The sequence below is a fragment of the Glycine max genome, chromosome 13 (genome assembly GCF_000004515.6).
Source record: "Glycine max cultivar Williams 82 chromosome 13, Glycine_max_v4.0, whole genome shotgun sequence".
NCBI classification, from domain to species: Eukaryota; Viridiplantae; Streptophyta; class Magnoliopsida; order Fabales; family Fabaceae; genus Glycine; species Glycine max.
In genome coordinates, this window is record NC_038249.2 from 1,266,998 (window position 1) to 1,339,086 (window position 72,089).

The window sequence follows — 72,089 nt, forward strand, 5'->3', positions numbered from 1 at the left end:
AGGCATGAAATGCTTTATATAGTAGTGGTGAAACAATTAGGCATAGTTGTCTAAATGGCCCATCAATCACATGGGAAGCCTAAAGGAGTCTAGAACACACACCACCCTACAACTAGCTAAAAATTTTATTTCTTAACTAATCGCAAACTATCACATTTTACCTTTATCTGAATACTTGATCTTTTTAACCGTTTATACCTTTCAATTTATTCTCTATTATCTCCATCCCAAAATTGTATTTCAATAATTCTTTTAAAAGATATTGTCAACAATGATGCATAACTTTATATTGCAATTTAAATTATTCATTATAAATTTAAAATATATTTTATATTTTTGAAATATTAATTTATTATAAATTTTAATTATAATATAATTTATATATTAAAATTATTTATTTATTTATTACAAAATTAGTTATATAATTTGGAGAATGCATATGCTAAAATATTATTATTATATATTCAATTTTTTATACATAGTATATATATTCAAAACTTATTTAGATGGACCAATTTCAATTACCTAGTCAACAAGGGTGGAAATAGGCTAGGCCAAGCATGGCTTTGCTTAAATAGGTTTAGGCTGTTTAAAAAACTTGAGCTTGAGCTTGGCCTATAATCTATCATAGTCTTTATTTTTAGGCCTAACCTAACCTATTTGGAAGCTTGACTTGACCTGTTAGCCTACTTAAAGGACTATTTCACATTAGGGTCTTTATATAAGTCTAACTTCTCTTTACATGGGACAATAGGTGATAAACCCAACTTTGATGATGCTTTTAAGTAAGTTTTCATGTGGTAATCATGCATTTTGACATACCTTTCTTGGCAAAACTCTTAGTTTTTCTTACTAGTTTGTGTCAGATAGGTATTTTGTAGCATTTGTTTGGAAAAAAGTTGAAAAACATGTAAATTTGAAGCAAATGGAGCATTGTATGAGGAACCACGATCATGGAAGACTCAAGACAGTCTTGGTAATCAAGACGGGCAAGGCCAGTTGACCTTGGACTCAAGATCAACGCTTACAAACTTTACCACGGTCGTGGTGGTCCCAGGATGGTCATGGTCATCGTCATGGCTCTAGTTTGTTGACCACGGCCTAGACATCATTGTCTTCAAGTTTTACCATAATTGTGGCTCAAAAACCAAAGTCATGGTCCACCTGCATTGATTTTAGATAGAAATTTGATATCTTTTGATCTTTTGTGCATTTTTGGAGTTTCTGAAGAGATAAAGGGGGCATGAAAGAGTCTTTACCTACAGAAGAGCGTGAAGATCATAAATGAGATCGATTCTTGTAAAGTCTCTTTCTCTTTTGCTAAGTCTATGTTCTTTATTAGGTTTTCTAATTTTGTCATGACCATGAGCAGCTAGTTCCTCTCTAGTCAAGGATTGTGATGTAACTATACCCCTTTACCCATTTTTTATTTTAACGGAATTCTCAATGTTATTTAGTCAATTAAATTTCTTCTCCGTGTATATTTTTATTTTAAAACTGATCATTTTGAATCTTAATTAATTTTTTGTGAATGGTCATTTGTATGTAATTGATTGACTTGAGAAGTAATTGTCTTCATACGACTTGCATAAACAAACTAGTTGTATGAATTCCTAGTAGATTAATTGTTAATCAACCTTGGTTTGAGAACTTAATCCTTTGAACTAATTTGATAGTTCTATGATCAATTGAGTATTGAATTAGGGTAAATAGCATGATTAGACCATGACCAAAGGCTAATAATTGAATTGAGGGATATTGGTAATTGAAGATTAATTGGGGTTTCGTTAGAAATAGAATTGGGGAAAAAGGGGGTATAATTGTTTTCTCACAAACTTTTCTACTTTAATTCTTCTTTTCTCAAAAGGATAATTGAGCACAACTCTTTCTTAAATTGATAAAAACACATATTGCTTAGTTATTACTACATTGATTATTTAGGAACACAACTGGTCCTCTAGGTACGATATCAAGACTTAAGTCCATTGTAAGTATTGCATAGGTTATGCTTTGCCCTTGTGCAACACTATTTTTATGCATCAATAGGCTCATAGATTGTTAAGATTACATATTATTTTATTTATTTATTATTAGATAGTAATTAATGATTTAGTTCTTATTACTCATTATTAGATTGTTCCCATGTAATCAATACTGATCCTATTTGCTCATTATAAATAAAGGCTTAGTGTGGTCATCCTTGGCACACAAAAATTATAGTAAAACACTATTATTTGCATGGCATCAGAGCTTAAGTTATTTTTGACATAGGAATAACAAAAATCATGCTCCATCGGGGACCTATTGTCCCCAATTTGACCTTTCTATTTGTTGCCCATCTTATAGTGACCCTTTCTCCTTTCCCAATGCGTTTCCTGGTGACCGCTGCCACTGCCATCACACACCAAATAATTTTGGTTCCCTTTTGTTTTTTTCCTTCTTTTCTTAGCCACAACCCCATTTGTTGCTTGAACAGTATCACAACTGCTGAGAGCACTATTACATCACCACCACACTACCTTTTGTCGATGTTCCTAGATGATTGAAAGTGTCTCCCTCCAGCGAACCTAATGTTGCCAACCTCCCCATTGTGTATTGCTCCACACGTCGCCACACTCTAGCGTGTGACACTCGTGTGCTTGCATCGGATCATCGCGTGGAAATGTTTTCCATGCGACCCATCCTTCGACAACCTCCTTGTCGTGCTTCTTCTTCTCCTGCAAACCTATTTTGGTTTAGTTTGGCTCATAAAACATTTGGTTGGCATTGTTTGGTTGATTTGGCTATTATGTCTACAAACTTAGTAGCCAAACAATTATGGGATACCTTTTATGGACGTCTAACGACTATGCCATCATCCTCTTCTTCCTCTAGCGACCATATTTTGTTGTTGTTTTGGCTCTATTTTACTGATGTTTGGCTGACCCATAGCCTAGCGACCACACTATCGTGCTTTGTCTCCCTCTAGCAACCTGTTTAAGCTTTTTTGGTGACCTCTCTAAAGACCATCAAGCTGTCCACATGCACAACCAATTCAAAACACTGCCGCACTTGACCTGATGTAGGGTTCTAGCGTGTGAAGTTCACACACACGATACATGACACATCTTCGGTTAGTGTCACACTAGTCTTTTCCCCCGCTGCCTCAAGGCATCCTCAACTAACCTTTCTTCTTTTTTCATCAGTGAACAATGCCCACTATCATCGCAAAAGACTACCATGTCGTCCACATGCACAACTAACTCAAAATATTGTCGCATGTAGGGCCCTAACACGTTAAGTTCACGCATACGACATGCGACACATCTCCAACGAGCATCACACTGGTCTTCATTGTCACTATAAGCCTTCATTGGCTACCGTTATGTCATGTTTATCTGACACAACCACACGACTCAAATCGCCTATTGTTTCTATCAGGTTGACCACATTTGTAACAAGCTCGATCCATATGACACATGTGCTCGAGCTTGAGAGGGAGTTTTAAGAATACATATTATTTTGTTATTTATAATTAGATAGTAATTAGTGATTTAGTCCTTATTACTCATTATTAGATTGATCTCATGTGATCAATGTTGATCCTATTTGCTCATTATAAATAAAGACTTAGTGTGGTCATCCTTGACACATTATAGTAAAATAGTGTTATATAGGCCATTGAGAAAAACTTCGGGAAACAAACTATAATCTATAAAAAATCAAAATTGTTGTTACTCAGAGCATGAAACAAAGGAAGAAATAAGTGAACTAAGTTTTATAAGACTCAAGTCTAACACATAATCTGATGGAAGCTTGCTTGTGGAGCTTCTATGGAGGCTGGATCTTTGAGCTTCAATGAGGTCCTTTAATGGTGATTTTCCACCATGGAGATGCAGCGGAAGACAAAGGAGAAGAGGTAAGAGGCGGCACCATCCACTAGGGAATAAGCCATGGAAGAAGGAGCTTCACCACCAAGATGAGCCTTGGATAAAAAGCTTGGAGAGGATGCTTCAATGGAGGAAAAGAAAGAGGGAGAGAAAGAGAGAGGGGGGAGCACGAAATTGAAGGAAGAAAAAGGGAGAGAAGTTGAACTTTGAGTTGTGTCTAACAAGACTCTCATTCATCAAAGTTACAACAAGTGTTACACATGCTTCTATTTATAGACTAGGTAGCTTCCTTGAGAAGCTTTCTTTAGAAAACTTCCTTGAGAAGCTTCTTTGAGAAAACTTCCTTGAGAAGCTAGAGCTTAGCTACACACACCCTATCATAACTAAGCTCACCTTCTTGAGAAGCTTGCTTAAGAAGATTCCTAAAGAAGCTAGAGCTTAGCTACACACACCTCTCTAATAGCTAAGTTCACCTCCTTGAGATGAGAAGCTAGAGCTTAGCTACACACCCCCTATAATAACTAAGCTCACCCCTATTCCAAAAAAAAAAACATGAAAATACAAAAAAAGTCCTTACTACAAAGACTACTCAAAATGCCCCGAAATACAAGGCTAAAACCTTATACTACTAGAATGGCCAAAATACAAGGCCTAAACGAAGGAAAAACCTATTTTAATATTTACAAAGATAAGCGGGCTCATACTTAGTCCATGGGCTCGAAATCTACCCTAAGGCTCATGAGAACCCTAGGGCCTTCCCTTGGATCTCTGGCCCAATCTACTTGGAGTCTTCTATCCAATGCCCTTGCGAGGTAGGATTGCATCATAATTAGTATGATATTACCTTTGTTCCTATATATAAGACTCTTTCAACAAATTTATACTTTTTAAGAAAAAAGGTTAATTTAGTTAATCACATTAAATTTGTCAATAATTTATTCTCCTCCTATAAGATTACCCTTCATTTCTGTCTCTACTTAATTACTTTTCACCTAATTAATTGATTTGACTTTTTCTATTCTCCAATCCTAATAAGAGATAGTGTAATTAATTAAGAATATTATAGAAAACAAATAATTAATGCACCAAACAATTAAAAGAAGATCTTAAATTGGATGGAGGTAGTATAAGTTTATTATCTTCAAGATAAACTTAGTTAAAAACCTATTTTGTAATAAGTCATCTAAATAAAAAAAAATTTATATGTTTGACTCTTTATATAGGTTAGCATTCATAATATTTTTAAAGACTTAAATAAGATTTTGGTCCCTATAATTTAACTTTGTTTTTTCATTTTTGGTCCCTATAATTTTTTTCTTCAAAATAGCCCCACATAACATCAATCTATACACATTTTTTGTTTGTGTGTCACTCAATAGTTATAATATAAAATAGTAAATTATAAAAAAATCATTAAACATCTTTTATAAATAAAAAACAAAATACACATTATAACACAATTTTAGGTTGTAATTGTCTATGTATATGATATAATTATTTTTTCATTGTGTATTTTTGGGGTGAAAAAACATATATAATAAAAAACACGATTTCATTGTGTAATTGTATACTTGTATAAAGAAATCCTATATTTATTCTATATGTTTTTTCACCTCCAAAAATACACAATAAAAATATGATCTATCATATGCGTATGCAACAAATCATATTTTTGTTGTGCCTGTTTTTCCACCCAAAACACGATTTCATTATATATTTGCACAACAAAATCATGTTTTAGTGGAAAGGATATTTTTGGAAATAAGTAAAAAGCCATCCATATGGGTGGTGAAAAAAGTGGTGGAGAACAACAACTCCTTCTCAGCTTGTCAACAATGCACGCTTAAAATTAAAACAGAGGTAGCTAAATAAAAACAAAATTTAAAGGAAAAGACCATAAATTAAAGATTCCTAAATTCTGGAGGCGTGTTTTGATTATCAGAAGACCAAATCGAGGAATCCGGAAAGGGAAGGAGAGAGTGGTTTCGTTCTTCCCTTTTCGACTCCTTTCAAATTGTTCCTTTTTCATTTCAATTCGCATAGAATTCTTTTCCTTCTGATTTGATTAGATTAGTGAAGATGGGAATGAAACAAGTCATTAAAAACCTCGACGCCTTTCCTCGCGCCGAGGATCACTTGTTGCAGAAAACCCAATCTGGGGCTCTCGGTAATTTGTATTCTTCTTTCCCAAATTTTTCTTTTTTAGTTGATTATTTGTGACTTTTCTTTAATTTAATTTAATATTGCATCGTCGTTATGGTGGTTGCAGTATCCGTAATTGGTTTGATTATAATGGCCACATTGTTTGTGCACGAGCTCGGTTATTATCTTACAACTTACACCGTTCACAAGGTTTTTCTTTCTTTCTTTTCAGACATAAGTTGAAATGGAATAAATGACAAGTTGTGGTGATTAAATCGGTAATTGAGAAATGGTTTTGACTTTTTGCAGATGTCAGTGGACTTGAAGCGAGGGGAAACTCTTCCAATTCATATTAACATGACGTTTCCTTCTTTACCTTGTGATGGTTAGTTAGCTAGAGCGCTCTTTTTTGTCTATTTGAAATTGCTATGAGCTTTCTTTTGGGTTTCAATGTGGTGTTGTGTCTTTGCGGGCAGTTTTGAGTGTAGACGCCATTGATATGTCGGGCAAGCACGAGGTGGATCTTGATACGAACATATGGAAAGTAAGTTGGTTAGTAGTTCATAATAATGTGCCTCGTTTGAAGTGTTTAGAATGTCTAGGAGTGTGTGTTGAGATGTAGTGATTGTTTTTTTTTTGCACTGCAAAAATATGATTGTATTAATAAAACTTCAGTACTAGATGTACTGAAGAGGTAAGTAATTACACAGGCATAATCTGCCAAACCCAGCTACAAAAAGAATCACATAAGATAACAACCCTATCCTCACACACCCCTAGGACATTTCTGCCTTCAGCCTAGTAGACCATTGGTTAAAGTGGATATGGGAATTTTTCTCCATGCCATTTAACCAAGACCAAGTGTGAAATAAAGTATATCATTGAAATTTAGTGTTATGTCATAGCTTGAAGTTTGTCATTTAGATGTAGTGATATGTATGTCATTTGAAATTTGAAATGTCTAGGAGTGTGTGGTGAAATTTGGTGATAGTATCTTGTAATATATCATGGAGATGTGGTTATATGTGTTTTGAAGTATGTCAAAGGAGCTTCATGAGTAGGCCTTGATTTTTTAGATGAGTGCCTGCCACACTCATATTGTTGGATATTCTGATGCTAATTGGGTGGGCTGCCCTACTGATAGAAGATTCACTTATCACTTATCAGTATTGTTTCGTACTGGTCAATAGCCAAGAAAGCGATGCTATTGCAGTGTGTTGCAGTAGCGTATTATTGTAGCCGTCTCATTATTGAGAGTTGTATTGATGCTTAGATTTTTCTGCTATTTGCTGATGTGCAGTTGTAGCAGTGACTACATCAACAATGAACAAAATATCCAATTTGTCCTCCCCTTGTCTTCATTGGTTGGATCTGTTTTTAGATTTTAGTATTTCATAACATTTTTTGCTTCAGAAGTTCTTTATAGTCAGTTTTTCGTCTGGTCTTCAAGCATCTCCTTGTTTTGGCAGTCACAGGCTTCTCTAAAGTCCTAGGCTTTTCTGGCCATTTTGCTCCCTTTTTTTACCTTTCCATGAAAGCATGACCCCCATGCTCTATGTGCAATAACTTCAGAGGCCTTTGCCCTGCCTATGTTTTGAACCTTAATTCTTGTGTTTGAACATATAGGCCCCTACTACGTTCAACCTACAAATTTGATTTAAGATGTTTGATTTTAATGATAAATTGTTTGACTTTGACAAAAAACTGTTCCAAAATGTTTAATTTCAATTACTTTTGTTTATTGCAACCTCTGGTAGTGTGTTTAGACTTTGTCTTTATGATGTTATTATTAGTGACAAATATCTTTAGTTTTGAGTATTTTTTTCTAGCATTTATGTGCGTGTTGTATGAATTACTTTTTTGTATTCATTATTGTTGTTACAGTGGCCTTCTTGCAAATATTGCTATGGCCTTTATTTAGTTTGTGGTCTGCTGGGTTAAGGGTTATGGGGGATTCTTGTAGGGCATTTGTGTTCTGTATTTTTGGACTCATGTTCCTGGAGACATTATCTCCTTCTTATCATGTAGTACCCCTGGTACTATTATTTGATTAATATATATATTATCTTTGCAGTTCAAAAAAAAAAAAGTGTCAAACTATAATATTAAACCACTGTCTCAACCACTCATGAACTCGTTTACTTAAAGCCACTACTTTTAAGAGCTTCAATTTAGGGAGATTATGCAAATGATGCTTAAGTATGAATTTTAAGTTGCTTTGCACATCCACTTGAACCCAATGTTCCTTAAGGAGGATCAAATACATGAGATAGATTGTCACTTTACAAGAGAGGAGATCCTGTTTAGAGACATCACTAGCTTTGTCAATTAAAAAAATAGTGGATTTTTAACTAAGTCCTTGGGCGGTTCTCAAATAAACATGACACATTATATGCTCTAGCTCGAGAGAGAATGTGGACAGCATTATTATGTTAATATGTATAGATTGATTGTATAGGCTAGAGGCTAACCAAATCATATACTAAAATGATCAAGAAATCATATAATTGTTTTTCTTAAATTAATTTGATAAATTCAGCCTTGTTGTGTAGTAAAGAGTAAAGACACATGGTTCATTATATGTTAAATGTGCACAGTGATTATTATTTTCTGTCATCTATCTGTTGTTTTTCTTTTTAAGCCTCATATGATTAATCATTATTTACACTATTTTGTTTGGACTTGTTGCAGCTTCGCTTGAACAGTTATGGCCATATAATTGGCACTGAATATATATCTGATCTTGTTGAAAAGGAACATACCAATCAAGAGCATGGTAATTTCTTGTTGCATTATGCGTATATATGATTTCAAAATTCCAGTTTAAAATTCCATAAAATTTATTTGGATTCAATTCATTTATTGAGTGTTAGGTTCATTTCTATTATATTTCTTTTGGATGATAAAGGGATGCTCTTCTCCAACTAGTCTTTCTATTTTGTTTTTGAATAATTAGTCATACATGTTTTGACTGAAGTTCTTACTTAAGAGCTAAAGGTTCCATGAGCAATTTCATGTCCTTCCAGAATTACCTGTTTTAGATGAATAGGCATATACTTGGTTATTGGTAACTGTTAGATATAAAAAATATTCATGTACTTATCATGTGAAAACCATTTATTCGCCTTCACCAAATATCTTAAAACTTTAGAGTGTTGATTTTTTTACCAAAATATTTCTTGTTAAACCTCCAGCTGGTTCTTTATGCTGATGAAACACTGGGGTAGCTTGGTTATCTCAAATAAATTTCATTGGACTTGTTTAGCACTGTCTCCAAATCTCTAATATTGAAGAAATTATTTCTACTGTATAATTTCACAAGTTGCAAGAGTGATAGCTCGGTATCTACATCTGCACTCATCATTGCAACTATTTTGTGATCCTCTCAGTACCCATGAATTTATATTTAAATTTAATTAAAATCATATTACAATTGAAATCCATGATAAAAAATAACTCCTTTTCGGAACAAGATATAAAGATATTATCTATAATCTATATTGTCTATAATAATCAACAAATAGTAGATAATGATAATAATTGTTTTGCTGAGAATTAAATTATAAAGATGCATGTGGAAAATAAATGAGTCAATGGGTCAAACCAGCGTCTGGAGCTGATACAAATCCCCAAAACATAAGCATGAAGCCAAAATGGCATAGTGCAACCAATGGGACAGACAAACAGCAAAGCAAAATATAAGAGAAACTTATGGAGGAGCTGGATGCCCATCTTAACAAAAAGTGGGCTTCTCTGATTGATGATGTTAGGGTATTGAAATCCCTAACAGCAGAGAAAACAAGAGAAACAGAAAATAGAAGAGTATACGGAAAATACTGGGAGCAAACTGAATTTATTCAAGAAGGAAACCTTCTTCCAAGGGAAAACCCTTTACAATTTCTAATTCTTCTCTCCCCCTTCCTCTAATGAGAATACTCTTATTTATAATATCCTAATCCAACTAATTGATAAAGATAAAGATAAAGATAGAATAATAAAGATTAGATGATAGAATAATAAAGATAAAGATAGAATAATAAAGATAGATGGCCCTAAAGATTAAGCTAATAACTAATTCGATCCTATCTCCCGTGTAGGGGCTTTCTTCCTTCTAGAATAGACCCTCCAGATAATTGGTCTATCTTGAGATCTAACAATACTCCCCTCCAAAGAATGAACCTTGTCCTCAAGGTTAAATTTAGGAAAAAATAGATTCTGAATCACATCCACATTCTCCCAAGTTGCCTCTTCCTCAGATTTGCCATGCCAACGAATCAAAACTTGACGTTCGACTTCATGCTGTTTTTGAACTTCTCTGATCTTCAAAATTTGAACTGGAAAGTATAGTTCAGCCTGATGTTCCAAGTCAGGGGGTAATTTTTCTTGTGCTTGATGATTTTCGAGGGCTCTTTTCAATTGTGAAACATGGAACACTGGGTGTATTCGTGCCTTCGAAGGAAGCTGTAATTGAAAAGTTACTGCCCCAACCTGTCTAACTACCAAATACGGACCGTAGAACCTAGCTGTTAATTTGGGATGCAATCGCGGAGGCATTGATCCTTGGCGATGTGGTCTGATTTTTAGATAAACCCAATTTCCAACGTTGATATCATGAGGGCGCCTGTGATTGTTTGCATGTTTCACCATGAGACTCTGTGCTCTTTCCAAATGATGCTTCAACTGCTTCAAAGCTTCATCTCTATCCATCAAGTCTTGTGCCACGACCTCCACCAAGGTCTCCCCGGGTATGAACCTAGTTATGGTTGGAGGAGGTCTGCCATAAACAATCTCGAATGGAGTGCTCTGGGCAGCAGTGTGGAAACTGGTGTTATACCAATATTCTGCCCACGGAATGAAATCGACCCATGTCTTTGGTTGCTCAGAGCTAAAGCACCGTAGGTTAGTTTCAACCGTGCGATTCAACACCTCCGTTTGTCCGTCTGTTTTCGGATGGTAAGCTGTGCTAATCTTCAATTTAGTTCCTTGCAATTTGAAAAGCTCCTGCCAGAAATTACTTAAGAAGGTCGGGTCTCTATCACTCACAATGGAAATAGGAATGCCGTGTAGTCTAACCACTTCCTTTGTGAATACTTCTGCCATGGAGTGGGCTGAGTATGGATGTTTAATCAAAATGAAGTGCCCATACTTGCTGAGTCTGTCAATCACCACCAAAAGTGCGTCATATCCCTTCGACTTTGGGAGTCCCACAATGAAATCCATGCTAATCTCCTCCCAAACAGCATTAGGGATCGGTAAGGGTTGCAACAAACCCATTGGTGATGATGCCTAGTATTTGTTGCGTTGACAGGTGTGACAGGCTGCCACAAAATCTGTTACTGACTTTTTCATTCCTAGCCAAAAAATGGATTGAGCTAACCTTCTATGAGTTTTGAAGATGCCTGAATGACCCCCAGTTGGGGTGGTATGGAATTCTGTCACATGTTGTAATTGGGTCAACTGAAGATGGTCAAGTTTTTGCTCCTCACCTTGAGTTGCTCCCTCTTGATCTCGGAGCAGGTTTGAATAGAAAAGTATCATGGCAGCAGCCTCAACATCTGAAGCCCTCCCAAAGACCTTCGCTGAAAATCCCTTCTTTTGCATGCTATAGTCTCCCTTGATTTGGGTGGGTGACCCTTGATAGCGAAAAGACATGGTAAGAGTCTTCCAATTGTGTTGTACCTCACCTAATGAAGCCAACCAGGTCATCCCGAGGATGACATCCACACCACCAAGATCAAACAAGAAAAAGTCTCCAGTGTAAACATAACCTTGCATCTTTAGGATCAGATTCTGGCAATATCCCTGAGATTCCTGTCGGTGTCCATTTCCCAGCTGAACCCCAAAACTTCTAGTAGGTTGAATCGGCCAGTTCATCCTTGAGATTAGGTCCCTCGCTACAAAGTTGTGACTAGCGCCACTATCAATCAGAATGGTAACCCCAACACCAGCCATTTCTCCCCATAGGTTCATGGTTTTTGGAGGCGTAATGTTCCGCTGGACCAGTTGAGATAATTCCATCCATTGGCAGTGGTATTGATCCCCCACTACATCATTGGTCTCCTCTGGTTCCTGTTTGTCATTCTCTTCTATGTTGTCGCCTTCGTCCTCCCCAAGGATAGTGATCCGCAGACTCCCTTCTGGACACTTATGTCCAAAACCAAAGGCTAAACCACATCTAAAACAGTGGCCCTCCTCTTTTCGTTTTAAAAATTCAGCGTATGGCAATTGTCTAGCTCCCTTGTTTCTTGAAACGGTGCCAGCACTGCCGGAATGCGGGTTATTTGATCCACACGAAGAAACCCCTTTTGGAGCTGTCATGATGTTCCGTGCTCCAGTAGTAGCTGGGCGTGCCTGGGATGCGCTATAATTGCTTGTTGTATTGCCTGCTGAACTCGCTGGGTTGCTAATCACGACGCTTCCCTTATGTTGAAAACGCAGATGAAAAAAAACCCTTTGAGAAGGAGGCTGACCACGAGCAAGGCGGACTTCTTCATCCACATCTCTTGCAATTTCCATGGCACGCAAGACCTCTGTCGGCCGGAAAGATCGCACCCTACATCGAATCTCCGGCTGGAGACCGCCCAAGAAGTATCCCAGCATCTGATCTTCTGATGGATCAGGGAATTGAGCCACCAAAATTTCGAATTCCCTCAAATAAACGTCCACGGACTCCTCCTGTTTGAGAGTTTTTAAACACTCGAAAACATTGCCCTTACTACCTTCACCAAAACGCTGAAGCATGAGTGGGGTTAAAGATTGCCAAGAAAGAGATGGATTGCGTTTTCGAATGAAACGATATCAGTGTACCGCCTCCCCTTCCATGCTAATGAATGCCAATCGAATCTTCTCTTCTTCTTTCACTTGATGTACTTCGAAAAAAATTTCAGCTCTAGCTATCCAAGACAGAGGATCTGTTCCATCGAAGACCGGTAGTTCCACCTTCTTGGTCCAAAAGCGTGGTTCAAAAACCACCTCAGATTCGGTATTGCTCTCTGACTTGGTATCGGAGGGGTCTTTCTGTAGTCGTTCCAGTTGCTGCAGTACGTGATTCATGATGCCTTCTACCCTCTGGATGCCGCCTCTGAGATCAGCTATGTCTTCTCCATGGGTCATCAAGGTGCGGTCTAAGGTGTCTAGATGTGAATCCATCTGGAATGGTAGAGGAAAGAGCAGGTCGAACCAATTGTTAGGGTATTGAATATCCCTAACAGCAGAGAAAACAATAGAAACAGAAAATAGAAGAATATACGGAAAATACTGGGAGTAAACTGAATTTATTCAAGAAGGAAACCTTCTTCCAAGGGAAAACCCTTTACAATTTCTAATTCTTCTCTCCCCCTTCCTCTAATGAGAATACTCTTATTTATAATATCCTAATCCAACTAATTGATAAAGATAAAGATAAAGATAGAATAATAAAGATTAGATGATAGAATAATAAAGATAAAGGTAGAATAATAAAGATAGATGGCCCTAAAGATTAAACTAATAACTAATTCGATCCTATCTCTCGTGTAGGGGCTTTCTTCCTTCTAGAATAGACCCTCCAGATAATTGGTCTATCTTGAGATCTAACAGATGAGATGCGCCATCCTTTGTGAGTTGACTCCCCAGTTTCTGACATCAAGTGCAAATACTTGTCTTGTGAGCTAAGCTCTTGCTGTACTGAAAAACCAGATCAAACTTCCCTCTTTCTCTCCACCATACAAAATTTACCCATTTATTGCTTCTTCTCCTAAAGGATCTCATTTATATTGGGATTGCAGACAGGGATGGCGGCCTACAGAGGGATGTGTTTCTTTGAAAGTGTTGTTTTCCTGTGCTGTTTTTGTGAGTTTTTTCCCGCCAGCCATAGCCTGAATGACCCTTAGTTGCTTTTGCCTCCAATGATGCTTCCAAAGACCCTCCAAAGGCTTAACTAACATCATCTTGCTGTCCGGTGCTGCTTTTAGGCTCTCCCTGTTCTGTTTTGATCTTGTTTGGTCTTTGGACCTCTATTCTGAAGGACCCTCTTGTTTGGATGCTGCCCCAGTTTATGTTTTCTGTGTCCCTCCTGCTGTTTGGTGGCTGGCTGCACTTGCTTTGCTGAACCTCTCTAGTTGTTTAGTGGTTCTGCTTGTTTCTGGATTGTTCTTACCCTAACCTCTGTTTTTGTTCCCATGTGCTATTAATCATATTCTTCTAAATTCAACTTGTAGATTAATTTCTGTTGTGTGGTGTTAAGGGCTAAACATTTGATTGTGTGTATCATATTATAATGACAAGTATAAAGTTCATCTTACAGTTACATTCTTGTGAAGTCGTTTTCTTCCCACTTACTGTCTAATAAAAACTTGTGAACAGATGATAATAAAGATCATGATCATCATCATGAGCATTCAGAACAGAAGATTCATTTGCAAAACCTTGATGAATCTACTGAAAATATTATCAAGAAAGTGAAGGAAGCATTAAAAAATGGGGAAGGATGCCGGGTATAAATTCTAAAATTACCATATATGAATTATTTTTTGTGAAATTGTGTCTGACCTTCAAAATTCTTAACATTTTCTTTAATGCTATTAATTCTATTGCAGGTTTATGGTGTTTTAGATGTTCAAAGGGTTGCTGGAAATTTCCATATTTCAGTACATGGACTAAATATATATGTTGCACAAATGGTAAAATATTATTATTTCTTCATTAATCTTACCTAAATATAGTGTTAAAAATTATGCATATGTAATTCATTGACTAGATTTGCGAAAGCTTACAGGTGTATGTATATTTAATGGCATTAAAGAAACTTTTAACTTGAACTAAGTCCAAAGATTACACTTCTTTTAATTGTTTTCTGAAGCTTTTACATTCTGTCCCAAATTTTCATTAATGAGTAAATAGAACATGAGAGTGTTCAAGTGTGGAAGTTACATCATAAGAGTGAATATCCTGCCAAAGCAAAAAAACAAGATTATGAGCCTTTATTATATATTTTGATTGTCCTATTGCATTGGAAAGCTTTACCTTGGTTGAGAGCCCTCATGTAAGAGGTGTCCTGTTAACTTTTCAACATGGATAAGGAGAAATCTGGTAGCTATGATGGCTTCACCACTGCTTCTTACAGGTCTATTGTGTTTCTAAAGAGTTACCTGATCTGTTTCTTTGGGAGTTTTATGACAAAGGGAAAGTAGAACTTATATGAATTTATTAATTGTGATTTGACATATTTTTTTTGTGGCATTGTAATATTGAGAGAGAGAAGTTACAATCTCAGTTTTATTACTGAGATAAACCTTCTGTTTTGGCTGAGTCAAAAGAAAGCTTTCACTCCTCAATACAACTGAATTGTAAAGGGTCAACTACAATGCTGTATCTCTGCATAAATAGTAGGGACTTCTGAAAACCATAACCAAGTTCAATTATTTGCAAATTATACCAATTTATACAGGGATAAATTTTCCATTTCTCGTCTTAATTAGGAATATGCAGATAAGTTTATTCCAATGCGACTTTTAGTAGCTTGAATGAGACCTTCCTGTCAAAAACTTGCTTAGAAAGATGCTCATCATATTCATGATTGCTGCATATCAGATAATTAACTCAGTTGTGATGGTTTTCTGCAGATCTTCGATGGAGCAAAGAATGTGAATGTAAGTCATTTCATCCATGATTTATCATTTGGCCCCAAATATCCAGGACTTCACAACCCACTTGATGACACAACAAGGATTCTGCATGATACCAGTGGAACATTTAAATATTATATAAAGGTTCGGGATTTAGGTTTCTTAAATAATCTTTCCACCTAGCTTAAGTAACAGTGCAGTTTGCTATGATTACTCCTCCAAACTCCTCTTATAGTTTTGAGATTGCTAATTTGTTTATTTTTCTCATCCTTTTTCATTACCTACATTGATTCTTTGACTTTCTGCTGATGAAAGGGGCTGTTAAATATTTGTTGTGTCCTCTTGGTTATTGAATATATGCTATATGGTAATAAAATTGCAAACGAAATTAAGATTGTGCAGACCTGAATAACAACATACTGTCATAATAATCCAACCATCTTTTCCTTTCTCCCTATATTTATTTTCTTCTTTCAAAACCTTGATAGTCTTCTGAGGTTCTCTTTTTCTCTCGAGTGTAGTTAGATCCAGTTCATCAAACACTTATAAAGTAGTCAAGAGGATTTTAGAGTGCATAGAAAGGGAAAAACTTGATCTGGATCAAGTGCAAGTGTCCCATAACAGTACCAAGTACCTACATAATATAACTTGCTTTCCGTTTCTTACCAATTGAAAACCCACAAATAAAAAAGCAATGAAAACACCAAGATCTAAAAGAATTCAACCCAAGTGAAATAGCAAGGTTGGATGTTAATTTATAGAGCTTAGTTTGATGCTTTTGGTCTGTGAATGTACGATGTTGAATTTTTGCTAGAAATATTTAGAGTTCTAGTTTTCTAAATTTGGGTCTTGTCTTCTGGATTTAGAGTCAATTAGATATTTAAATACTTTCAGAATTAGCTAAAATTGTATTACAAACAATATATTGTTTATGTTGAGAAAGAAGATAATCACAAGGAGAGACATGGGAGGAATTCCATGTGTTAAAATTACACTGCCGAGCAAATATTTTTATTTAGAGTGATAAATACAAGGGTAAGTCCAAATAATTTCAAGAATATGCAGTTATTCTAATTAACATAATAATTACATAGCATACTCTGCCCTAATACTATAATTGCATTATTTCCAACAGTTTAGTGTAAATTTTTTAAATTAAAATCAAGGATCAGTATATGATTTTGGTTTTAGCAGAGGTGCTATTTCTAGATTGCTCAATGCAATCACTCCATTAGATTTAAAGGCTGGCTTATATCTCCTCAATTTATAGTATTGGTCAGACTTTTTTCTTGACCAGCCACAATTAAATACAGTTTACTTTGAAAGCCTATGTTAGGATATAAGGAGAAGTAAAAGTTAGTTAAGATAGGTAGTTTCTTTCTCATTCCAATTCTAGGTTCCTAACTGCCTACTTCTCTTCCTTTAATCTGCTAAAGCAACTAGCAACTCCTGAAGTGAGAATTGAGGGTACTGTTAATAATCCTAGGGCAGCCCTCTATCCTAAGTACAATTTAGTGATTGTATTCATAATTCCAGCATCTTTCTTTGGTAAAATTCATAAATTTCTTAAACTGATGCAGGTAGTTCCAACCGAATATAGATATATCTCAAAAGAAGTTCTACCAACTAATCAGTTCTCAGTATCAGAATATTATTCCCCCATTAATCAGTTTGATCGGACCTGGCCAGGTTGGTTTTATATTTGACGTTGGCTTTGTTCATATTTTAGTCTAGATTTTGATTATCGTTTCCCATTTATACTTTGTATGCAGCTGTCTACTTTTTGTATGATCTATCACCAATTACTGTCACTATCAAGGAAGAGCGCCGTAGTTTTCTTCATTTTATTACTCGGCTTTGTGCTGTGCTAGGTGGAACCTTTGCTGTGACAGGTTTTGTCCTTAATTACTGATTCCGTACCATACTTTTTTTTCATATGATCATTATATCTACATGATTGACTTATATCTTGCTTGCAAAAAGTGAAATGTATAGAAAAGTTCCTGAGACATTATTTCTGTTGGTTTTAGCATAGTTCAAGTTATGACACATAATTTAGATAATTCAACTGTCGTTTAGTTCAAGCAGGAATTCAGGCTAAATTAGGTGATATAATTCCATCTCTAGGATTACAAAGTTATGATATGCTATGATATGATATTCATAAATAAGCTCTCAAATGTTGGGTTTTCTGGAGTCTTTTTGAACTAAAATTCTTCCTGCTGCGGTCTATTTTGTTTCTTTCATGTCTAAAACTCATTTATATCAAACAGGAATGCTGGACCGTTGGATGTACAGACTTCTTGAAGCTTTGACTAAATCAAAGTCTAAACGGTAGATCATGAATTCATTGCAATTTCTAGCAACTACTCTACGTCTCCAACCAAGGGGTTTCAGGCACTGTATGGAATTTGCTGCCACTAAAGATTAAAAAATATAGTGGTGGCATAGTTGAATCAAGCATTAACTTTTAAGCACGTGATCATACAGTTCCTTATATTGTCTGACATCAATGACTAAGAGATCTTAATCTCTTTTCTTTTGGAATGAATATTTTGGGTTCGGTTTTGACTGTAGACAGCATTGTCTTGTCTACCACACCTGTGGAATTTACTTTGTAGAACTCAAATTTTGAATATAGAGATGTAGATAGATTGTCTGTTTCTCGCTGTGCAACCCAACATTGGATTTTCCTGATTAAATTATCCTAAACTGCATGGAACCTGAGATTTCTGTTAGAGCACTTTGTCAAGTTTTCTCCTTTTCCATTAAATATACAGAAAATCGTTAGTGTTACTTATTAAGGAAATTTTGGAGTACTGCACATTTCTCAAAAGATAGTGGAATAATCAAGTCACGAAGTTTGGGTATACAGTTTAAACTTGATTTATACACAAAGTATAACCTTGGAGGGGACTTTCAAATTCCAAATAAAAGAAAGGGATTTGCTAGGGGCACCCAGCAGCATTGCTGGTGCACCCAACAAATTTCCAAAATGGCAAAAATGCCCTTCAGCGTTTTTGCCAAACTTCTTCCGTTGACACTCGCGGAAGAAATGTTCCGCGGGCATCCACGGAAGAACCTTCTTTTGCAACGGAAGAAGATGTGGAAGAACCTTCTTCCGTGAAACTATGCGGAAGAACTTCTTCTGTGGGTTGCCACGGAAGAAGGTTTTTCCGTGGGTTAATTAGTTAAATTATTTTGTTAATTTTAAGATTATTTGATATTAGTTAAATGATTTTTTCCTCTCACAAGTTGACCAATAGCCGATTCTTCTACGCACCACATGATATATGTCGGTCACTTTTTTCCTCAAATATTTTACAGTAAAATTCATTTTGGACTCCTCGTTCTTCAGAGTTACACACACTTCAGTCACACACTTCTTCCTCTCTCCATTTCTCTAACTCTGACCATGCAATTGGCGTTGGTCTCATTGCATTCTCTGTAGAAATGACGAACAAGGCCAAAGGAAAAGGCAAGGAGGTCGCCGGAAAAGGTTCTGCCGGCAAGCGTAAGGGCGCCTTCGACGATGACAAGACCGGTGGCGACCGAAAGAGAAACAAGCGAGGTGTCATTCAGTTATTTTTGACGACGAATTAAATGCCGCGCCAAGAAGGATGGACATGCCAGATAAGGGCCAGAGTAGCAGGTCACGTGTCGTCCCTCAAGAGGAAATGTTGGCCCGAAACAAACTGTTTTGAGTTTTGGACCTTCCGTTGCAGGCCGTGTTCGAATGCACTGGTGTCTCCTGTTATTTTTTTTGGATTCGTTGACGTGCAAACATGAGACAAGCCACCTTTGGAGAGTCTCACGGCTTTCCCAGATAATTTTAAAAAACCCCGAACAGGGGTACTTAGGCAAGTTTACATGGCCTGAAACTAACTTTTTTGAGTTTTGGGTCTTCCGTTGCAGACCCTGTTCGAATGAACCGGTGTCTCCTGTTATTTTTTTTGGATTCGTTGACGTGCAAACATGAGACAGGCCACCTTTGGAGAGTCTCACAGCTTTCCCAGATAATTTTAAAAAAACCCCGAACAGGGGTACTTAGGCAAGTTTAGATGGTCCGAAACTAACTTTTTTGAGTTTTGGGTCTTCCGTTGCAGGCCCTGTTTGAATGAACCGGTGTCTCCTGTTATTTTTTTTGGATTCGTTGACGTGCAAACATGAGACAGGCCACCTTTGGAGAGTCTCACGACTTTCCCAGATAATTTAAAAAAAACCCCGAACAGGGGTACTTAGGCAAGTTTACATGGCCCGAAACTAACTTTTTTGAGTTTTGGGCCTTCCGTTGTAGGCCTTGTTCGAATGAACCGGTGCCTCATGTTATTTTTTTTGGATTCGTTGACGTGCAAACACGAGACAGGCCACCTTTGGAGAGTCTCACGACTTTCCCATATAATTTTAAAAAAACCTCGAACATGGGTACTTAGACAAGTTTACATGGCCTGAAATCAACTTTTTTCTCAGACGACAATGACTGACGTGACCCAACAGTGAACGACGTGATAGGAGGTTGTTTTAGTTTTACGCTTCACAATGTAAAATAGTCACGGGTCTGGTAAAAGGGAAGCCATGTGCCTGGCTGAGCCATTTATATAAATGATAGATGGGGATGTCCATGGTACTCCACAGCAACTGGTATTCAGAGTTTGTCAAATTAATTTTCGATAAACAATGGCATTCTTAGGAGAGACTTCGTCCCAGACGATCGTGAACTCGAGGTTGACATTCATTTTTCCAAATGGAACCCTCATTCACAACGAGTGTGGGGTTTATTTTCAAAGTTCTAGTCTAGTGCCCATGCGAGCTATGCGATTTTTCAACTCTCAAAAGCAGAATACACAACAGTCTTTGGTTAAACAACAATCAAGTTGTGGATGAAATTCATTACCGGCGACCAGTGGAAGATACAGGTAACAACATTTACTTTGAAAGTATGCAATTGAAAAATGACATGGATGCGAACACCATGTTAATGTATAATGATCAATTTTCATTTGTTGGACCGATTGATTTGTTATGTACCGTTGGTAGAACAACAAATGCAATTTTAAACTTACTTGAACGCCCCAGCATTCCTACACATGATGCGGTTCTGTATTACAACGGAAGGTGAAACATGCCACGCCAAAATAACTTTGTGGGTTATGCGTTCACCAGAATAAATCCAAAAAAATTTGATATTCCAAAAGGATGTAGCATAGATCAACTGAAGGATTTGATCAAGCAAGTAGCACCTAAAGGGAATCCTCCTCATGGGATTCACGAATCCCAAGTTGTAAGGCGTTTGTTTTATCGACAACCTAGTCATTTGGAGTATTCTGAGAAAGTTTTAGAATTTGAAATTGTTGAGCTGAAATGTGACGACGACGTGCTAAAGGTGCTGGTAGAGTCTAATTACTAGAAACAATTTGTGCCAATAGAAATTTTGGCTCTCTTTAGTAAAGTGGTTATGGAAAATGAGGACGATGTGGTTACATCCTTGCGTGATTGAATGCTAGTTAAATGTTAGGTTGTTACGTGCAAATTAAATTTGTGTCCATGATGTTCTAGTCGATCTAATATGTCTTAGTGTGTCAATTTGTTATGTTTGTGACCCGTTTGTAATGTGTAGTATGTATCAAAAAGAAATAAAAGTTTTATTATCAACTTTTAGCAAAAAAATTTATAAGGAATAAATGTTTGTGACCCGTTCGTGCAAATTAAAATTTGTAACTTATTTTGTCCAATCAATTACATTTAATTAAAATTTGTAACTTATTTGTTTCAATCAATTTAAATTTGTAACTTATTTGTTTCAATCAATTAAAATTTGTAACTTATTTGTTTCAATGATTAACTTTTTTTTTTTTAAATTTCTAGCTTATTTTTTAAAATTTCTAACTCATTTTTTTTAAAATTTCTAACTTATTTTTTTAAATGTCTAACTTATTTTTTTAAATTTCTAACTTATTTTTTTTTTTAAATTTGTAACTTGTTGATTAAATTATATAATAATTTTAAGTAAAAATTAAAATTTGTAACTTATTTTGTCCATTCAATTACATTCAATTAAAATTTCTAACTTATTTGTTTCAATCAATTAAATTTTCTAACTTATTTGTTTCAATCAATTAAAATTTGGAACTTATTTGTTTCAATGACTAACTTATTTTTTTAAAATTTGTAACTTATTATTTTAAATTTGTAACTTATTTTTTTAAAATTTCTAACTTATTATTTTAAATTTCTAACTTATTTATTTAAAATTTGTAACTTATTTTTTTGAAATTTGTAACTTAAAATTTCTAACTTATTTTGTCCATTCAATTACATTCAATTAAAATTTCTAACTTATTTGTTTCAATCAATTAAAATTTGGAACTTATTTGCTTCAATGACTAACTTATTTTTTCAAAATTTATAACTTATTATTTTAAATTTCTAACTTATTTATTTAAAATTTGTAACTTCTTTTTTTGAAATTTCTAACTTATTGTTGTTTAAATTATATAATAATTTTTAGTATAAATTAAAATTTCTAACTTATTTTGTCCAATCAATTACATTTAATTAAAATTTCTAACTTATTTGTTTCAATCAATTAAAATTTGGAACTTGTTTCAATGACTAACTTATTTTTTCAAAATTTTTAACTTAGTATTTTAAATTTCTAACTTATTTATTTAAAATTTGTAACTTCTTTTTTTGAAATTTCTAACTTATTGTTGTTTAAATTATATAATAATTTTCAGTATAAATTAAAATTTCTAACTTATTTTGTCCAATCAATTACATTTAATTAAAATTTCTAACTTATTTGTTTCAATCAATTAAAATTTGTAACTTATTTTTTAATATGTCTAACTTATTTTTAAAAATTTCTAACTTATATTTATGACATACATAAACAAATACTAAAATTAACAATTTAAGTAAAAAGATAATTTAAATACATAAAGAAATAAAGGCATTATCTAAGTCAATGTGTTTTAACAAATACAAAAACAAATACTAAAATTTAAATACATAAACAAATACAATAAAAAAGATAAATCTTAATCTATGCGGGGTCTCTGTCGCGGCCTAAGACTGTCATCTGGATCGTCATCTCTAGCTATCCTCAAGCAAAGATCTATGATATCATATAAGTCAGTCCCTGCGGTCACCATCTTGAGGTTGATGACGCGCTCCAAATGCTCAACAATCCTTCCCATCATGACACATGCTGTGCAATCAACCTGTCTCAGTGAAAATAACAAGTGAGTATGAATTTATAAAAAATAATTAAGTTAACAAAAAGTACACAGCTTACCACAGAATGCATCTGACGCGACTGGAACCTCGGCGACTGGTGGCTCCACGAAGTCATCATCATGAGTGGGAGGGGGAGGCGCAGGTCTCGACTCAGCAGTGTCCTCCGTCGGCGTCACAAAGGAGTGCGAAATCTGAAAAAACCACTCCATGTAGTCTGGGGCCACCTGCCCAGGAACTACACAGAGCTCCCCTGTAGGCGCTACATGATCTGAAAAGTGTACTCACCGATCGTCTATATCAGTACCTGTCAACGAATCACGAACCGGTGGCGGAGGAACGGTCTAAATGTACCCCATCTGCCGAACCACCCTCTCTGGTCGAAGGTAGACGATGATCAGACCCCATCTGACTTGCCCCGTGTACGAGGAGATCAAGTCATAGCCCCGAACTCCCCGATGCTCAGCATACGGCATCCAACAGACGTCAGTGACTGTCAGGGCATCAATACGTGCTCTATAAGGGGCTCCCTTAATCTCGGCCATCTGGGCCTTACCCGTAAGCCACCTACAGGCACGTGGGCTAGCCTCAGCATAACCATCGTCAACAACAGACCTGTGGACTGATGAAAAGTGCTCGTAAATCCAACACTACAAACACAAAGTCAACATCAACAATCAAACATGGATTGAATTTTACTTTAATTTAAATTACAAGCAGCGATACTCACCTGAAGTAGTGAAATGTAACCAGCTATCTGCCGTGTAGGGGCTTGCGACGCCTCGTTAAGCTGATCGTACAAGTGGACCAAAGCGGCCACTCCCCAAGAGAATGCCCCTGCCTGTCCTAGGTCTCTGAATGCCTGCAGGTGCACAACATGGACATGGGTTGCACTCTTGTTAGCGAAAAGGGTGCAACCAACTAAATGAAGTAGGTAAGTCCAAGCTGCAGCAACCCACTGCCTGGCCCGGCACCTACTCTGGTACGTGTCCCGAAGCCAGGACAATCGAACATGAGGCTCACTTGCCTAACGTGTCTCAGCTGTAGCCTCATCTGGGGTGACCTCAAGTAGCTCCGTCAATAGGGCCACTGCGTCAGATGTAGCCAGCGGCTCGAATGAATGCAGTGCGCCAGTAATTGGAATGTGCAAGAGCGACGAAACGTCATCTAGAGTGATCGTCACCTCCCCTACTAGGAGGTGGAATCTGCTCGTCTCCCTATGCCACCTCTCAACAAAGGCGGATATGAGTCCAGGATCAGTGGTGATCACAGAACACCTGATCAATGGATCCAATCCGGTGGCCGCAATCATACCTTTGATCTCAGCAGTCGGTCTCCCAAATTTATCTACTTTCCTACCATGAGAGACCAACTTGAGATCGGGTCGCTCCTAAATTGAATATCAGTTTATAAATTTGTGTATTTCAAAATAAAAGAAACTACTTTCTAATTACTGGAATAAAATAAGTACGTACCTGTCCACTCTATATGCTGTGTGCCACATGATCAGCAAATCCTATCAAAACAGATGGATCTTATGGCCCACCGAGGAACCCCTCATCATCAGCAGCTGTCCCATCACTAGCCACTCGATCAGACTCAGCACCATCGGCGGTTCCTGTCCTCTCTGGGCTACCATCAAACGCAAGAGGCACATCCTCAGCTAACTGAGGAACATCCTCGACTCTCTGGGTAACCCGTTGCCTACGTGCTGAGGCAGTGGGCCTACGACGCCGAGGAACATCCTCAGCCACATGCTGACTAAGGTCTCTGCCTCTACCTGTGCCTAACACACGACGTAGACCTCGTGTTCTAACCATGATCTGAAATCATGAAGAACATTTACTTTTATTCGTCAAATTAAACACTCAAATAATTTGTGTAACAAAGCTTTTGAATCCTAACTAATCCACATAATTTATCCAAATCCACATAATTTATCCAAATCCACAGATTATATATTTAGTTCAACATAATTTATCCAAATAATTGACATACAAATGCATATATAACAAATGCATATATAAATCACACCAAATATAATTCAATTGATTAGTAGAAGTCAAATCCTGTCATTGTGATTCTCTCAAGACACAATTCTAGTTATTAAACCAGAAGGTTTATTTTTCTTTCCTTTATACATTGCTATTAGAATCAATTACAGTGGTATAGATTCCTTTAATTCATCTCTAAGTTCAAGTTAAATCAAAGAAATTATATGAGGAGCTTGTGAACTTGGTGATAAACCCAACTGAAACCACTTGGCAAAGGCATGTCCACCAAATGCTTCACAATTTTTCCTTTGCTCAAAAGTAGTAACTGACACATCAAATGCTGGAAATTTTGAATATATGAAAATCTTAAGTTTTACCACATCAAACTCTCGGGCAATCAATGATGTTCATGCAAATTATGGTTTCTGCAACCACACACTCCAATATTCCAAATGGACACAACCATGTCACGCAATGGTTTCCTTGAGAAACACCAATTGGTGTTTTGATTATGACTTCATTGACTATGTACCAATTTTCTTTTGGCCAGCCATTATTGGCCTTCAAAAATAGGTCTTATTTGATTTATTACAACACATCAAGGTTGACATAGGTTTTTAGCCCCCCTCCCACTTAATATAGAATACTTCAACTATTTAATTGTCAATGAGGCCAAATCAATATCATGTTGGTTTAGTTCAAATTTGACAAAAAAATCATGAAATTCAAACTAAATTGAACTAATTAAATTCAATCATTTTTTTTTCAAATCCAAATCAAATCAATCTATCAACACTCCTAATTGGAACAATCAAGTTTGCTGAAAAGCAAATAACATCATAAAACTATATATAAACAAAAGCAAATAACATCATAAAACTCCTAATTGGAACAATCTACCTGTTGGTGTATCTCTTTTTGACTGACTTCGACGAGTTTTTTTAACTAAAACATCTACATTCAACTAATTTTAAGTGGCTTCAATATTTCATCCTTTAAACACATTGGTTGACCCGCACTCATTGTCTATAAGACACTCGTGCCAACCAATATAGTTGCCATTCTCTTTAAATTTTAAAAGCACACTACTACTTTCTCTAGTTCTTATTTTTAAAGAATCACTACTCGATCTTAAGCCGGTAACAATAATTCAACTTCGAATTAATTCCAACACCTTCCACATAACTCAGTGCATGTTTAGCTTGACATCCATGATTCATGTTTGATCAAATTTTCATATCAAGATGTATCAAAAGCAAATAAAAGTTGTTTCTATGATTCATATTTGAGTTGTAATTGTTAGCTAATTGACAACCACAGTGCCTTAGCTGAATACCATTAGCTAATTGACAACCACACTGCCTTATGGGCAGTGAAGGCAGTGTAAGTCATAGCTTAGCTTCATTAATCATCCTACTCAAATCACACCAAATTGTAATTCAATTTACACATATAAATGCATATATAAATCACACAAAATATAATATCAATTTACACATACAAATGCATATATAAATAACACAAACTAAATAATAATATGAACAAAAGATGGTTCTGGAATAATTTAAAAAAAAAATCCAAAATTCTATAAAACAGGTACTCGCGAAAGAAGGTTCTTCCGCAGGAAGGAAAAGCACTCCCGCGAAGAACCTTTCTTCCGCAGATGCCAGCGGAAGATGACTCTTCTGCGGGAGTCCGCGGAAGAACCATCTTCCGCAAGAAGGAAATGGAACGTCTTTGACACACGCGGAAGAAGCTTCTTCCGGGGGTATCTAGTCTGTCACATTTCCTTCTCGCGGAAGATGGTTCTTCCGCGGAATCCCACGAAAGTGCCATATCTTCCATCTTCCGCTGGAGTCCGCGGAAGAAACAATCTTCCGCCCGACCTCCAACGGCACCCAGACACGCGCGGAAGAAACGAACCTTCCGCGAAAGAAGGCTCGTCTTCAACCTCGCGCAACGAAAACCATGAAAAACCAAACCAGACCAAACATGTCTTCTACCCTATGGCCACCAAAAGCGATTAAAGGAGAAAAATGAGGTTAGAACACTAACCTATAGGGCGTAACACGAATGCTTCAAAGCTTCAAATGTCGGCAATGGAGGACGACGCGCGCGGAGAAGAAGACCTGGACGCGGGGTGAAGACTGTTGGACGCGTGGAGCTCTGGTCGCGGAAGAAGAAGAACTCAAAGGTGAAGAAGCTTTGGGTCGCGGAAGAAAGTTTCAAACAAAACGGGGGAAAGACTTTTTTATTAAAAATTTTAATTTATTAATTTTATTATAAGGGACAATTGTGTAACTTCACATAATTGCTGGGTGCACCTAGCAACAGCCTAGTTCCAAAGTGTCCCTTGAATCTTTTTAGCCTGCTACCAAACCTGATTCCTTGAAAATGGACCAAGTATTAAGCCCAATAATTTGAACCAACATTGATCAAAACGCGGGCTTGGCTGAATTGCAACTACCCCACTTCACCCAATACTCCGTTAAAAAAAATATAAATGAAAAATATTGTTAATTTTTATTAAATTTTATTTAATTTTTAATTTTTTTTATTAATATTGATTGTCATAAATTTTTTTGTAAAAAAAAAATCTGCCTTTATTTAGTGATAGCATAATACTTAGATTTATGTTACATTATAAGTAATTATTTAGTATCGATAATTTTAGTATTTTTTTTTTAAAAATTACATTTTAAATAGGTCATATCAGTAAATATTTATAAAAAAATATATATGAAAGGGTGTATTTAGATATATGTTACGTTATATTTTTGAAAATTTAAAAATTTACAAGAATCAAATCAAAGAAAATTGGAAGATGTTTTGGATGATTAGAAGGATCACTTTGGTCATGCGAATTATAAGAGAGGTCCAGTAAAAGCAATTCTGTCTTTATTTAGAGATAACATAATACTTACATAGACTCTATAACGATTCTCTCCAAAAGGATGCAAAGCTAGGGGAGATTGGAGAGTGGAATGGTGAGAGGTGGGTTTGGTGTTTGGCTTGAAGGAGATCTTGGTTTGAGTGAGAGATATACCTTTGGTGGAGAATTTTAGGGAGAAAGTGGAGGGGGTGGTGTTGGTGAGGGACTCTTATGATGCTATATCTCGAAAAACTTGTTCAACAAGTCTTTACTTAGAAGTGTCTATTTTTTCCTTCTTTCATCTACAAGTCTTGTTGAAAAACTTTTCCTTAAGCAAATTTTGGAACTTTTTGTTCCAAGATCAGTCGTGATTTTCCTTTGGAGGCTTGGCTTAAATAAGTTGCCAATAAAGAATAATCTTCTTCATTGGAGAATGCATCACATTATTAATTCTACACTTTGTCCCTTTTGTAAGAACCATGAAAAAACTTTGGAGCATTTGTTTTTTACTTGTAATTTTGCACAGAGAGTTTGGAATAGGTGTTTACATTGGATAAGAATGGTATCAACACAGCCATGCCGACTCATTCAACATTTTCGTGGATTTCAATGTACTTGGTTTAATGCTAAAAAGAATACTATTTGGTTGTCCGTATGGTGTGCCGTGGTATGATTTTTGTGGAGCTGTAGAAACAAAACCCTCTTTCAACAATTTCAACTGGATTTTGATACTATGATGGAGGAAGTCATTTATAAATCATGGACACTTGAGGCAAAACATGGTGAGTTCTTCTTCTCAAGGTACCAATGGCAATCAAATGTTTTAGCTTTCATTCAGTGCCTTTAATCAACAGTTTAGGTTGCAAATAGTCATATAGAGTATATTCATAAAGTGTTAATTCTTGTCTAATTAGATACAACATTGGTTCCTCTATAAAGGGGTTGGTTCTACTGTAGGAGTCATATTTTGTTCTCTTTTAATTTGTATTGGAGATTGTAATCCCATGGGTACCACTAGTATCTTCAATATTAATGAAATTATTTTTTGGTCGACAAAAAAAACATAATATTTAGATTTATGTTATGTTATAAGTAATTATTTAGTATCAACAACTTTATTTTTTTAAAATATTAAATTTTAAATAGGTCATATCAGTAAATATTTATAAAAAAATATATATATAACAGGAGGTATTTAGATATATGTTACGTTATATGATAATAAAGACTTTTTGAAAATTTAAAAATTTACAAGAATCAAATCAAAGAAAATTGGAAGATGTGTTGGATGATTAGAAGGATAACTTTGGTCATGCCAATTATAAGAGAGGTCCAATAGAAGCAAAAAGAGACACTATAAGTTCAAAAGGAACATTACCTTCTCATTTTTAAATTACCTGTGCCTCAACAACTAGACACCATTTTGATACGAAAGGTGATGTACATGAAACATGATGTGATTGCATTTTTTTTATAAAAATAAAAATACCTATCGGATCTAATTTCAGTTTTTTTAAGCTGTATTCTATTAATTAATGAATTAATTGGATTTTAGACCTTAGTTTTCTGCTTGTTCTTTATCTTTATTTTGTGATGTATAAAAAAATGAATTAATGAACGTAAGATTATCTTCTTTTTTTTTTCTTTCTTCAATAAGTAGATAAAAACGTGTAACTATGAATTATTCTGATGATAATTAGTTTTTAAACTTTACTAAAGTAAATCAACTTGGTAATTAAAATAGTAAACATTCAATATTTTAGGAATCACTTGAATTATTTTATATTTTTATGTACTATTTAAGAAAGAAGATAATAGTTTCTTAACGCAGAAAGAAGGAAATAGTTAGAGGATAAAAATAGTGGTTTATTCAATATAATATGGGTATTTTTACATTTTACGTTCAATTATAAAATTAATTATTTATATAAACAAATTAATTCAAACGTGCAACTGTGCAACTACTGTTTTTATTATAGCATTAAATATTTTATTATTTCTGTTCTGTGAGAACCTAAGATGCAGGGGGAAAACAATGAAAATCATGTGAATGCAGTTGAAAAATGTTGTTTTGGGGAGAAGACAGACATTACAATTTGCAACGGCTACATTGTTGTGTGTCGTTGTGTCTCTCTCTCTTCCTTTTTTCCTTACACGGCAAATCCAAACCCAACAAAAGCTTTCAAAAGTGTTAGGTGTAAAGAAAGTAAAGAGAGTGAGAGAGAGCAAAAGAAGCAAAGACCAACTAGTGTTAATTTTGCAATGGAATCTCAAACACTATATGAGAAAGAAGAAGAAGCACTAGTGTTGAAAACAACAAAAGTGGTAGAGTATTTGGTGCCAAAGATGTCAATTGAGCTTCTGTGCAAGTTTCCAGACAACTCTGCCTATGACTTTGACTACTCTCAGAGCACAATCTGGTCCCCTTTGCTTCCAAGACCTTACAGTCCTATGGATTTGGATCTTATCACTCCAAAGAAGCTTTCCTATGACATGGGTTTGGGAGCTAAATGCAGTGTCAAGAAGGTGGGTTCTAAGCTTAGGAAGAAGTTCACTGCCTCTGCCTTCAATCTCAACCTTGATTTCATAAAAAAGAATAGCAAGAGTAAGAACAAGAAGTTGCCTTCTGATTTCTCTCCAACACCCTTTAAAGGTGCTTGCAACCCCATCTTGAACAAGGTAATTTTTTTTTTGTTTTTTTGTTTCTGCTTTCTTTTTTGGTTTGTGGTTTCTGATTCCCATTTAGATTTCTGGTACTTTTTTTTCCTTTCTATTTTATGAAGTCTGGGAAACATTATATTATAGAAATATGAATATGGGCATTGTTTTCTAAAAAGAGGAAATGAAAGAAAATTAGTAAAATGGGATTTGATTGAAATAAAAAAAAATTAAACATAATGTGAGTTTGATACATAATATATTCATAGATCTTATTTGTAATTAACAACTAATGAACTAACCGGTCAAGCTAACTAGCCAACTGACTATTTTTAACTAACTAATAACCTTTAACAAATGATTGATGTTGAAAGATTTGTTTGTGATATACATGGATGCCACCAAATTTGTTTCTCACTTTTCTGGTTCTGATTCTATCTGGGTTTCTGGAATTTTTATTTTGTTTGTCGTGTTTTATGGAGGTTGATTTTTTTCCATCTCTCTTTAGAAATCTGAAATTCAGAATACAATATTGAGAAAACATCTTTTACTTCAATTTTGAGAAACATATATTACCTTTAAATCTTTCTGTTGAAATGATTTCCCATATACTTGCTGACTCTATCATACTGTTGAGATTGTTAGATAATGAAAGGGGTAAATGTTAAATGTTATTATGTATTGTACATTGGAAATAACTTGGTGTTTTTCACTTGATCCAGCGATGGGCAAGAGCACTGAAAGCTGCCTCAAAACAGTTTAAGAAATGGAAGGTGAAGAGGAGAGACCCCATTGCCCATGTGATGCTACCCAGATTGTGATTGTTTTATTTTTTATTTTTAAATATTTGTTGTATTGGTGTTGTTATTACTTTATTTGTAATTTTGGCATTTTTCATTCAGTAACTGCATTTCTCATTGTTTATCGCATTAATTGGCCTATGGAAGTAAACTGAAAATGCATATATAAATGTAATTTTTTAATACTGCTCTTGTTTAAGGCATTGGTAGTTAGAACTTACAAGCATTTAGCAACAAAATTTGATTGTTGGTTGATGCTTTAAGGCTTTGAGAGTGAAGGGTCCAATCATTAAAGGAGCTCTCACTTGGCAACACAGATTCACAAACAATCATTTTTCTGTCGTCTAGAAGTGCAATGGGTTTGCCTTATTATATATAACGTTGATGAGCTACATTCCGCAACACAGATTCACAGACAGTCATTTTTCTATATTCTAGAAGTTCCTTATAACAATTTTGAAACACTAGCTTGGTTTCCTTGTTTGTTCACTCTCAAATTGCCATTGCAAGTACAATCAAGACAAAAGAACAAACATATATCATTGCCGTATTCAAAATGGACTTATTTATAAGGTTTAATTGTAAAATCTCTCATCCTATTTTGTCTATTTCACTAAATCGGTCCTCTTATTTTATCTATTATCATTGATACATTGAAGATGATGACATGACAATGAGATGTTCACAATCAGACGTGATAACGTAACATTTTATTTGTTAGGTCATCACTTAACGGAAGACGACTAATAATAGATATAGTCAAACGAAACTGAAATTTTTTTCGAATATTTGGATGAAAAAAAAAAAATGTTAGCTACATATAAATTCTTCTTTCGCTAAACACTCAATAGTGTTGATATACTGTTACACAATAATTGATGCTAAATGCCGGTTACATAATCCTGATCATGGTGACACAGGTTTCAAGAATCTCTCTATATAAAGTTAAGCTCACATTGCAGGAGGAGAAGGAGATCAACTAGAAATAATAGAGAAAGTATTGAAATTTAAAGTATGAAACAAAATAGATCAACTTGATTAGGATAATGAATAATTTAAATATGAACTGAAATTTAAAGTACTGAAATTTGGACGACTGCACAACTAAGTTTCGTACTAAAAAAATGTTCAACCGATACCGAATTTCACCCGTTGAACCCAAGTTGGTGACATCATATCTAGATTAGATACATTTTTTTTTATCTAATTAGCAACTCGACCCGACTATATATGCCTGGTTCTTGGGTTGACCGGTTCAACCGGTCAGACAAAATCGAGTATGATATTACCAATTTCCATAGAACTTAGTTTGCAGGTATACTACTCAAATTTAGATATGGTTGTTTATCTAACAATGTAGTTATTGTTTCTTACAAGTCGAGTGATATACGTGGAGCTTCTAATCTCATTTTTAGTCCCAATTATTAAGATTTACTGTTCACATATTCAAACATAAATTCCTTTTGATTATTATTCTCCTGCTAAACTCAAACTCGTATATTATCAATTTTAATGAGTGCTAATTTATATTATATATAAAAAAATTAATTAGTATATTTGGTCATATGAAGAACATGGTTTAACATTTCATACAAATTACTCAAATATTAGCTATAAGCCAATATCATTTATCAGTTTGACTTTCAAGAATTATTAAATTTATTGAAGTAGATAGTTAGTCACAACACGACACAACTAGTGGTTAGAGTGTCTGTAAATCTATATAAAAAATACTTTTTAAACAATAAAAGTTAGTGTTATATTTCTATTGTGTGATGACGTAATTAAATCAAAGTAAGTTGAAGTAGAAAATAAAAATCAAAAGGAAATTGCTAGCCCCACTTTTAGTTTTAGGGTTTATAGGTGTATGGAAGAGATAAAGAAAGTGAAAAAAAAGAAAAAAAGTGACAAATAATACAATATAAATAATATAATAAGATAAAATTAAAATAGAAGAAAACGTGAGTGCATATTTATAATTATCCTAACCAAAATATAGCTAATTCTATGAGTTACATGTTGTGTATGCAATTTTACAAACTTCAGAACTTTACGCACATTTAGTCAAAAGTATACTATACAAGGTCAACATTGGTGACAGTTGAAGTGAAATTATTACACGCAAATTTCAAGAGGTTATCTATTACAATAATGGGGTTGTTCTTAGCTTTAACTACTCCAATGGGGATTGGAATTGGCATAGGGATCACTAATGTTTATGATGAAAATAGTCCAACTGCCCTTATTGTGGAAGGAATCTTCAATGCAGCATCGGCTGAGATCTTAATCTACGTGGCACGGATAGATCTTCTTGCAGCAGATTTTAAAAATCCAAGAATGAAAAAAACTGGTAGCCTTCTAATATTTTTTTAAATATGTTTTTAATTCTTAATAAATATTCGATTTTATTTTTTATTTTTTCATAAATTTTTATTTTGTGTTGAGTTCCTAATAAAATAATAATTTTATTTTTTATCCTGATATTTTACTTTAATTCCTGATAAATTATCAATTTTTGGGTTTGTTTCCTAATAAATTAACAAATTTTGCTAACTAAGAGATTTAAATAACAAATGCTTGAGTTTCAGCTAGCCTCAACCTAGGCCAACCTATTGGTGCTAACTAACCAAGGTTTCTTCACCAAAGATTTTCAACTGAACCGTCTCATCAACCGAGAGATGATTTCTAACCATGTGTGACAAGTGTTGAACAAGAGCGATGATGTCGTCAACTGGACCAACTTTTGGTAAGGGTTCGGCCTCGACCCACTTTGTGAAATAGTCAACAGCTACTAACAAGAATTTCCTTTGTCCTAGTGCAGTTAGCAAGGGTCCTAGGATGTCCATTCCTCAAACAATGAAAGGTCGTGGGGAGACAATAGGATGCAACTTTTCAGCCGGTCAGTGTATCAAATTTTCATGCTTCTAGCATTGGATGCATCTTTAAACAAAGTTTGAGTAGTTCATTCTAAAGGTTGGCCTATAGTACCTAACCCTCAACAGTCGTGCGGCCATTGTTCTTTCCCAGGAATGCATACCATAAATGCCTTTATGTAGTTCTCAGAGCACATAGTTAGCTTGGTCTTGGTCAAGACATTTGAGTATGGGTGAGGAAAACCCTCTCCTATATAGTTCACCGGCCACTAAAATATACCTAACAACTTGTGTTCTTAGTTTTTTGGCTTTCTCTTTGTTTGTTGGGGGTGTCTTATACTTTAAGTATTTGACTATCTCTTTCTTCCATCCTAAAGAGTTTTCTTCAATCTGTAAACACTCTTTGCCCAAAACACTGGGTATACGAATTGAATGGAGTATGAACATTTTTCTACTGCCCATGTTTAGGTGAAGTTGTCAGCCGAGACAACTCGTCGACTTTGTTATTGATTTCTCGGGTTATGTGAGTCACCTGAACTTCCTCGAACTCTTCTTTGAGCCCCTCAAATGCATAATAGTACTTCAGGAGTTGAGGATCCTAGATTTGAAACACTTTGTTTATGTGTTCAGCGGCGACCTTGGAATTGATTTGGCACTTGACTATTTGGGCACCGACCTCTTTGGCAAGTCTCAATCTTTCTAAGAAGGCCTCGTACCCGACCTAGTTGCACGTGGCTTTGAAGCTGAAATGTAAAGATTGCGTGAGGGTTATGCCTTTGGGTTCTTATAAGATAACCATAGCTCCACTCCCATGTTGGTTGGAAGAGTCGTCCTCATGCATTGTCCACCATTCTTGCTCCAAATGTGGTTGTGGAGGATGAAGTTCATTGATAAAATCAGCTAGCACCTGAGCTCGAGCATTCCCTCTTGGCTTATAAAAAATTTCATACTCTAAGATTTTAATGGACCATGCCATTATCTATCTTGCCAGCTCAGGCTGGTGCAATATTTTAGTTGTGGGACAATCAATCTGAATGGTGATTCGGTAACTCCAAAAATATTGACGAAGACAGCGGACCACATTGATGAGCGCTAAGGCTACTTTCTTCATCACTGGATACCTTGTTTTTGGATCCCGAAGTACTTATCTCACAAAATATACCGACTTTACTTCACCACCTTCTTCCTGTACTAGCATTGCACATATGGCTTCATTCGAAACCGAAAGATAGACAATCAACCTTTTGTTGGTGTTTGGCTTTGACAAGACATATGGTGTTGCCAGCGTTCCCTTCAACTGCCAAAAAGCTTTTTCACATTCTTTCTCCCAAACCAAGTTTTTGGCTTTCTTGAGAAGGTTCATGATTGGTCTGGCCTTCTTGGCGATTCTAGGCAAAAGTCTTGATAAAGAGGATACTCTACTAGCTAGCCTCTAAGCTTCCTTTACATTCTGTGGACTCCTCATTTTCAAGATGGCTTGACATTTGTTCGGGTTGGCATGTATCCCTAATGAGTCAGCATCAACCCTAAAAAATTTCCTTCTTCTACCTCAAAGATGCACTTCTCGAGGTTCAACCTTATGTTATCCACATAGACTCGACTACCATGCCATCCACATAGACTTCTAGGTTTCATCTGAGCTGACCCTTAAACACTTTGTCTATCAAACGCTAGTAAGTAGCTTTGACATTTTTCAGTCTGAATGGCATAACTTTGTAGTAGTTTGCAGATTCAGTAATAAATGTCTTCTGCTTCTTGTCCATTGGGTCCATCTTTATCTGGTTGTAGCCATAATACGCATCTAGAAAACTTAACAATTTGTGTTTGGTTGTTCCATCGACTAGGCGTTCAATGTTCGAGAGTGGGTACACGACCTTTGAGCATGCTCTACTCAGGTGCGTGTAGTCTGTACACATCCTCCATTTTTCGTTTGGTTTCTTCACCATGACCACGTTGGATAGCCAAGTGGTATAGTCAATTTCTCTGATGAACTGAGCAGCCATCAACTTGGCAACTTCCTACCATATAGTTGATACCTTTCTTCCCCCATCATTCTCTTTCTTTGCACAATGGGCTTTGCATCTTTGCATACAACTAACGTATGGCAATGAAAGCCTGGATCAATTCCGGGCATGTTTGCCACAAACCATGCAAATAAGTCAGCATGTTCCTGAATAGTTTGTTGGATACAACTTTAGTCGTCCTCAGAAAGTTGGCTCCTCAATTGAGTAACCTACACTTGCTTAGGGTTGAGTTGGAAGGTGGATGTTTCTTCAAGTGGCTTCACTCGATTGCCATCGTTAGTTCTCGGATTGAGCTCCAGCTCTTCCACTTCTTCGGCCTCTGTCCTGACCTCCACATAGTGCATGATTGATAAATGTCAAAATTACCATATTTTCATATGCAATTTGAGACGTTTATTTAATACTTTAACATACTTTAGGCCTTATTTTGAATCAAATTCATTATGTTTTCAATTTTTTATATATTTTAGATATGAATTATGATTTTAGAAGTTTTTAATATGATTTTGTGATTTTTTACATAGAAATAGGGTAATTTTACAAGGTAGTCTTGCTTAAGTGAGGTATAGGTCACTTAAGCCAACTCAAACAAAGAAGAAGATGCAATTTTACAGAAGATATCTCACTTAAGTGAGAAGCGCACTAGATAGTGCTTCTATAAACTAAATTCATTCAAAGCAGAGATAATTATGGAGATATAGGTCGAAGATAAATGAAGAAAATCACTTTGAAGAAAATTACAACAGTTAAAATAGGTTATATCAGCTAGAGATAATTTCCTAGTATATATTATATTATTTTGTAAATTAAGAAGATTATTTGTCTCTATAAACACATTTATGATTCTATAAATAGAGAGACATAGGCAGCAACAAAAAACACACCTTTACACACCACCATTCACTAAAAAACCATTTTTTCTTCTCTCTTCTTGTATTTCATGAGTGGCTAGTTTCTTTCTTAGCTAGGAAAGGAAAAGATTGAATCCTATTTGATGTAATTTTCTCATATTAATATATTATTTGAGTTCATTATTCACCTTCTATACATAATTCTTTGTGAGCCTGTGCACCTCATAGATTATTCCAAGAATTGACGTGCACTTTGGTGAGTCTCGTTGAAACCCAAACTGAATCAAATGCTTAATTGGGGCTATCTCCAGGGATAGAATAATCTTGGTTAAGCCTATCTAATTTCTAACCAATAATGTCGATTGTTTGTGTTGGTTTGCCATGGGATTTAGAATCAATGCAAGTAATTTAGGGTCTATCACCTAAGGGATTAGGGACAAAATACATCAATGAATTAGGGATGAACAATATAACGACGTAGCAGTGTAAGGAATTACAGAAAATAAGGAGATTCCGAGTACAATCTTAACATCTCAACATTATTGTTTTTTTCTATAATTATTATTGCATCAACAAGTAACATCTTTTTCTTTTAATTTTTGTTATTAAATTTTCAACACATTAATCTCTCTATAAAAATATGTCTTTTATTTTCTGTTTTGATTAATTTTACTTTTAGGTAGTTTAAAATATAAAAATATATTTATCTGAAAGGCTTTAATTTGAATATTCATCCTTGTACTATTCCCTTGGGAGACGACTTGAGCTTTAGTTTAGTACTACAATTAGGATTCGGTTACACTTGGTCGACATAAATCCTAACGTAATTAAAATGTTAACAATGAGTCTTGGGGCTTCCTCCTTTGTATAGGGTTACAATCGAAGGCTGGCCATGTAGCATTCTCTGGCCATCCTCTGATCACCATGCACAATTATGATGGTTCCGTTGTCCGACAGAAACTTCATTGCAAGATGAGCGGTTGAAACAATCGCGCCCAAAGCATTCAACGAAGGATGATCAAGAAGTATATTATATGATGTGTGCACATGCACTATCACATATCATATCTTAACTTTTTTTTACAATGGACCTTCATGTCCAAACTTAGTGTATAGCAAAATACACCTTTTCATCCTTACTTGTTCCCCAGCGAAACTGAAGAGTGGGCCATCATATGGAAGGATCTCAAACTCAGGAATTTCCATCTACTTGAAAGCATTCCAGAATAAAATATCAATTGAGATCCCCTAGTCACTAAGGTTGTTCCTAATTACACAGTTGGTTATCTCTACACTAATAACCATGGGATCATCTTGTACCGAGTCGATTGATTTAAAGTCTTCTAACGTGAAGGTGATAGAAGGCGTGTTAGGTGCTTAGTTAAGGGAGACCATGTTAACAAAGTAGACATGTCATAAGTGCCTTCTTCATCTAGAGGCGGTTTCCCTTCCTCCGACAAAACCTCAGGCAATGGTGTTTATGACATGTCTTGGTTGGTTGAGGGGCTTGTACTCTCTTTCTTTTGATCGACTTCAGCTTCTGTGCCTATATAAATGACTTGTGTATTCTCGACCCTTCCCCCTGCTTGACTCTTGTTTACAAGGGTTATGAGGCTTGAATGATTGTGGTTTTTGGATGAACTCCTTTAGATGACCAAACTTAATGAGGTCTTTTATCTTGTCTTTTAACACACTGCACTCCTCTATTGAGTGACCGCGATTACGGTGGTATCAACAACATTTTGAGTAGTCGACCTTTGGTGGGGGTGTTGACCATTTTTGACATGGTCAAAATATCTATAGCTAACGCCTAATCCATGATATATTATCTATTGGTAGTAAGGGCTGCGTACTAGGCGTAATGGGGTTCTTGTGGCAGCCGACCCCTCTTCCCATCATCTTGGGCTTTGTTGAAGTTAGGTTTACCATTGTCTTTTTCGGTTGAAACAACATCTGCCTGTACTTGATTCCTATACTCGACTGGCTCCTCCATCTACATGTACTTGCCTGCTCATCTTCAAAGTTCCTCCATATCAGATACTTGCCTGCTCATCTTCAAAGTTCCTCCATCTGCATGTACTTGCCTGTTATCAAATGGTGCATGGCCACCGCATGGTCTAGGTTTTGGATATTCAACGCAACCTATGAGAACTGCTTGCTACTTGGATAAAGATAAAGCTGGTCAATCAATAGATATAAAGAAATATAGAGGTATGATCGGATCTCTTCTTTATTTATCAACAAGTAGACCGAATATTATGTTTAGTGTTTGCTTGTGTGCTAGATATCAAGCCAATCCCAAAGAATTTCACTTAAGTGTCATCAAAAGAATAATGAGATATTTTCTAGGCACTATTAATCTAGGCTTATGGTATCCTAAGAATTCTTCTTATAACTTAGTAGGATACTCTGATTCTGACTTTGTTGGATGTAAAACCGATAGAAAAAGCACTAGTGGGACTTGCCACTTTATTGGTTCCGCACTAGTATTGTGGCATAGCAAAAAGCAAAATACTATTTCCTTATCAACTGCAAAAGCAGAATATATTTTTGCTGGAAAATGTTGTGCACAAATCCTATGGATGAGACAACAACTCTCTGATTATGGTTTAATGCTTGATCACATTCCTATTCGTTGTGACTATATGATTGCAATCAACCTATCTAAAAATCCTATTTTGCACTCTAGAACAAAACACATTGAAATTAGGCATCACTTCCTTAGAGACCATGTTCAAAAGGGTGATTGTGTACTAGAGTTTATTGAAACAAAAAATCAATTGGCCAATATCTTTACAAAACCTCTGCCCAAAGAATTTTTTTTTACCATTAGACGAGAATTAGGGATTATTGACCAATCTGACTTAGATTCCTAGCCCATAAAATTATATATAATATTTTCCTCTTTATATATTTAATGATTTGAGGGCATGTAATCGATTACATTAATTCTGTAATCGATTACCAGGGAAAAATAACGGTGTAATCAATTACCATAGGTTCGTAATCGATTACCAGAAGGTTAGTTTGTTATTTCTTAAGCATGTAATCGATTACAATAGATATGTAATCAATTACCAGACAGTTAGGTAGTTACATTATAACGCTTGTAATTGATTACAATGGTATGTAATTGATTACTAGTCATCCCTGTCTTTAAATATGACTTTTCCCTCTCTCTAAGTTCAGAACACTCATCTCCCCTCTCTCTCTAACAGCATCCCACACCCTAAAAATATCAAATCCTCATATCTTCTTCATTTCTTCACCAAATCGCTTCAAACAAAGTGCGGAATTCTTCTCTTCGAATCCTTTACAAAACCCACCGATTGAAATTTTCAGAAACTTCACCAAATGGCAGAATCATCAAAGAGGCGCAAGGGCTCATCATCCTCCACCACCACTGTCGGCCACCACCGCCATAGTCCTTCTGTTGACCCTCCGGCACCACCCAATCCTTCTCTTTCCTCACCGCGCTCGCTCACTCTGTTTTCCACTGATGTCCAACGTGAAAGGTATTACTCATCATTCTCAAATCGTGATATTATTGACCCTAAATACCTTGACTCTGAATTCTTTGAGGAAGAAAACTTTGATTGCTATCAAGTGTTTCAAAATTTTGAACTAGTGAATTTCATGACTATGAAATTACCCTATTACCCTGAATTGGTTCGAGTGTTTTATAACAACTTAGAAATTCATGAAGGAGTGATATTTCTGAAGTAAACAAAATACCAATTGTTGTCGATCAATCCTTGTTTTACTCCCTAACCAAACTGAGCAGTCAAGGTGTGCCTTTTGAAGGAACTTTAGTAGATGATTGGAAACCAATTTGTTCTAGTCTTGATGCTCGTAAAATGGTTTGTGTTGTAAATGCTGATATGTCTGGTCGCTTACTTGCTGGATCCTTTACTTTTGAATGTCATATCATGCATTACATTATCTATCGTGTGTTGCTTCCTCGTTCTACTAACCTTGCTCAAGCCACTGAGGAGGACTTAATTTTGATGTGGGCACTATCAACTGGATGCCAAATTGACTGGGCACATCTTGTTTGTTATCGTATGCACAAGGCATTACGTGAAAATGCCCCTCTACCATATCCCCATTTGGTTACTCTATTTTCGAAGCACTTCAAAGTCTCTCTTACTAATGAACCATCTGTCAAGGTTAAGCATTCATTTACAATAAGAGCTGCTGCAGTTGCTTCTTTTGGTTATAAGAAAGATCTTGATGGACAATGGGTCCATAAACAGGATTACCAGGCAAATGCTCCTGACGAACACACTCCATCTCCACAACCTAGGGACCCCTCCTCTGTTTTAGTGAATGATGTTCTCAACAAGATTCGGGATCTCCGCGCTTTTGTTGGTGAAAGGTTTGATTCCATGGATTCTCACATCACTTGTCTTGAGATTGACATGGGATTTATCTGTTGTTGCTTTGATCCTCCAACAGATCATTAGCATTACAATTAGTTATAATAATTATTAGAATTTCAGACTTGTTTAAGTTACATTAGGATATTTAGTACTTTAGACTTTCGGACTTATTGCTTACTATTATTTTGCTTGGATGGTACTCTGAACGATAATATTTTACTTATTATAATCGATGTATGCTCTTCTTCAGAGATGTGTCTTTTCAAAATATTTTCTGAAACTTTTTTCACTGATAATCGATTACATGACTTTGGTAATTGATTACACAATCATATCTTTGAAGGGTTGTGACTTTTCAATAGTTTTTCTGAAATATCTTCGCTGGTAATCAATTACATGAATCTTGTAATCGATTACACTGATCAAAATTCAAATAATTTTGTGTCGTTGGTTTATCAATTCAAAATTTTCAATATACCATTTTCACAAACTCTCTGGTAACTGATTACACGAACCTGGTAATCGATTACCAGTTCAAAAAGAGATTTCTAAACTGATTTAACTTTAATAAAAGAATTTTAAAAGTAAATATTTTGAGACCAAACTATAGCAATCAAATTGAGATTCTTTTAACAAATTTACTAAGTTCTTATCTTAGATTTTCTTGATCTTGTTCTTTGACTTGATTCAATCCGTGCTCATCAAGTAAACCTTTGGCATCATCAAAACCTGTATGATATGCATTCACATTCTCCCCTTTTTTGATGATGACAATGTTAGTTGCTATTCATGTGATTATATAGAGTAAGAAATTTACTAAGTTCTTATCTTAGATTTTCTTGATCTTGTTCTTTGACTTGATTCAATCCGTGCTCATCAAGTAAACCTTTGGCATCATCAAAACCTGTATGATATGCATTCACATTCTCCCCTTTTTTGATGATGACAATGTTAGTTGCTATTCATGTGATTATATAGAGTAAGAAATTTAGGCTTTAGAGGTTGTAGGAGACATCCTCAACCATCTTCTTCCATTTCTTTCACCAAAAATATATATGTCCCTACTTCAAAAAATAAGTGAATTATCAGAGAACTTAACTTTCAAAACCTCTCTAAACATCTTTGGCCAAACTCTTGAAAATTATTGAGAATTCTTCTAGGAACTTCAAGTCGTATCATATGCTCTAAAAGATAGAAATCATTATGTTCATTTTATAAAACTCAGTTGTGTCGCAACCTACCCTTCGGCAGGGGTGCGAAAAGGCCAATATCATAGGCCAAAAGCGTTTGTCTCCAAGGGAGAAAACGAGTGGAGTTGCCACCAATGTTTATTCGAGGAAAATATTAGAAAAACCAAAAAGACAACGGTTTGTGGATTTTGAAAATGAGGGTTCGGGAATTGTTTACACACGGGGAAGGTATTAGCACCCCACGCGCCCGTCACAAGAGACGTCAACCCTTAATTGATTGTGCAAAACATGACTTCAAAACTATGTACTTTCCCTTTTTTATATTTTTTATGTATTTTTCCTTTTTATTTTTTTTTTACTTTTTGGGGTCGACAAGGGTGTTGCCCTTACTCCTACTATCCTCAGGTACGATGAGGAATTCAGACCTACGTAGTTCTTTAAGTATGAATGTTTGTTTTGTTACATTGATTTTATGTTTTTTGAAAGATTGATTTTAATTACGAACAAAAGTCGTTTAAGGAGTTGGACCTTGAAACGATCTTTTAAACTTTGAAAAGCGGAGAGAGTCGTTTAAGGCGTTGGACCTTGAAACGATCTATTGATTTTTTAAAAGAGGAGAGAATCATTAAGGCGTTGGACCTTGAAACGATCTCTTGTTTTTTTTTATGAAATGAAGAAGTTTATGAGTTGGTTTTATTTTGTTTTTGCTTATTAATCTTCAATCCTTTTTTAAAGATAACTTGCGGCGTTAATGATCGGTTAAAACTTACTTTACAAAAGAAAAGCGATTACCGATGATCAAAGAAGGAGATGAAGATGCACAAAACAATAGAGAGGACCCCTAAGGGTCCATGAATCATGTTCAAATCCTTAAAGACAAACTCTAACCAGATGAAGAACGAAGAATGACAAAAAATGACCGAAGAACGATGTAGAAATCGATTGCAGTCGCGATTCAGCGACAGTTTAGCTTCTTTTTCTCTTCTTCCTTCTTCTTTTCTCTTCTTTTTTCTCAATGCTAGACCTTTGGACCTCTGAATCTCTCTCTCAGCCCTTCTTCACATTTATTTATAGCAAAACAAGGCATTTGGGACAAAGGCAGCTCGATTCGGCTAGCAAGAATCAAAACTTGAGCAAATGATAGTCCCTGGACGAAATTAGGGTATGACAAGTTGTAATCAAGAGATTGTTTGTCTCTTGGTGTGTGAGAAACTTGAACACAAAGGTGAGAGATCCCAAGGTGTGTTCAAAGATTGTAAAGGGTTTAGAAGGATAGTGAAAAATCTCAAGTGGGTTACTTTAGGACTGGACGTAGCCACGGGAAGTGGTCGAACCAATATAAATCGAGTTTGCAATTCTCTCTTACCTTATCTCATTTATTTTATTGCAATTTACTTTGTCTTGCATATTTAAAGAACATTTTTAAATTGATTGTTGCTTCTTCTTTTACATTCTAAATCTATCACATATAATTTAAAAGGGGATTAAAACTTGTTAGTAAAAAAAATTTAAGACTTAATTCACCCCCCCCCCCTCTTAAGTTATTGATGCCACTTGTTCAACAATAATTGATATGAGACGATGTTGGTATTTATGATAATATTGATATGAGATGATGCTATTATTGATGATTATGTTGATATGAGATGATGTTGTTGTTGTTGATAATGTCGTTGAGATGAAATTATGTTGATGTTGAGAATGACATTGAGATGAGATGATGTTGATGTTGAGAATGACATTGAGATGAGATGTTGATGTGGAAAATGTCATTGTGATGATGTATGTTGTGTATGTATAAGGGGAGTGCAATGACCATGATGAATATCCCTAGTGGGGGAAATAGAGTGGTTAAAGAGTTTTAAGCATTTTTGGACGGGGATGACTTAGAATCTTTAATTCTCCAGGATCAGTGCATTGATGGTGCCCATGTTTCATACTTCATATTGCATGGAAATAGTATAAACTTTGTCAGTAAGTACTTTTAGTTTCTCATGAGGGAAAATTCTTGTACTTGGGGGCATGTCACTCTGTTTGAAACTTCCTTGAGACTCAGGCTGATCGCCATGGGGGGGGAGTTACTTGTGCACGACAGGATAGCCTCGACAATTGTTGCCTAGTTTTCCTAAGTGAGAGTGTCGCGTGGACACACTTAGGCTATTTCCTGACAAGTGGCACCATATTGCATTTGAGAGTTGAGGTCTGGTGTATGCATCATACTGAACATCATTGATTGGAATTATGGACGGATGATGACTACTTGTTGAGTGTATATTGGACTAATGGATTTCTGTGTATGATTATGGTATTTGTTAATGTTTTCTTACTAATCATGGTCATTTGATTTTTGTGTTAATTTCTTTTATAATAAACTCACCCTTACAATTTTTGTATCGTGTGGGTTGTACCTATGATGCTCGCGAACCTTTATTCGTAGGAGCAAACAGACAATAGTAGAATACGTGAAGTAAGATTCTTTTGTGGAGCCGCCAAGCCGACATGATGACGTTGGGATTATTTTGGGAGATAGTTGTGTTTTGTTAATCAACTCCTTTGTAGCTAGTTCTATAATTCTTTTTTGAATTGAGTATGTAAATCACATATTTAATCATATGTATAGACTAATTTACTTTCTGTTATGTGAATGATATGTACTGAGTTAATATATATATATATATATATATATATATATATATATATATATATATATATATATAATCTAAGTAATTGTACGTTGTTTGGTGAATGTATATCGCAAAAAATTTACTCTCATTTTTCATAAGCAAATTAACGGAGTTTTCATTTAAAAGTTGAAATATATGTGGTTTAGAGTGATGATATCGTAGTGACGAGGCGGGTCATTACATAACCCAGGTTGTCATGACCCGTTATATTCTCGCAAATGCGCATTTTCACGCCGAAGGGCGATGCCTTCTTCGGTGTGATGATGATGAATTTTTGAAACCTGAGCTTGTAGTCTTTTCATGATCGAGGATAGGCTGATCTGGTCTTCTACATGAATCTCCTCATTTTGCTAATTTGTTGGTTGCTCCATTGCAGTTGTATTCGTTCCAATTTTGGTTATTGCCATAACCTCTTGGGGTCGGGATATAACTTACTCGATCCCACAGTGAGCACCAAAATATTCCTATCACGAATGGATCAGACACTATCTCCTCTGTCGAAGGGTCTCTTGCTATGTCGAATGGCCTTTCTAATGATAACTTGTCGGTATCTCCGATGTATATGAATTCAAAAATGGAGGGTACCTGCAAAAGACACTTCGACACTTAAGTAAAGGTTCAGTTCAGAGCTATCAATGATGTCAAATAAATATTCAAGTGAACAATGGTCTTTATTTGGGGGCTCTTTCCTTTATATACTAACCTTATTGGGCCTTGGGTCTTTGGGTCTTCATGTTTCTGATTATTAGTTAGGTAATGCGCCTCTTAATCTTATTTAAGTGCTTCTAACTAGATAATTATCTTTAAGCGGGTTTATTAACCATAACCATCGCCGAATGGTACCCGGGTGTTGAAGGCCGAGACATGTTGTATGGACTATGCAAACACATGGACGAAACAATATTCGACTTCATATGAAAAATTGTGTGTTAGGTGTCCATATAAGCGTCTTGCGTGTTAGGTGTTCATATAAACGTCTTATCAACTTGTCTGAATACTTATCTGATATATTTACTATTGTGCATTCCTCTAAATCTATATGGAACACAATCAAGGACTTGGAAAGAAATTAATCTTCCATTGACACCATCATCTACTAAACAGTTGGGGTATACATTAATTACACAGTAGGAAACAACACCAAACTGAATGCAGAAAATTGGAAGGTAGAGAAAGTGTATATAAATATATATATATATATTAAAAAGCCAATGCATATATTAAAAAAAAAAAACTGTTTGGGTTGAGCCGAAGACGTTCACCACAAGACTGTCTTCCAACCTAAAATTAACTCGCATTCTTAAGCCCATTTAGCCAGAAGAGACATACATCCAGCTCCAAGTAGAAGAGAGAGATTGGCTCCTAATCGGAGGCTACCACTTTTTTGCATTCTTGGATTCATAAAATCAGCTGCAAGAAGATCTACAAGTGCCATATAAATTAAGATTCCAGCTGATGCTGCATTGAAGATTCCTTCCACAATTAGGGCAGTTGGACTGTTTTCATCGTAAACATTAGTTATCCCTATGCCAATTCCAATCCCCACTGGAGTAGTTAATGCGAAGAACAATCCCATTATTGTAATAGATAACCTCTGGAAATTTGCCTGCAGTAATTTCGATTCAAATGCCACCTATGTTTACATTGTATACTTTTGACTCAAGGTACATAAAGTTCCGAAATATGTAAAATTGCATACATCACATATAAGTAATAGGATTAGCTATATTTTAATTAGGATAATTATGAACATGTACCAACTTTTTTCTTGTATTTTATTTTTGTATTTTTTTTATTATGACTATGTTCGATAAACTAATTAAAAAGCTAGTTGGAAGTTAAAAATTAGTTAAAAACTGAAAAATCAACTTATTAAATTACAAGTATTCGACAAAATTAGTTGTTGAAGTAACAAAAAAGTGAAAAATAAAAAAAATAATAAAATCATGATTTATTTTAAAAAGATAACTAGGAAATTGAATAAACATATTGAGGATAAAAATATAAAAAGCTAAAAGTTAGAAGCTGTGTTTTAAAAAACACTACCGCTTCAAAAAATATTAGAAGCTTCTAAAAAAACTTATTTATCAAACAATCAAACAAGTTTTCCGGTTAGTAAAAAAACTAAAAACTAATTAAAATGTCTTGTGAAACATAAATTATATCCCTTATCATATTTACTTTTAAGTTAGTCATGACCGATATCAGTAGAAAAAATCTAACCAACGTCGGCCAAAAAAATTATTAGTCAACATCAACTGAAAAAACCTGGATGACAACGACAAAAAAAATCTTTGGCCGACGTCAGCAAAAAATTCCTATTACTTATGTCAGTGAGAAAATAACCCTAACTAATATCATCTAAAAAAATCTGAGCCGATATCGACAAAAAATAGCTTTGGTTGACATCATACAAAAAAATTCTATCCGAAAAAACCTCGGTCAAGGTCGGTGAAAAACAACTTATGTCGATGTCGACCATAAAAACTTTGGTCACCCGTGGTTGTAAGTGTTAAACGAGAAAGAGTCTCAAGCATGAGTTAGAGCGAACATCTTTGAAAAAAAATATTTCAAATTCTATATTTTTTTGATAGAATTTGAAATCTCACTATTTTAGTCAATCAAAATGATTTATAAAAATATCAAAAATGAAATCTTCTTTCAAATATTTTATCCAAACAAATTATTTTATCATGAATCATTTTAAATTAATTGAAAAAATGAATTCTCCTGCTGAATTCCAAACACACTTTTCCCCCTTTCTTATGTATCTCTTCCATACACCTATACACGCTAAAACTAAAAGTGGGGTTAACATTTCCCTTTTGATTAATATTTTCTACTTCAACTCACTCTGATTTAATTGCATGTCATCACACAATAGAAGTACAACACTAACTTTTATTGTTTTAAAAGTTTATTTTTTTTATATAGATTTAGAGACATGTACAGTCTAACCACTAGTTGTGTCAGGTGTGGTGACTAACAATCTACTTCGATCAATAAATTTAGAAAATAACGATATTTAATAGTTCTTCAAAGTCAACATATATAAATGATATTGGCTTAGCAAATATTTGCATAATTTGTATGAGATGTTAAACCTTGTTGTTGCCATTAACTATTATCTTAAAATTCTCATCATGATATGAAGGTACAGTTCATATGACAAAAAATACTAATTAATTAATCTAATGAGAGAAATAAGTTAGTAAGCAACCATTAATTGGTATTAGTCCAAAAAATAGAAAAGTTTGAAAATTTCCAACTTGTGATAGTTATATGTTCCATACCAACCGAACCACACACATGCTCCCCGTCACAAATTAATAATTTCACAATCATTTTGATTCTTCATATTTGTTTTCCAGTTGGTTCATTGATCATTGTAAATCAATCAAGAAATTTCATGAATCGAATATATCTGATGCACGTGAACTAACTAATATAGGACAATGATATATAACATATAGTACCTGAATTATACAACTTCCAAGTCCCATGCCTTCAAAAAATTGATGAAAAGTCAATGCAGCTACCAGTGGCCTTATTGTTTTAGGACTTTCTGAAGCTCCCATAGAAATTCCAATGATGATAGAATGAACAATAATTCCTAGCTCCAACACCTACAATCAATTAACTCAAAATCACCAATTCCAATTCATTTAAAAATTAAACATTTATCGTATAAAAAATAATCAAAACTCCATTTAATTATCACTTGTCAGTATATGCTTAAAAATCGATCGAAGATTGGATTCCTTTTAATTGATAAAAAAAAATGTGAAAAGTGAAAAAAAGGTGTGAATGCATTATTTAAATCAATTGTAAATTCTTTCTTTCCTTTTTTTCACTTCATACATATTTTTTCCCTTTAAAAGAGAGAAACCTAAAAACTGAATACTAGTTGTGAATAAAAACCATGAAACACGTGTACTAAAGAACAGAGATTTATAAAATTGGAACATGAAGCTCCAATTTATAGAGATTTATAAAATTGGAACATGAAGCTCCAATTTATAATTTATAATTCATATTGTTCCATAATATAAATAAAAAAAAAAACCTGTGATATGACCCTATGACGAAGAAGTGCCGATGATTGATGATCATGAGAGGGAAGATGGCCGTGTGCATGACCATGTGTTGCATGTGTGTGAAGATGCACATCCCCTGATTCCTCCTTTTCCACGTATGTTGTCTGGACTTGTGAGTGATGATGTTTTTTAAAATAAGCCGTGGCGTAAGTCTCAACCATGAGAGTCCCCATGGCAGTGCACATTGCCACAAAGCCAGTGAAGGGGAAAGCATCCCATGGATACTTATTCAAACACGGCGAAGTAAGGTTCTCGAAAGCATCGGGTAGGATATGAATAAAACCGGTCGCCAATATCACACCTGCGGCAAAGGCCTTAATGATGAAGAATATGTTCTTCTCAGGGCTCAAGGCGGGTATAACTTTGCCAAGAAGTGGAATACACACCCCGATTGCACTAGCAACTAGTATTGATATTAAAGCTGCTATTTTGTACCTTAAAGCTTTTGATTTGTCTCGCTCTTGGTCTTCTTCATCGCACGTGCACTCGGCAGCGACTAGGCTTGGGATTACCACCAGGAAGATCAAGAGTTTTCTTTTACTATGAAATCTTTTCATGGTGATTAGTGTAATGCAGGAAAAAATAGAGCCAAAGAGGATCTAAACTAAAGTGCTGGACAAAGTCTCTAGTGTAGAGAACAAGCTAAAAGTCACATATAGAGTAATGAAGTGACAGAGGATGATATGATATAAATACTTGAACCTCCTCAATATTAAAAATCAGAAGGTGAGGTTTGAAGATACCTGTACATTAATCGGCAACGACTTAATTTGTAATTTATTATGTTCTGCCATAATTGATTTCCAATTTTTTCTATTGGTATTGTAACGATGTCGTGAAATGTCGACATAATTTTGTACCAACCAATAAAATATTGACTATGAAGAGTTTAAATATAAAAGTCCACTGCGGAAAGATGAAAATGATGTCCATTGTGTCGAAACTAGATTTGGGATGTGCTGATGTGTGAGAAAAAGAAACTGCCAAGCCAATCTCGTTTTATCTTCTACCGTGTAATGCATGCGTAATTAGAAGAAAAAAAATATCAAAATGTTGATTTATGCATTTTTATTTCAAATAAGAGATGATATTGTTTAATTTACTATTTGACTTATATTTCATTTAGTGAAATTCGTGGTACCGTATGATTCGATTGTTTTTTTTTTTATATAAAAAAATCATTTGAATCAAACATAAAATAAAAATATGATTATCTGATTCAGTTTGAATATAATATTAAATATGAATCAAATCAAACTAAACTTTTATGATTTTATTTTATTTGATTTGGCGGCTTTGTATTTTTTTTATTCTATTATTATAATTTAAAATCTATTGATTAAAGTTATATAATTATTATATTATTTTACAATGAATCTCTTTATTAAATTCTGTTTAACATATTTTAGTTAAAAATTATTATTTTTACTTCTATTTAGTATTAATATAAATGATATAATCAACTTTCTTTTATAACATAATAATAATTTGTGTTTCACTTGATATTTAATATTTTTTAATAATATTAGTACATTTATTTTAACATATGAAAGTAAAATATGTATTTTGGTTATAAAGTAATAAATAAATAAATTATTTAATACTTATCATTAATTATCATGATAAAAATCAATACAATTATAATATATGATTTTTTTGATTTGGTCTGGGCTTTTATAACAAGATATGAAAATCGAACGAAATTGAAAAAAAAATCTGCAAATTTTTTAGATTTTTTGGGTTTTGCGGGTTTTAGACCAAGCAATTTTCAATTTTTTTTGAATCGGCTTGGTGATTTACAAACGGTTTGATTTAATTTTGAACATTCCTAAATTTTTGTTAATTCTTTATCTTTTGGCCGGATATTCTTAATTATTACAAAATAGCTGATTAAAGATATTTACTAATGTATATACTTTTATTTTTTTAGTATGAATGTATTAGCAAAAATTACATTATTGATATATTTTATGACAATCTTTAATTATAATTTACTAACGCATGTATACTAAAAAAAAGTGTGTATATATTAGCAAACTTTATAGTATTTACTAAAGTATACACTATTATAATATTTTAATAAGTGTATTAGCAAGTTACCATTGATATATTTTAAGATAGCATGTAATTCTAACTTGGTATAATACACTCATTAAAAAAAAATAGGAATGTGTATGACTAGCAAAGAATTTATTATGTTTTCTAAAATCCTACCAAGTAATGGACGCTTAACTAGAACGAATTATATTTGTCATGTATAAAATATATTTTTCATTTTCAAGATATAACTCAATTATAAAGAATATAATTTCATTCCTTATAGCATGGTTCTCAAAACCATATCGGACAAACTATCTGGTTTTGGACTGGGAATCGATGTATCATGCAATCCGAAATGATCCTGAAAACCAATATGCCAAAAAATCGGCGGAACTGGTCAAGAACCAGCAAAACTGGTAGAAATCAGCAATTTGACTTATTGGACCAATTCTACAAACATCAATTTTTATTTTTTTTTACTTTTTTTGTAAAGTTGGTAATTTTTCTGTCGCAATTGACATGTGACTGTTGAAACACTATAGATATAAGAGATAATGTGAACAATTTTAAATTTTTGAAAGATATTATATATAAATATAAATATATAATAATTAGAATAGCATAACATTGTTTACTTTACTGTCTCACCGTTAAAAAAAAATCATTCATCAAATGGAAAAATTAATCATCAAACCAAAAATAACTCAAAATAGTTTTGTATGATATTTTATGTGAAGTTTAACTTTTAATATTTTTTATTTTTTATATATTATACTTAAAAATAAAAATATATATTATCTAATTATCACTAGTTCAAGCACAGTTCAATCAAGGTGGATTCTAACATTTTATGGGCCTTAAGTAGAATAATAGATAATGGCCCGAATATAAACCTACTCATCTTCTCCAATTTTCATAGGAAAAAAAGACAATTCAGGTATTTTACTAAAAAAAATAATTAATGCACAAAAAAAATAAAATAAAGTCTTTTAATAAGAGACAACAGAAAATTTTTTATTGATTATGTCTTATAAACAAGACCAAAAGGAATAGTATATTATTTAGTTTCAACCTAATTCAAGTAATCACTACTATAAAAAAACATTTCCATGACATCAATATAATATCGGTGCTATGTGAACGTTGTTGAATCTGTAGCGGTGACATTTTTGTAAATACCCCGACATTAACGACAACGTTTTTGGTGCTGCCCGATGTCGTATTTGAACGGTGACATTTTTGTAAATACCCCGACATCAATGAACAAGCTTTTGATGGATCTTTGCTTCTGAACACTCTTTCTCAGGGTTTATTTTTCGTGGGTTATTGATTAATAATTAAAAACCTGATCCAAGTGCTCCTCTATAACATTGCTACATGAGTAGCTCGTTGTTTGATTATAATATATAACCTTAAATGTCCTTGAAAGGAGTTGGACTAATGGATTGTTTTATTGACCTGGGGAAAATATGGCATCGCTGTTCATATAGTTTTGTGAAAACACTTCTTAATTTCCATGGCAACACGAAATAAGTATTTTTATTCACGTTCTGCTACTAGTTGTTAACTTAAGAATAAATATAAATAATACTAAAACCAGTATTTTAATTACAATATTATCATATTGTAATTAAAATATTGGTTTTCATATTATAAATACTGATTTATTGATTATTAGTAATATTGATAATATTAAAAATATAAAAATATCATTAATTAACAAATTTTTAATTACAGGTTATTAAATATTTAACATCATTTCTTAACTTAGTACCGATGTTGAAAAGCGTTGTTTTACCACGTTCACTAGGATAAAAACGATGTAGAATGTGTAATTTCTACATCATTTCTTAACTAAGCACCGATGTTGAAAAGTGCTATTTTACAACGTTTACTAAGATAAAAACGATGTAGAAGGTGTAATTTCTATATCATTTCTTAACTGAGCACCGATGTTGAAAAATGCTATTTTACAACATTCACTAAGATAAAAACGATGTAGAAGGTATAATTTCTACATCATTTCTTAACTGAGCACCGATGTTGAAACTTTCTACAACGGTGATATAGGGATCGATGTTGAAACTTTAAACTTTCAACAACATTTTATTCAATATCGGTCAACCACCGATGTAAAATGTGATTTTTGACCGATGTTGAAACTGCGTTTTCTAGTAGTGAATGTTTTTATTTTCAACCAAAATTGTTCTTGTATCTTATTGATTTGAAAAAGATAATTTCTTTGCAGATATCCATCATCACCATTAGTGAATTACTTTTTTTATCAACAAATGTTAGTTTGCTTGTTTTTATTATAAATATCAGTTGGGAGAATTTGAACCCATGGTCTCTCTCCCCTCCCTTCTCCCTTTATCCTTCTCCAATCATTTAGCCAATTTTATATTTCTAAAATGCAAAAATTGGCTTATGAGATAATAGTCCAAGCCTTTATCAACTTTATTTATTGACATATCTATAGTAAATATGAGACCTATGCACACTCTAACTAAGCTTGGACAGGAACAAATATCCTTCAGCTTTTTTCCCTTATATATATAAAACTAGAAGGGGAGTATAATCATATCTTTTTTTCCTACTCATTTTAAGGTTAAAATAGTAATTTTAACTTTCCCACTCTATTTTAGGATAAATATAAAATTATAGAAGTATTTTTATATTATAATTATAGTTATAATTTTATATTTAAAAACATTATATTTTTTTATTTAAAACGTGATATATAAAAGAATATTACGAAAACCAAAGTTATTTTATATTTTAAAATGGAGGATCTTTGTTTTATTTTTTATATCAAAAATTAATTTAAAAACTGGATAAATATTTATTTTATATCAATAATAAATTAAAAAAACATGATATTTAAATTTTCTATTTTTGTATTTTACATTTCTGACTTATAATTAAATATATAATAATTTTATATTAGAAACATTTTAAAATAAAATTTGAAATCTTAATTGTAAATATAAAAAAAATTACGGAAACCGAAAAATCATTGATTGGCGCATTATATTGATAATTTTTCCTTTTAATGTATGACTAACATAATAAAAATAGAAGATTTATTGGAAGGTTTGTATTAGAAAATTTAAATATACGTCCAAATCAAGATGTTCTTTTTTTTTTTTTTTGGTGAATGGAAGGGGAGACCCCCAAGAGTGATCCATTAAAAATCACGAGAAAACGTGGTAGAGGATATATCTGCTAAAACTACAGTTGATAAAAATTGAGGAACAATTTCAAAAATTTGTAAGTGTCTATCTAAGGACAAACCAAACTTAGCCAAACTTAGCATGATGCCACGAAATGCTACCTCCAAGCTCTAGGAACTTCAGTATCTCTTGACTTAAACTATAGCATGGATGATAAGTAGAACATCCAGTAGTGAGCAATGTAATGGCTACATAAAGATGTTCTAAATCAAGACGAAATTGAGATAAAATATATCCAAATCCATTATAATTACTAAGACGTTATAAGATTTTTTTATCATGTGATATTACTTTACCATTTTCATTACTTATGATTCATTTTAATTTTAAAAATATAAAAAATGTATAATAATAATAATAATAATAATAATAATAATAATAATAATAATAATAATAATATCTACTAGACACACATAATTAACATAAACGGAGCATATAACAATCTTAGATATTCATTTTTTACACGGGTAAACACGGCCAGTAATTATGTTAGGATAAATCTATCGAGATGATTAATATTTTCTTATAATCATTATTTTTTATGTTTATATTTAAATTTAATTTTATATAATATTTATATGAATGATGTTTAAATTTCTTTTTTTATTGAAACATTCTTTATTTTTTAATTTAAAATATAAATTATATTTTTAAAACTATTTTATATTCTATTTATATTATAAAAATTTATATTTATATTCATCCATCCATTGTACGGATAATCATATTAGGAAAAATCGTTTTGACTATTTTTTTTATATAATCACTTTTTTTTAATGTCAACAGATACATATGTATTTATATTTAAATGTAGCGTAAACAATTTTTTTTGAATGATGTGTATATTACATTTTAAAAAAAAAATTATAAATTCTATATATGTTGCATTAATCAATATTTATGTACAGATGATAAATAATTTTGTATGTTATTAGACTCTTAGATATTTATATTTAAATTTAACTTATACAATATTTATATGAATGATGTTTAAATTTTTTTTTTTTATTAAAACATGCTTCATTTTTAAATTTAAAATTATACAATTATATTTTAAACTATTATATATTCTATTTATGTTGTATAAATTCAGATTTATATCCATTCATCATATGGATGACCATATTAAGATAAATTTATTCAGGTGATTTCTTTTATATAATCATTGTTTTGTTCATGTCAGTAGATAATAAGGTATTTATATTTAAATGTAGCATACACAATTTTCTTTTTATGAATGATGTTCATATTTCTTTACATATGAAAACATCTTACATGTCTTTTAATTCGAAGATATAAAACATTATATTTTGTTAAATAACTATATTGATTACATTATTGTTTAGGTCCTTTGATTTAAATTTAATGTTCATTTGGGTCCTCTAATTATTTAAAAGAGTTTAATTGGATCTTTTCCGTCAATTAAGCATAAACATCATTAATAGTTCATTTATTACACATCACTTGTCACGTTAGATTGCACGGTAACATTAATACTTAATTGACAAAATAATTCAATTAAAATATTTTAAATAATTAAAGGATCCAAATGAATCATTTAATAATTAGAGAACCTAATTGACCATTGAAAATAAATTGGAGGACCTAAATAGTAATTTAGTCTAATTATATATTCTATTTATGTTGTGCTAATTTATATTTATATTCATTTATCACACATGTAACCATACTAGGAAAAATCCATTGGGATGATCAATATTTATTTTTTAATATTTTTTTTTATGTTAGCAGATTGTAATATATTTATATTTAAATTTAATGTATACAACTTTATACGAATGATGTTAAATTTCTTTTTATATCAAAATATCATTCCTTTATTTATTTTGAAAGTAAAAATATATGTTTTTTAAGCTATTATATGTTCTATTTATATTGTGTTAATTCATATTTATATGCCGCACTACTATTCACACTAGGACAAATTCATTTTGATGATTTATTTTTAATTATTTGTTTCTTTTATGTCAAAAAAACTCTTAGATAATATTTAAATTAATATATACAACTTTTATATGAAATATATTTATATTTATTTTTATATCAAAATATCCTTTATTTTTTTGTTTAGAAGTATAAAAATTATATATATTTTAAACAATTATGTATTTTTTTTATGTTGCTCTAATCCATATTTATATTCATTTGTCGTACAAACGTAGCCAAAATAAGACAAATCCTTTGAAATGATTTTCTTTTTATAATCATTGGTTTATTTTTGTCAAGAGACTCATATATATTAATATTTAAATTTAATATATACAAATTTTATATATGCTTGATATTTATATTTCTTTTTATATCAAAAGATACTTCCTTTTATTAATTTGAAAGTATAAAATTATATTTTTTAAACTATTATATATTTTATTTATGTTATTCTAATCCATATTTATATTCACCTTTCACACACATGTAACTATACTATGACAAATCCTTTAAAATGATTTTCTTTTTATAATCATTATTTTTTTATGTTAAGAAATTGTTAGATATTAATATTTGAAATTAATATATACAACTTTTATAACAATGATGTTTAAATTTATTTTTATATTAAAATATCCTTATTTTTTAATTTGAAGGAATAAAAAAAATTTACAAACTATTTTATATTCTATTTATGTTGTGTTAATCTATATTTATATCCTTTTATCATATGGGTAACTATATTAGGAGAAATCCATTGAGATGATTAATATTTTATTTTATAATCATTTTTTTAATACTAAGAGATTCTTAAGTATTCATATTTAAATTTAATTTATACAGATTTATATAAATGATATTTAATTTTCTTTTTATATCAAAATATCATTCCATTGTTTATTTTGAAAGTATAAAAGTTAGATTTTTAAACTATTATATGTTTTATTTAAATTGTATTAATCTACATTTATATCATGTAAAAAAAATTATATTTACATTCATCCATCACACTACTATTCACACTAAGATAAATTCTTTTCGGTGATTTTTTTTATAATTGTTGGTTTTTTTATGTCATGAGTCTTTTAGTTATTTATATTTAAATTTACTATTTGCAACTTTTATATGAATGATGTTTAAATTTATATTTTTTAATCAAAATATCCTTCAATTTTAATTTGAAATTATAAAAATTATATTTTAAGCTATTATATGTTCTATTTTTTTGTGTTAATCCATTTTTATATTCCTCCGTAGCATGGGTATCCACGCGGGTATCCACACTAGGGCAAATTTATTTGTTTTTTTTAATTATCATTTTTGTTATGTTATGTCAAGAAACTCTTAAATATTTATATTTAAATTCAATGTATACAACTTTTATATGAATGATCTTTAAATTTCTTTTTATATCAAAATATTCTTAATTTTTTAACTTGATAGTATAAAAATTATATTTTTTAAAATATTATATATTATATTTATATTGTGGTAATCCATACTTATATTTATGCATTCCATGAGTACTATATTAGAACTAAACGATTTGGGTGATCATTCTTTTTATAACCATAGATTTCTAGAATCAAGGGAGTATTTCATTATATCCATGGATGAAAAGAAGTTCCCTAAAAAATTTATTAGCTAAAATTCATTAGCCAAAATAGTAATTTTTTATTTATAAAAGTAGTAGTTGTAAGAATAACTATAACATAAGCATATCCAAATACACTCCTTTTATCATCCTAAAATTTTAGATGTGCTCATAAAAAATGTGGCAACTTTATAACATATATGAAATTCAGTTAATAGGACTTTTCTTCGAGGCATATAAATTTAGACATTTAATTATTGCCAAAACAAATAAACTAAAAGTTGTTATATTCTTTGGCAGATGTCTATGCCTATTTTTATAGTTAATTTAAAAATAAATAAAATTCAAATAAAAAACTTCAATCCTCTTTTTAACCCAAGCGATAATCCTCTTTTTACTCATGCAAAAACTAGATTATAGTTAAAGAGGTCAATGCATTGTTACTTGCAATATTTGGAGTCGACATATGTAGTGCATAGCCTCTTCATTTCACTGGTCACCCTGATGTCACCTTGTAATGTTGTGATTCTAAATAGGGATGACAAAGTGCACTCGGACCCTATGGGTATCCGCAAGCGGGAAGGATAATTACCCGTATGTTGGGTCTGGTACAGGGGCGAGTATTTATCCATAAATTTACGCAAGTATGGGTGCAAATACGGGTACTATAAAGGCAAATATCACAAGAAAGAGGAGTGGTTGAATTGTGATTTGACATAATTGTTGAAAACTTTTTCAAACCAACAAGGTTTTTAGTTTGAGAAAAAAAAGCTTTGTAAGAAAGACAAGCAACCTCTATTACAAAAACTCTTTAGACGATAAGAAAAATGAATTCACAAAAGAGCAGTTTATCTTAAAACGATTGGAACATAATTCAGACCTAAAGTTAGTTAAAAATAGAGAGAAAACAAAAGATATATAAACATAGAGAGTTATATTGGTTTGTCTTTACAACCAAGACTACGCCCTATTCTTGGAAACCACCAAATTGTATTAACTTTTCACGAGTTACAAGTATTATGTCACGATCACTTCTGGCTCTTACAAATCAAACTCTACCCCAAGTTTGATCAACATCCAGTATTCTTTGTTCTACAAAGCCGCTACTAGCTCTAAACAAATCATACAAGATTTGTGGTTGAGGATTGCTCAGAGACTAAGACAGAATCATTTTACATACGCATAAACAATCTAAGCACTTTGTCTTTTTCTCTCAGGATGTTAGAGGTGTTTTGAGAGCTTTTTCTAATCTTAAAATAAAATACATAAATTCTTGTTAAAGAAGAAGAGTAAGACAAAGTTTGCACAACAACGACTTGTTCAATCTTAAAAAAAAATTATTTATATAGGTCTCATCTTCAAGTATCAATTGTCTTATAATGGGTAGATTTTCATTTGATCTTCATCTAATAAAAGACGATTGTTGGGTGCATTTAATGCACGTCCTTTTCTCATGCATAGAAATTTTTCTTTAAGGTTTGTGTGTATGAGAAATTGTAGTAGGCAGTCACATCTTTGTGTTAGAGCAGGTTTTGCAAAGCAAAACTCATCTTTTGTTGGCATATCAAATCTTGAGTTCATTTATTCTTCATAGGATTTGACAGATCCTAGGAGAATGTTTCTGCAGATAGAATCTTAGACACATAGTAATAAATATTATACCATATGCTATATCAGATCATGACATTATCTGTTTATTGTTTGAAAAACATCATATGCAAATATTATAACGATATCAGATGCAGATCAATGCAGATCATGCAACATATTCCCTTTGTATTTGTTTGTATCTAATCAAAATAATTAAGGATCTTGATCAGTCTTTTAGATGTAAGCGTCCTTTGACTCAACAATCTCCCCCTTTTTATGATGTCAAACAATTACAAATGTAGAAGATGAAAACTAACTTAAAGTATTTGGTTGAAAAGCACATTAGTAGTCTCATCAGATGCAAGAGAATATAAGATAGAAAAGAAACTTAAAGCATCATAAGACATCGAGACAAAGTTTGAACATGTAACCTAAATCATTTCTCTTTTATTTGTGTTAAAAATTTCACATCAAGGAGATGTGTTTTGGAGTACATGATAAACAATATGACACAAATCACCATAGGAGCTCCCCCTTGGATTGTGCTTCCTTCAAACGTTGACATTTTTCTTTTGCCCAGAGAGCTTTCAAATTTTACATTTTTCTCCTTTTTTTGTTTGGCAGCTTCTTCATCAAGCTTCCTCAGGAACTCATCACCAAAGTCTTCAAAATCAAAAGAGATGGTAAGGGGGCTACTGGGAGGTGTAGAAGAGCGACAAGGCTTCCATCCATATGCTTTCTTGTAAAAGAAGTCTCCAATTAAAGACCATTTATGAGCCCTATTCTTAGCAAAGGAATGATCCTTCAAGGCTTCTCTAGTTTTGATAAGTTCTTTCTTATGTAGTTGAACATAGTTGCGAGAAGGTGAAGGATCGTACACTTGAACAACCATGGAACTAGACGCAACATCAATGTCTAAGTCAACTTCTTTAAGTGGGATCAACATGATGAATGAAAAAGAATTGAGAAAAAGGGCAATATCACCAGAAAACAAAACGTGTGATCAAACAATGCATAGAAATCCCTTTGTCATGGGTAGATCATGTTGAAGGGAGTTTCTGAAGTGAAGCAAGAGTGATTCAAAGTTTGATAAGAACGTCAAACTTTATGATGATAAACATCAACAAGTGGCTTCTCTTCAAGTTCTAAGCCAGAGTAGTATTCTTATAGTCTGTAGATTTGTGTATGGCATGTCCATCTAGAGACATGAGCCCATACTTGTGTTTGAGCGCTTCAAGCTCATGTTTAAACAGTCACCCCAGGTGAGCTTTAACAAAGCGCACTGAGATATCATCTTTGTCATCTTCAAGGAGAACTTCCTTGCCTTTATAGAATTTGATCTTCTGATAGAGTACTAGCTTGTTAACAGCAATTTGAAAGCTAGTGTTTAATGTGGTTAGACATAAGAACTGAGTTCCCAACATGAAGGGCACGCGAGTTTTGAGTCTACGAATTCTACCTAAAGAGGCTTGTCTAGATTGAATCTCCACTCTATAGGCAAATAGTTTCATTATGAGTTCTGGCCTATATTTTGATAATTCCTAGTTAGGGAAATATGGACTAGCTTCAGGATCAACCAACAAAATATCTTCAGTCTGGAAGGTCATGTCAGACTGAAAGTGATCCCATGGAAGAACAACGCTGAATGTGCATAGAAGACCCATTAATTGTTGTAAATCCATAGAAGTAGAAAAGGGTGTATTAGCATATGAAGCTTCTCTACTCTTCCAAATGATCGTGCCAAGAGGATAAACTTTGCGCTTTGGTGGTAGATGCTCAAAGATAATGTTGTTGGGATTAGGAGCAGCAATATGTCAAGGAGGAAGCGACTGAATGGTAAGTCTATCTGCACCATAGACATTAAAAACATGCTGCTCCTCTTCATGTATGGTGTCCCAGGTTGGATAAGAGAAAGGATCAATCTTGATGAATCTTTCCTTCCAGAGCTTAAGTAGACTTTGCATCTCAGGATCAAGAACCTGAGTCCCAATATCCACTTTGCTTCTCCGGACTTTGTTACAGGTTTGCCATTCCAATATTCAGTGTCCTCTAAAACTAGGGTAGAATTTGATATTCATGTTTGATTCAACAAGAACATTTTGAGAAGGAATAGAGGGAGGCAATGATCTTGAAGGAAGTAGCCACTTAGTAGCTTGTTGTTCATCCTTACCTATCAGACATCTATCAAGAGTTGCAAAAATAATTAATAGCCTGATCGGTTCTGCAATGGCTTGTATCACTTTCCTTCTGGACCTTTTTGGACATCTACAATATTATCATAAGTTGATGGTCCATAGATAGTCTCAAAGCGTCTAATGTTGTCTTCACTTACTACTTTTGATAAGACAATATCCCCCTATTTTTCATTAGTGCAGTTGCATCTGCATAGAATACTTCAATGCCATTCTCAACTGCAGATTGAAGTCTCTTAAGCTCTTTCAACTCAGCTTGTTTAGCTTTCAATGCAAACTATGCTTGAATAGACTCAATAATGACTTCTTCTGGTACTGGCTCACCATCAACAATAAACATGGTAGCATCTTTAGTTTCTTTCTTCTTATGTTCTTCTATAAACATAGCTTTAGCAGATGCAATGATTCTAGCTTCTATTTGTAGGCAATTTTCCTCTCAAGCTGCTTATCTACCTCATATTTTCTTCTAGACTCCGCTAGAGATAATCTAGTTTCCTTGGCAAGAGCAGTGACCTCCTTCTTGCTTGTAATGGGATAAGGATGTTTGGGTTCAAGTTGAGGGGGAAGTGCTAAGAAAGGTGATGGTTGAGGGGTTGGTATGTCGAGAATTTCAACTTTAGAATCTTAGATGCTTGATGGTGAAGATGGATTGGGTGGTGAGATAGGCAAAGGTTGAGGTTAGGGATGTTTGATTTTTATGGTTGGTCTTTTTGGTAAGGGCTAAGATTCAAGTTTAGATATAGAGTCTGATTCCTTCCTCTTGTGGGTTGTTTAAGGGTTGGAAGGTTTATGGGTCAAAAGGTGGTTGTTTCTTGGATCTCTTGGATAGGTTCGAGGGTTTTGGGTCAAATGACGAAGGTGGATCTTTCCTTTTGGTAGAGATTTTGAGTCTAGATTGGTTAGGTTTAGAGGGTTTAGGACTGGCTTAACCTTGCTCCCCCTGAGTCTGCTTAGATGGTGCTCGAAACTTTGGATCAACAGACTGTGGTTGAATTTGCTCCAACTGCTCTTCCACAGACTGTGGTTCCTCCTTGTTAACCTTTCTTTTGATATGATTTTCAACATATTCTTGGAAGTTATTAGTTGTTCCCATCTTAACAAAGGACATGCCTTTAAGCTGTGTGGTTCCTAAAGATGATTCCATCACAAAGACATCTACTTTATTATTCCTTAGGATCTAAGTAAAAAGCATTCCATAAGGAATAAGGTTCTTATTGTTCTTGGCATGAAATCTATCTTTGAAGGCTTGAAGCCAGTAAAAGAAGATGAATTCAGGCAAATTTACCTTTCCGCCTACCATTATATTGTACATGCAGAATCTATCTTTGTCACTAACATAGTCTCTTGGTCCTACTATAGGCATGACTATGTTAAATAGGAAGTTGTGAATGAGTTTGTGCATATAGAAGAGATTGGTAGTCCTTAGGAATTTGATTAGACCCTTCTTATCAGATGACTCTCGACATTGTTTTCCATAAAGCATGAAATCCATCATTTCTTGAGTTATCTCATTTTCCCAATCTCTATCGAAAACTAGGCCTTCTTCAAAGCACCTAGTTATTGCAACGATAGTCTTAGGAGAGATGATCATTTCTCTCTCATTTACGACTATGCAAATGCTGACTCCATCCTACCTGGTTGTTCCCCATAATAGAGTGTAACACCCATAGTGCTAGGAACTGAACATTTCAAAGAACTAGGTCCAGCCAACACGATTAAACAAATCCTTCACAACAAAACCTTCTTCCATCAGACTTCAAAAGTTCACCCATTTTCCAAGAATGAACCAATCTTCAGGAATTTTTTTTTTACTTCTTCAATGTTGTTGATAGTTGAAACCCTAACAAGATCACTTCTTTTGGGAGCCATTGTTCATATAAAGGTTCAACCTTTGAACAATAAAGGAATAAATTTTGAAGAATTGAGTTCTCAGATGATATTAAAGACAAAAAAGTTTTTTTAGAGTTCAAGTTTTTCAAAAGAGTGTCTCAAGTTGCCCGCCTTAGTCTTTTATAGGTTTTTGAAAAGAGACGGAAACATGCAATAATGGTTCAAGAAAGCATTTAATATTTTGAAAGAAGTTTCCCAATCATGGTGAAAAAGATGGTGACACATATTTTTTTTGATGAAAAACTGAAAGCTTTTTATCTTTGTGAGCACGCCTCTCTATAGTTTGTAGACTAGAACATGTGTTAGTTCAATTAGATTAATAAAAGCATAAGATGATGATCGAATCTGAATGAATATATAATATATATCATTGTAGGATAAGGTAACCATATTTAAATGTTCACTTATACAGATGAAACATTCTTCAGACATGGGCTTAGTGAAGATATCAACCCATTGATGATCTTTGTCTACAAATTTAACATCATAAACCTTTTTTTGCACATAATCACAAATGAAGTGATATCTTATCTCAATATGTTTAGCCTTTGAATGGTTTATGGGATTTTTAGATAGATTGATTGTACTAGTGTTGTCACAATATACTGATATATTGTTTTCAATACCAGAGTAATCTTCTAGTTGATACTTTACCAATAGCAATTGTGAACAACAATAGGCAGGAAACACGTATTCAACTCCAGCTATAGATAATGTTATGGAATTTTGCTTTTTACTTGCCCAAGATATCAGACATGGTCCAAGATAATGACATCCACCACTTGCACTTTTTCATTCAACTTTATCTCTTGCATAGTTTGCATCGCAATATCCTACTATCCTAAAATCGTGATTTTTCTTATAGAATAGACTTTGGTTAGTGGTCCCTACTAAATATCGTGAGATCCTTTTAACAACTTTGAGATGTGATTCTCGAGGATTAGATTGAAATCTAGCACACAAACATACATCATACAAAATATCAGGTCTACTAGCTATAAGATACAGAAGTGATCCAATCATACCTATGTAAATCTTTTGATCTATTGGTTTACTTAATTCATCTTTACTTAGAGGATTGGAAGCATGCATAAGATTTTTCATTGGTTTGGCATCTTCCATCTTAAACTTCCTGAGAAGCTCTTTAGTGATTTTTGTTGATGAACGAAAATACCTTTGCTATCTTATTCGATCTGAAGTCCTAAGAAGAACTTGAGTTCTCCCATCATGCTTATTTCAAACTCACTCTTCATAAGATTTGAGAAATCCTTGCACACAAATTCATTAGTAGCTCCAAAGATAATATCATCATAATATATTTGAACTATAATAAAATTTTTGCCAACTTTTCTTCTAAAGAGAGTTGTGTCTACTTTGCCTTTCACAAAATTGTTTTCTAATAGAAAAAAGCTCAGTCTGTCATACCATGCACATGGTGCCGCTTTTAGACTATATAGAGCCTTTTTTAGTTTAAAAACATGGTCTGAAAAAGTTTGATCCTCAAAACACAGAGGTTTTTTGACATAAGCTTCTTCTTCAATGAAACCGTTTAAAAAGGCACTCTTAACATCCTTTTGAAAAAGCTTAATGTTTTTGTGAGCAACAAAGGCTAAAATGATTCTTATAACTTCAAGTCTAGCAACATGAACAAAGGTTTCAGAGAAATCTATAACTTTTTGTTGATTATATCCTCAAGCTACTAACCTAGCTTTGTTGCATACTACTTTTCCTTGTTCATCCAACTTGTTTCTGAAGATTCATCTTGTTCCAATGGTGCTCTTGTTTTCTGGCATTGGAACAAATGTCCAGACATCATTTTTGTTAAACTGATTCAGTTTTTCTTCCATTGTGATTATTTAGTCATTTTCTATCAAAGCTTTGTCTATAGTTTTAGGTTTGATTTCAAACACATGGTCTTTGAATGATGATCTAGTTTTAACTCCTTCAGTCTAATCTCAGATGATATGATCTTATGGATGAAATGAACAAATTTCCAATCCTTCATTTGAGGTGGTTGATCTGATGATTCTTAAGTCAGAATGAAATATTCATCAGACTATTTGACTTTATCTACTTTAGATACATTAAACAAACCTATCTGCATATATGAATATCATCCTCAAGATCTAATAACTTCCTACCAAATGTTAGTTCATCATTGAATTTAACATGAATAGATTCTTCCATGACTAAAGTCCTTCAATTTAAAATTTTGTAGGCTTTAGATGTATCAGAATATCCTAAAAAGATTACTTTATCCACATTTGAATCAAACTTGCCTAGTTGATCCATAGTGTTTAGGATAAAACACTTGCATCCAAATGGATGAAAGTATGACATGTTGGATCTTCTTGCTTTCCATAGTTCATAAGGAGTCTTTTCGATGAAAGGTCTAATCAATATTCCGTTTTGCACATAACATGTTGTGTTTATTGCTTCTACCCATAAGTGCTTAGGAAGTGAGTTCTCATAGAGCATGGTCCTAGCCATTTCTTGGAGAGTTATATTTTTCCTTTCAGCTACCCCATTTTGTTGAGGAGTTCTCAGTGAGGAGAAGTTGTGGAAAATACCATTCTTTTCACAAAATGATCTGAACTCAGCATTCTCAAACTCAGTTCCATGGTCACTTCTAAAGGAAGAAATACAAAAACCTTATTTATTTTGAATTCTTTTACGAAATATTTCAAAGACCGTAAAAGACTCATGTTTATATGCTAGGAAGTATACCCATGTGTATCTGGAATAGTCATCAACTATGAGAAAACCATATTTCTTCCTTCCCAAACTTAAAGTTCTTGTTGGTCCAAACAAGTTCGTATGTAATAGTTGTAAAGGTTTGGAGGTAGAAACATAATCTTTAGATTTAAAAGAAGTTTTGATTTGTTTTCCTTACTGACATGCTACACAAAGATGAGTTTTCCAACAAATCTTGGGCAATGCTTTTACTAAATCCTTTTTAGAAAGTTTTGAAATGTGCTTCATGTTGACAAGCCCAATTTTTTATATGCTAAAACCACATTTCATATTCTCTAGAAAGTAGACACTTTACATGTTGTTTACTGAGACCTATTAGATCAATCTCATACAAATTGTTATGTCATCTGACAATAAAGAAAGACATGTCATTGTTTGCCTTGACTATACACTAGTCTTTGTCAAAGCATATAATATAACCACTGTCACAAAATTAACTTATGCTCAATAAATTATATTTTAGACCTTCAACATATAAGACGTTGTCTATGGAAGCTAAGGAAGGAATAAAAATTTTATCTATACCCGTAATCTTTCCTTTACATATTCCTCAAAAAGCAACCTTTCCTCCATCATGTGTAATGAGCATCCACTACTCAGGTACTAGCTTAAACCCTGGCCTTTTCTTACCAAGGATATCTACAATAGGAACAATTTAAGATTTTGGTAACCATATCTTTTTGGCCCCATAAGCATTAGTACCCTTAGACATTTGTTAAATCTTATGGATACATTTGAACTTGGAGTGTCTAGACTCACCACAGAAGCCATATTTGTCTACTACAGAATGTGACTTAAAAGATGATGCATTCTTTTCTAGTCCTAGGCCAGACTTGTCATGAGGATGTTGATGGAAGTTTAGAAGCATGGTTAAAGTGTTGAAACTTTCCAAAAACTTTCCAAAGTCTTTTGTAAGACAAGTGACCTCATCTCTTAGTTTTTCAACTGTAGAGGATTCATTAGTCTTATGGGCTAGACTCAGACTCTTTTTTAGAGTCTTGATTTTCTCTTTCAAAACTTCATTTGTTTCTTCAGTTCAATATTTTTACAAATAGAAATTTTATATTTTTATTTATACTTTTTGCATTGAAGAGAAATCATATGATTGTTTTGAAGAAAAACATCACATGGCATACCTTCTTCATCATTTGATGAAGAACAAGAAGAAGAATTAGATACAAATCATGTTTTTATCTTTATTTTTTTCATTTGTGCTGGCCATTAGACAAATGTTAGCTTGCTCATTGTCTGAGTTGCTACTTTTTCACTGTCTGAGTCATCCCTAGTTGCAATAAGACTTTTCTTTTTCTTTTCTCCAGAATATCTTTTTCTCTTTAACTGAGGACATTCTGTCTTTATATGACTAGGTTTCTTACACTCAAAATAGATGATCTCATTGTTCTCCTCCTCATGCTTCTTTTCAAATATTGTATCTTTTCATCTGGAAGAGTGCTGAAACCTTTCTTTCTTCTTCAACATATGTTTGAATTTTCTTTACATAAGGGCCATTTCATCATCTATGGATATTTCAAAGTTGTTATCTGAAGCGTCAAACTCATTCATGTGTACCTTTAAAACCCTAGATGGGCTCTTTCTTTCTTCACGTTTGGAGCTAGTTTCTCTAGTTTTGAGCGCAACAAAATTTCTTTTTGGAAGATGATCCATGTTCTGAAGATGAACCTCATGAACTCTTAGAATGCCTAACAACTTATCCAAAGCCAGAGTTTTAAAATTTCTAGCTTCTTGGATAGTTGTTGTTTTATGTTCCCACACTCTGGGAAAGCTATTTAAGATTTGTAGATTAATCTGAGCTTTGGTAAAATTTTGTCCTAGAGCTTCAAGTTTGTTTAGAAGGACTTGCAATCTCCCGAGCATATCATCCACAAATTCTCCTTCCTCCATATGATAACTTTCATAGTGACGTGTCAGAGTGATAACTTTTCTAAGTTGAACATCTTTTATTCCTTCATAATTGATGCTGCGAGAGTCCCAAATTTCTTTTGCCATCTTTAACCTACATATCTTATTGTACTCATTTATGGAGAAAGCATATGCTAAGGTATAACAAGCTTTTGTGTTTAGCTCTATTATAGCCAGATCTTCATTTGTCCATTCTGCTTTAGGTTTGATAATAGGCATGTCTCCATTTGTGATTATTAGCTAGAGCCTGTAGTGATTGGACTTGATGTACATTTCCATTCTATCTTTCCAATATGGATAGTCTTCTCCTGTGAAGCATGGTAGCCTTGTGAGAGAAGCTCCCTCAATGATGAACTGACTATTGTTGATGTTATCTGCCATTAGGATCTTTTCCTCAAGACATTGTCAAGTGCTCAACCCTTAGAGGCTAAGCCCTGATACCAAGCTATAAAGGCAAATATCACAAGAAGGGGAAGGTTTGAATTGTGATTTAAAGTAATTGTTGAAAAAAATTTCAAACCAAAAAGGCTTTTTATCTGAGAAAAGAACTTTGTAAGAAAGAGAAACAACTCTATTTTAAGAACTCTTAAGATGATGAAAAAATGAATTTGACAAAGAGTAGTTTATCTTAAAACAATTGAAACACAATTCAGATCCAAGGTCAATTAAAAGCAGAGAGAAAGCAAAAGATAAACAAACACAAAGGGTTATATTGGTTTGTCTCTACCATTAAGACTACGTCCAGTTCTTGGTCAACCACCAAGTTTCACTACACGAGTTACAAGTATTATGTCACAACCACTTCGGGCTCTTATAAATCTAATCTACCCCAAGTTTGATCAACACCCAATATTCTTTGTTCTACAAAGTCACTACTGGCTCTAAACAAATCAGACAAGATTTGTGGTTGAGGATTGCTCAAAGACTAACACAAAAAGTTTTGCTGAAGAAGAAGAGTAAGATAGAGTTTGCAAAAGAACGACTTGTTTAGTCTTCAAAAACTTATGGTTTATATAGGACTTGTCTTCAAGTATCCGTTGTTTCATAACATGTAAATCTTCATTTGATCTTCATCTAATAAAAAAGAGTTGTTGGATGCATTTCATGCACGTCTTTTCCTTATGCAATAGCTCTTTCTTTAAGGCTCGCGCCTATGAGAAATTGCAGCAGATAGTCACGTCTTTGTGTTAGAGGAGGGTCCAACATAGTAATGCTCATCTTTTGATGGCATATCGAATCTTGACTTCATTTATTCTTCATAGGATTCGACAAATCCTATGAGAATGTTTTTGCAGATAGAATCTCAAACACAGAGTAATAAATCAAGTATTAAATATTTATTTTATATCATATGCAATATCAGATCATGACCTTATCTGCTTATCATTTGAAAAAACATCAGACACAAATATTATAAGGATATCAGACACAAATCATGCAGCATATTCCCTTTGTATTTGTTTGCATCTAATCAAAATAATTAAGGATCTTGATCGGTCTTTCAGACGTAAGTGTCCTTTGAATCAATAGGTATTATAGTATCCACTCCACCGTGCCCGCACATGTTATATATTTAACTATTTGTGTATTTATAATTATAATGTGCTACATTAGTAAATAATATATATTATAAATATGATTTTACATGAAAAATATTTTTGTATTTTTTTTTTAATTTTGTGACTAATACTCTAATAGTAACAGAGACATAGAGTATTGGATCCTAAATCTAATCCCTTCATTTTTTACTAATTTTTTGTGACTAATCTTCCATGGGTATTTTAATTATTGTTTTTGATAGTATGATCCTTAGCCTTATTATTGTGTTCTAGTTTCGATTGGTATTAGTGGATTAAAGTAATATATAAACTTAGGAGACAAGCATTTGCAAAAATATGGAAAATTTGATTTTGATGATTAGGTCAAATATTCTATTCTTTTGTTTTTTTTTATAATTTATAATATATACTTATAAGCTAATTAGTTTTAATGTATTCTTTTATGACGAGTCTTAGATAGTACCATCACCACATTATGTCCAAGTTTAGTTAGAATTTTTGTTAAGTGATTAGAACATTATAATCTTTAAGAATCACCATGTCTAAGTTGGATGATTATCTTTATAATGTTATTTATTTATACTTAAGTTTAGACGAATCAATGTTATATTTGTTTGTTTTTAATGATATGTGTGACTGCTTTTAAAGTTATATTTTTTAAATTTAAGAATACATTTTTAATTTACATGTAGTAATTATTTTAATTAATTTTTTATTATTAATTTATTAACTTTATACAAAAGTTAAGTGAGTCGTATGTGCAAGTATGGATATATATGAATCTAGCAGTATGAGGATAATGAGTGAGTTCAGATTAGCTGTTCTGCCCATGTTCAGCAGACATTTTGCGGTCTCCCAGACAAAAACATAGGAAGGGCGGAGATGCATGGGCATTAGATTTAACAAAACGTAAATACAAACACGCACTATATCACCTTTAGGTGCTTGTATCCAGCATCACCTATACCTACTCCAAAGATGGATCGAGTGAAAGATATGGAAGAATGAATAAAACGAGTCTCAGGCCAAGATCACCAAAAAGTTCAAGCATAGTTCGGACGGAGCTATAACATATTTACTGGATTAGCCAAATTGTCAGTGCTTTACAAGTAAGACCACAAACAACGTAGGCGTTATTTACGATAATTTCTTATCCATGAAAATAATACTCTACCTATTAAAATAATTTCTAATCATTCTTACAAACTCTTTATAGCAAACAATATATTACAAAATGGGAAAAAGAAAAAGGATATTACCAAGGAATCTATTCAATTTCAATCTCAGAACATGCAAAGTAAAAGTAACCCTGGGGGCTCAATCTCACCACAACAAGTAATACAGTTCAGGCATACACAAACATGATATGTGAGAAAGACAACATCAAGAAAGACAACTTAGTAACAGTAAAATCGGACATTGACAATTCGACATACTATATGAGGAGCAGGAAACTGAAACATTTGTTTTCCTCACTTAGTGGCTTGTGCAATTATATTACTTAATGAACTGACTTCTTCCTTCGCATTCTCCACCAACGAATCCTGAAAGTCGGTATTAAAGTAAAACGCATTCAATCTAACATTGAGAATGAGACTTCTCAGCAAAGCATTTAAGAAAGAGAAAAATTGTTCCATACCTGTGCTGCTATCAATCGAGCAACTGTTTTCTTGCTGGACTCTTGAAGCTCACCGGCAATTAGAATTTCATCTAGTATATAGTAGGCCTTCAACAATACAAACAAAACTCAGATCAGAAGGAACCTTACTTCACAAAAACAAACTTGCAATTTATGCAATCAACCATTGAAGTTAATTCAGGGTGGATCTATATGGGAAGAATCATCTATAATGGTAATAGACGAAAGAAAAAAAAGTAGCCACTTTTTCGACTAACGAACATAGGCCATGGCCACATACAAACCTTGTGAAAGTTGAATATTAAGTCCAGTTCACAGACCTGCAAACCACGAAACAATCATTGTAAAACCTTACTAGAATAATTGGAGTGTTTCTAAGTAAACCAAGTCCTGTCCTTCAAATGCCAAAGCTTATGAGAACTCACACTGCCAAAATACCGGTCAAGAATCT

General features: G+C 33.5%; 5 protein-coding genes across 6 annotated transcripts in view; 2 read left to right on the forward strand and 3 right to left on the reverse strand.

Moving 5' to 3' along the window:
• The first annotated feature begins 5,673 nt into the window (after nt 1-5,673).
• Nucleotides 5,674-18,279, forward strand: LOC100788499 (endoplasmic reticulum-Golgi intermediate compartment protein 3). The gene is made up of 11 exons (XM_003542120.5): nt 5,674-6,036; nt 6,139-6,221; nt 6,321-6,396; nt 6,488-6,555; nt 8,703-8,787; nt 14,355-14,485; nt 14,588-14,671; nt 15,614-15,760; nt 17,197-17,305; nt 17,389-17,508; nt 17,890-18,279. Exons 1-11 carry the CDS (start codon nt 5,949-5,951, stop codon nt 17,952-17,954), a joined length of 1,056 nt encoding a protein of 351 aa, XP_003542168.1. The 5' UTR covers nt 5,674-5,948; the 3' UTR covers nt 17,955-18,279.
• A 4,917-nt stretch (nt 18,280-23,196) lies between these two features.
• LOC102663582 (protein MAIN-LIKE 2-like) lies at nt 23,197-24,164 on the reverse strand. The gene is made up of 3 exons (XM_006595232.1): nt 23,885-24,164; nt 23,583-23,773; nt 23,197-23,502 (listed from the first exon to the last, which is right to left on the reverse strand). Exons 1-3 carry the CDS (start codon nt 24,162-24,164, stop codon nt 23,197-23,199), a joined length of 777 nt encoding a protein of 258 aa, XP_006595295.1.
• Nucleotides 24,165-29,806: 5,642 nt separating this feature from the next.
• Nucleotides 29,807-31,363, forward strand: LOC100306545 (uncharacterized). The gene is made up of 2 exons (NM_001249599.2): nt 29,807-30,397; nt 31,099-31,363. Exons 1-2 carry the CDS (start codon nt 29,981-29,983, stop codon nt 31,195-31,197), a joined length of 516 nt encoding a protein of 171 aa, NP_001236528.1. The 5' UTR covers nt 29,807-29,980; the 3' UTR covers nt 31,198-31,363.
• A 13,905-nt stretch (nt 31,364-45,268) lies between these two features.
• LOC100789557 (zinc transporter 8) lies at nt 45,269-50,138 on the reverse strand. 2 transcript variants are annotated; one of them, XM_006593786.4, is made up of 3 exons: nt 49,247-50,017; nt 48,657-48,806; nt 45,269-45,765 (listed from the first exon to the last, which is right to left on the reverse strand). In XM_006593786.4, exons 1-3 carry the CDS (start codon nt 49,832-49,834, stop codon nt 45,523-45,525), a joined length of 981 nt encoding a protein of 326 aa, XP_006593849.1. In that variant the 5' UTR covers nt 49,835-50,017; the 3' UTR covers nt 45,269-45,522. The 2 variants fall into 2 exon arrangements, with proteins under 2 accessions (XP_006593849.1, XP_003542170.1); XM_003542122.5 differs by lacking the exon at nt 45,269-45,765 and adding an exon at nt 46,239-46,786 and having other exon boundaries at nt 49,247-50,138.
• Nucleotides 50,139-71,145: 21,007 nt separating this feature from the next.
• LOC100499666 (putative AP-1 complex subunit sigma-2) overlaps nt 71,146-72,089 on the reverse strand; it is a 3,674-nt gene continuing 2,730 nt past the window's right edge. Inside the window, exons 4-7 of the mRNA NM_001251100.2 lie at nt 72,064-72,089; nt 71,923-71,958; nt 71,639-71,725; nt 71,146-71,543 (exon numbers count right to left, since the gene is read on the reverse strand). The exon at nt 72,064-72,089 is cut by the window's right edge and continues 83 nt beyond it. Coding sequence (NP_001238029.2) covers nt 71,472-71,543; nt 71,639-71,725; nt 71,923-71,958; nt 72,064-72,089 — 221 coding nt within the window. The 3' untranslated portion in view covers nt 71,146-71,471. The remainder of the gene's footprint in view (nt 71,544-71,638; nt 71,726-71,922; nt 71,959-72,063) is intronic.

What these genes read in the sequence shown, in the direction of transcription:
- LOC100789557 (XM_003542122.5), bottom strand. Translation starts at nt 49,834, where the DNA reads ATGAAAAGATTTCATAGTAAAAGAAAACTCTTGATCTTCCTGGTGGTA. An exon ending in GTCATAGGGTCATATCACAG is followed by an intron (nt 48,807 to 49,246) that starts GTTTTTTTTTTT and finishes AATTGATTGTAG; the next exon opens with GTGTTGGAGCTAGGAATTAT. An exon ending in TTGGAAGTTGTATAATTCAG is followed by an intron (nt 46,787 to 48,656) that starts GTACTATATGTT and finishes AAATTACTGCAG; the next exon opens with GCAAATTTCCAGAGGTTATC.
- LOC102663582 (XM_006595232.1), bottom strand. Translation starts at nt 24,164, where the DNA reads ATGATTGCGGCCACCGGATTGGATCCATTGATCAGGTGTTCTGTGATC. An exon ending in TGAGGCTACAGCTGAGACAC is followed by an intron (nt 23,774 to 23,884) that starts GTTAGGCAAGTG and finishes TACTTCATTTAG; the next exon opens with TTGGTTGCACCCTTTTCGCT. An exon ending in GTTACATTTCACTACTTCAG is followed by an intron (nt 23,503 to 23,582) that starts GTGAGTATCGCT and finishes TTGTGTTTGTAG; the next exon opens with TGTTGGATTTACGAGCACTT.
- LOC100306545 (NM_001249599.2), top strand. Translation starts at nt 29,981, where the DNA reads ATGGAATCTCAAACACTATATGAGAAAGAAGAAGAAGCACTAGTGTTG. An exon ending in GCAACCCCATCTTGAACAAG is followed by an intron (nt 30,398 to 31,098) that starts GTAATTTTTTTT and finishes CACTTGATCCAG; the next exon opens with CGATGGGCAAGAGCACTGAA.
- LOC100788499 (XM_003542120.5), top strand. Translation starts at nt 5,949, where the DNA reads ATGGGAATGAAACAAGTCATTAAAAACCTCGACGCCTTTCCTCGCGCC. An exon ending in ACATACCAATCAAGAGCATG is followed by an intron (nt 8,788 to 14,354) that starts GTAATTTCTTGT and finishes ACTTGTGAACAG; the next exon opens with ATGATAATAAAGATCATGAT. An exon ending in CATTTAAATATTATATAAAG is followed by an intron (nt 15,761 to 17,196) that starts GTTCGGGATTTA and finishes AAACTGATGCAG; the next exon opens with GTAGTTCCAACCGAATATAG.